Source organism: Bubalus bubalis, chromosome 14, assembly GCF_019923935.1.
Source record: "Bubalus bubalis isolate 160015118507 breed Murrah chromosome 14, NDDB_SH_1, whole genome shotgun sequence".
NCBI lineage: Eukaryota > Metazoa > Chordata > Mammalia > Artiodactyla > Bovidae > Bubalus > Bubalus bubalis.
In genome coordinates, this window is record NC_059170.1 from 80469854 (window position 1) to 80541942 (window position 72089).

The following is a 72089-nucleotide window of genomic DNA, read 5'->3' on the forward strand; positions in this document are numbered from 1 at the left end:
CTCATCTTCTGTCATCCCCTTCTCCTCTCGCCTTCAATCTTTCCCAGCATCAGGGTCTTTTCAATGAGTCAGTTCTTCCCATCAGGTGGCCAAAGTTTCAGCTTTAGCATCAGTCCTTCCAATGAATATTCAGGACTGATTTCCTTTAGGATGGACTGGTTGGATCTCCTTGTAGTCAAAGGGACTCTCAAGACTCTTCTCCAACACCACCGTTCAAACATATATGTATTTAGCACTTTATACTGTGACAGGGAGTAAGTAGAGCAATTGCTTGAATATATTATCGCATTGAGTCCTCACCACAGACCTACCAATAAGTCCATTAGTCAGGGTAGTCAACAACCTGTAATCTCAGTTGTTTATAACCCACCATGTCCACTGACAGCTGGCTGTGGGCCCTGTTCCATCAGCTGATGACAGATTAGTCAGCAGCAAAGAGGAAACCTTGAGAGTCTCAAACCTGCAGCCAGCAAATTTCACTTCTGCTCCCAACTCATTGCTCAGAACTAATCAACTAGCACCACCCAACCATAAGGGGGCAGGGCAAGGAGTTCAACCCCATGGTGTATCCAGAAGTACCAGGAATAGGAAGTATTTGAAAATGAAAGTGAAGGTCACTCAGTCGTGTCCGACCCTTTGTGACCCCAGGGACTATACAGTCCATGAAATTCTCCAGGCCAGAATACTGGAGTGGGTAGCCACTACCTTCTGCAGTGGATCTTCCCAACCCAGGGATCAAACTGGGGTCTGTTGCATTATTGGCCAATTCTTTATCAACTGAGCTATGATGAGGGAAGCCAGAGTGTTTGGTGGATAGAATAACAATAATCGGGCCGTCCTGATGGCTCAGTGGTAAAGAATCTGCCTGCAATGCAGAAGACACAGGAGATGACAGGGTCCAGTCCCTGGGTGGGGAAGATCCCCTGGAGAAGGAAATGGCAACCCACTGCAGTATTCTTGCCTGAAAGCATCTGATAGCAGAGGAGCCAGGCACTCTACAGTTCAAAGGCTGCAAAGAGTAGGACAGGTCAGAGAACAAGCACAAAGAAGTTAACAATAATCGCTATAATAGTAAGTGCATACCCCTATTTTACACAAGGAAGCAGAAGGAAGTCAAGCAGCTTGCCAAGTCACATAGCTAGTAAGTGAAAGAGCTAAGATGCTATTATTAAAGAATCAAGCATGAAGTGAACAATATTTTTATGGCAAATTCTAAGTCTGTCAATTCTATGTCACCAAGATATTAGAGAGTGAACAGGGATTAGCAGATGTCCCTTGGTTTCACTTTTGTGAACCTGAAATCCTTTGCCTGTATTTCTAGCTGCCTACCTCAAAAGCCAGAGATTAAAAATATTGCCTTTTTGGTACCAGAGCTGAGTTCCTTATGAAATTGTTATAGCCCTTGGAGTTCTTGGGATAATTTATTGAAGATAAAAAAATGTGACTTTCAATCATTTGGAAAATGTTAACAATGTGAAGCCAAATAACCTTCAAGAAGAGGAAGTACTATCAATCCAACTTGCCTCAATGGTGTGCATTTTTCATGAAGATGAATTATAGACATGGCTGATGCATGCACACCTGCAGGGGGGCGCTCCTAACATAGTACCCTACATTGACGGTGCCTCCTGGATCTGTAAATGCATCGGTCAAAGAAAATCTTTCCTTCTAGGAGACGAGTATCATACTTTGCCTCCATTTTAGCTCCTCTCCTCAATAGTATTTCACTTCTTATGAGTAGGGTTTGGAAGAGAAATTATCATTAAAGCCTTGAGGAATTTACAAAATTTGTACTTCCATTGAGGGTTCAGACACTGGAAGCTCTTCCTGTCATTCCCCTTTTAGCATTTGATATCTTGTGGTCTACAGCCCTTGCTCATGGGTACTGAAGAATCCCTACTTCCCTATACATTCTAACACCAAGTGAATAGCAAATTTACATTGCATCTACACAACACCCAGAAATGGTCTTCACCTTGCTGTACTTTATTACTCTGGGGTGCTTTCAAACAGTCCGCTTGTCCATTTCCCTCCTTAGGATCTGATTTAATTAACCTGGGATAGGGACAGTCTGAGAATATTTTATAAAGCTCCTCAGATGGTTCTAACAGTAGCCTAGGCCAAGAACCTAGGCTTCCCTGGTGGCTCAAATGGTAAGGAATCTGCCTGCAATGCCAGAGACCTGGGTTCAATCCCCAGGTTGGGAAGATCCCCTGGAGAAGGGAATGGCTAACCATCCCAGTATTCTTGCTCGGAGAATTCCATGGACAGAGAAGCCTGGTGGGTTACAGTCCATGGGGTTGTAAAGAATCAGACATGACTGAGCAACAGGTTGAAAACCATAGACCTAGGAAATAGTTAAAATGTGTCCTAAGACAAGGTCTGTCTAGTCAAGGCTATGGTTTTTGCAGTGGCTATGTATGGATGTGAAAGTTGGACTGTGAAGAAAGCTGAGCACTGAAGGATTGATGCTTTTGAACTGTGGTGTTGGAGAAGACTCTTGAGAGTCGCTTGGACTGCAAGGAGATCCAGCCAGTCCATTCTAAAGGAGATCAGTCCTGGGTGTTCATTGAAAGGAATGATGCTAAAGCTGAAACTCCAGTACTTTGGCCACCTCATGCGAAGAGTTGACTTATTGGAAAAGACCCTGATGCTGGGAGGGATTAGGGGCAGGAGGAGAAGGGGATGACAGAGGATGAGATGGCTGGATGGCATCACTGACTCAATGGACATGAGTTTGAGTGAACTCCGGGAGTTGGTGATGGACAGGGAGGCCTGGCGTGCTGCGATTCATGGGATTGCAAAGAGTCAGACACAACTGAGTGACTGAACTGAACTGAAGACAAGGTTATTAGCAAAAAGTTCAATTGATTAGATTAGAAACATGGGAAAACTATAATACTGCTCTATAAAAAGAACCAAAAAAGATAAATTGTAATAGCTGATATGATTCCTCAACCTATGAAATTTGTCTTCTAGCCCACAGTTCTGCCAAGATCTACAAGTATGCCATATCACCAAATCCATCTGATCACTGGTTCTCCATCTTGGACATAAGAATGCCTTGGAAAACTTCTAAAATCCAGAGAGTCCATATGCAAGCCCAGTTAAATCAGAAAACTTTGGGGTGGATACCAAAAAATTCTAAAACCAAAAAAAATTCATGTTTTAGAAAACTTTCTCCAGTTAATTCCAAAATGCAGCCAAAGTTAATAATGACTGTACCTGTTTCTTTTCAGTCAATATTGTACTGAACTTCTCAGTAACTTTTGACCTCAGCTTCTTCCTCTTTCTTGGGAAACTATTATCTTGGTTTCTCTGACTCCATGCTTTCCCATTTTCCTCTTTTATTCCAACTTCTCTGACCATTTTGCCCCCTCATTCATGTGTATCACCTTCTCTTCTAGATTTCTATATTCTTCAGCTCTTCAGACTTCAGCTCTTGAGGCAGAATCATCATCCTGGTTTAGTGGCTATAATTCTACTCTGATGATTCTAAATACCAGCATTTAGCCCCAAATCCCCAAATTTATATCTCTGGCCTAGATTTTTTTTCTCAGCGTGTTTATCCTCTTGGATGTTTTACAGGCATCTTTGCTGTGCTGTGCTTAGTCATTCAGTCATGTCCGACCCCATGGACTGTAGTTAACCTCTGTCCTTGGGGATTCTCCAGGCAAGAATACTGGAGTGGGTTGCCACACCCTCCTTCAGGGGATCTTCCCAACCCAGGGATCAAACCCAGGTCTCCCACACTGCAGGTGGATTCTTTACAATCTGAGCCACCAGGGAAGCCCACGAATACTGGAGTGGGTAGCCTATCCCTTCTCCAGCAGATCTTCCAGACCCAGGAATTGAACTGGGTTCTCCTGCATTGCAGGTAGATTCTTTACCAGCTGAGCTACATACACAGGAAGCCCCTACAGTCTTCTTTACACACTTTCAAAATGGGACTCTTGATCTCAGATGTGTTCCTTTTTAATGCCTTCCTCACTCTGACTATACAATGCAATCTCTCCAATTTGTACAAGCCAGAAATCTGGGAAGTGTTCTCCATGCTCAACCCCCATCCACAAGTCCAAGCCTTACTCACATCTCTTTTAGTCTGCCTCCAAATACACTTCAAATCCACCCTCTTCCTTATGTATCCACAACAATTAATAAATTAGTCATTTCTTGTTGCATCATGCATGGCCCTAAAACTTAACACCTTAAAACAATGATGAAGATTTTATAGCTCATATAAATTTCATGAATCTAGATTATGGGAGTGGTGTAGCTACATGATTCTGAGTAGGGGTCTCTCTTGAGTGTTCATGATCTATGGGCCAGGGCTATAGCAATCTGAAAGCTTAACCAGGGCTACAAGATCTGCTTCCCGAATGTGGCTCACTCACGCGTTTGGAGAGTTTGCCCTGGTTGTTGGTAGGAGACTTCAGTTCCTCCCTGCAAGGAATTCTCCAGAGGGCTGCTTGAGCATCCTCACACCGTGGCAGCTGCTACCCCATGAGAGTAGTCCATGAGAGAGAAAATAGGAGGCTGCACTGTCCCTTTGGCTTACCTTTGGAAGACACACAGCATCATTTTTGTATGACCTTATCGATTACACAGATCAGCCCTATTTAATGTCGGAGGGAGCTATACCAGGATGTGCAAACCAGGAGGAGAGGCTCAGTGGGGCAAATTTGGAGACTGGTGGACACAACAGCCAACATTAAATATGCCACAGTGATTTCTCACCTAGAATATTACAACATGCTGGTTAATAACTTCACTTCTAACTCTGTTCTTATCTCAGCCTTTTCCACAAAGCTGTTAGAATGATCTTTTAATAAAGAGAATTGTGTCATGTCATTTTTCAGCTTCAATCTTTTTAATATCATGATATTGAACTTAGATAGAAATTCATAGTCTGTATCCATCCAGGCAAGGTCTTCAAAAGCTAGTCTCAGCCTCCCCTTCAGCTCTCTCTCTGGCTGCTTGCTTTGTTCAAGCCACTTCGGTCTCACCAAGCCAGGTTCTTTCCCACTAAAGGGTTTTTTCAGGTCCTACTTCTTTGTGTGAAAATTGTATCCCTCCACTCCTCCTTCAGTCTGGAAGTTTCTGCTCATTCTTTATGTCTCTGACTAGCTTACTTCCTCAGAGAGGCCCTTCCAGCCTCCCAAACTAAAACTTCACCCTGTATTTTTCCATGATAATTCATCACAATTTATAGTGAAATTTTGCGTTTGTTTTATTACTGTCTCACCACTATGGTGGAGAAGGAAATGGCAACCCACTCCAGTACTCTTGCCTGGAAAATTCCATGGATGGAGGAGCCTGGTAGGCTACAGTCCATGGGGTCAGAAAGAGTCCGACACGACTGAGCTACTTTACTTTCTTTCTTTCTATAATTCCTTTTGGAGAAGGACATGGCAACCCACTCAAATGTTCTTGCCTGGAGAATCCCATAGACAGAGGGTCTTGGTGGGCTATGGTCTATGGGGCTGCAAAGAGTCGGACATGACTAAGCAACTAACACACACACACACACACACACACACACATACACATACACACACAAACACACCACTGTGGTGGCAAGAGCCCAGGAAACAGCAGCTCTGCTTTGTTTAGCATTCTCCACCAAGCACCTAGGATGCTGATGGGAAGGTAGTAGATCCTCAATATTTATTGAATAAAATGAATGAATGGGTGGGTAGATGGGTGGATGACAAATAGTCTTTTAAGAGGATTTCACTTGAGCTCCCCAAATTTTAATGTATGTTTCTCTTCTTTTAAGCTTTGCCAACACTCCCAATGCTAGAGATGAGAAAGCCAGAAACAACCAGAAAATTTAGTTTAAAATAGCACTGTTTCTTATTGTATGACATCCCTTATATGTGGAATCTAAAAAGAAATGACACAAATGAATTTACTTACAAAAGACAGACAGACAGAGAGGGAACTTATGGTTTCCTGGGGATGGGAGCAAAAGACTGGTGGAAAGGATACTTAGGGAGTTTGGGATCCACATGTACACACTGCCATATTTAAAATGGATAACCAACAAGGACCAGCTCTATAGCACAGGGAGCTCTGCTCATTGTTATGTGACAACTTGGATGGGAGGTGAGTTTGCAGGAGAATTGATACATGTGTATGTATGGCTGATTCTCCTCACTGTTCACCTCAAACTATTGCAACATTGTTAATTGGTTATACCACAATACAAAATAAAAGTTTTTGAAAAGTGGAACTATTTCTCCTCTCTATTCTGATCATTTTTTTCCCCAAAAAAATTTGAAAAGGATTAAACTTTTTGGACTACTGATTTTTAGAATGAGATTTAAAAATTTAAGAACATTTTGCTCTATTCCTATAAGCAGAAAAGATGATATAGAAAACCACCAAATTAATGACTGCTTTGAATCGATAAATATATTTTATATTTTTTGTCAGACATTTCTTACTGATTTATTTGACTGAATAGCTTAGATAATATCATCTGCTCTTGTTTTTTGTGTCTGTGCATTTCTACTCACACACATCAAATGAAAATCCAAAGGCCTCACGAAGCAAAGAATTTTGTTGTCAACCAGTTTGTGCTGCTGCAATTCTGTGGGTCCATGACCCAGAGTAAGATGTAAGGCAATGTGCTCTCATTTGCATCACAAAACACATAGTACATTTAGAGATTAGCACAGCAAGGGTAATTTTAATGCTCCAGAACACATTTATTCGCTGTTGTGTGGTCTATGCGTACAGTATTTTCATCCTGTCTGCTGTATCCCATCTTACCTTCTAAAAAGAAAAACTCTTGCAGGGTCATTTGCGAAGTTTTTGAGACCATTCGCTTCTTGCTTATTTGACAATAATTCTGAAGAAGTAATGGGATTGCAATTTTTATGAATCTTGGGCCCTGAAATGAAGTTGAGACTCAACTAGGAAGCAACGAGGTAAGGGAGCCCTGCTACCAGTGAGAACTGACTAGAAGCTTCACACGAATAGCTATGTTTTGAGTGGCAAAATAGAAAGTTAATATAGCCTAGTAGGAAGAAACATTCTAAAGAACAGATGCAACAACTCAGAAGTATAACTGCCAGGGACGAATTAGCACAAGAACAAACTTTTCTCTACATGTGACTAGGCACTAAGATAGCACATGCATACTTTTTAGTCTGTATGATGACTAATTTTAAAATAATTTAATTTTAGATGATGTTATATTTCAACACAGCAGGAAAATCCCTGAAGGGGTTGTTAAGATAATCATATGGATTTGGGGAACTGATGGTCTTCTACTTGATTCTGCTGATTCCTCCACCATGCTAGGAATCTCCTTGACTTTGGTAATGCTACAGTTCCTGGTAATTCTCAATATCCTTTGTATTTCTTTTTGTATTAGGACTTTTAATGTAATAAGAAGAATAGATTTGACTCCAGATTAGATCTGTTTTGGACAAGGGAATGGCAAATCACTTCAGTATTCTTGCCTTGAGAACCCCATGAACAGTATGAATAGGCAAAAAGATAGGACACTGAAAGATGAACTCCCCGGGTCGGTAGGTGCCCAATATGCTACTGGAGATCAGTGGAGAAATAACTCCAGGAAGAATGAAGAGACTGAGCCAAAGTAAGTTTTGCCAAGAGACCGTACTGGTCTTGGCAAATACCCTCTTCCAACAACACAAGACTCTACATATGGACATCACCAGATGGTCAATACTGAAATCAGATTGATTATATTCTTTGCAGCCATAGATGGAGAAGCTCTATACAGTCAGCATAAATAAGACTGAGAGCTGACTGTGGCTCAGATCATGAACTCCTTATTGCCAAATTCAAACTTAAATTGAAGAAAGTAGGGAAAGTCGCTAGACCAGTTCAGTTCAGTCACTCAGTCGTGTCTGACTCTTTGCGACCCCATGGACTGCAGCACACCAGGCCTCATTGTCCATCACCAACTTCTGGAGTTTACTCAAACTCATTTCCATTGAGTTGGTGATGCCATCCAACCATCTCATCCCCTGTCGTCCCCTTTTCCTCCTGCTATCAACCTTTCCCAGCATCAGCGTCTTTTCAAATGAATCAGCTCTTTGCATCAGGTATGACCTAAATCAGGCACAGACCATTCAGGTATGACCTAAATCAAATCCCTTAAGATTATACAATGGAAGTGACAAATAGATTCAAGGGACTAGATCTGATAGAGTGCCTGATGAACTATGGATGGAGGATTGTGACATTGTACAGGAGACAGGAATCAAGACCGTCCCCAAGAAAAACAAATGCAAAAAAGCAAAATGGCTGTCTGAGGAGGCCTTACAAATAGCTGTGAAAAGAAGAGAAGCCAAAAGCAAAGGTGAAAAGGAAAGATATACCCATTTGAATGCAGAGTTACAAAGAATAGCAAAGAGAGATCAGAAAGCCTTCCTCAGTGATCAATGCAAGGAAATAGAGGAAAACAATAGAATGGGAAAGGCCAGAGATCTCTTCAAGAAAATTAGAGATATCAAGGGAACATTTCATGCAAAGATGCGCTCAATAAAGGACAGAAATGGTATGGACCTAACGGAAGCAGAAGATATTAAGAAGAGGTAGCAAGAATACACAGAAGAACTGCACAAATTTCATGACCAAGATAATCACGATGGTGTGATCACTCACCTAGAGCCAGACATCCTGGAATCTGAAGGCAAGTGGGTCTTAGAAAGCATCACTATGAACAAAGCTAGTGAAGGTGATGGAATTCCAGTTGAGCTATTTCAGATCCTGAAAGATGATGCTGTGAAAATGCTTCACTCAATATGCTGGCAAATTTGGAAAACTCTGCAGTGGCCACAGGACTGGAAAAGATCAGCTTTCATTCCAGTCCGAAAGAAAGGCAATGCCAAAGAATGCTCAAAGTACCGCACAACTGCACTCATCTCACACGCTAGTGAAGTAATGCTCAAAATTCTCCAAGCCAGGCTTCAGCAATACGTGAACTGTGAACTTCCAGATGTTCAAGCTGGTTTTAGAAAAGGCAGAGGAACCAGAGATCAAATTGCCAACATCCGCTGGATCATGGAAAAAGCAAGAGAGTTCCAGAAAAACATCTATTTCTCCCTTATTGACTATGCCAAAGCCTTTGACTGTGTGGATCACAATAAACTGTGGAAAATTCTGAAAGAGATGGGAATACCAGACCACCTGACCTGCCTCTTGAGAAATCATTATGCAGGTCAGGAAGCAACAGTTAGAACTGGACGTGGAAAAACAGATTGGTTCCAAATCAGGAAAGGAGTACCTAGAGGCTGTATATTGTCACCCTGCTTATTTAATTTCTATGCAGAATACATCATGAGAAATGCTGGGCTGGATGAAGCGCAAGCTGAAATCAAGATTGCAGAGAGAAATATTAATAACCTTAGATATGCAGATGACACCACCCTTATGGCAGAAAGTGAAGAAGAACTGAAGAGCCTCTTGATGAAAGTGAAAGAGGAGAGTGAAAAAGTTGGCTTAAAGCTCAACATTCAGAAACCTAAGATCATGGCATCTGGTCCCATCACTTCATGGGAAATAGATGGGGAAACAGTGGAAACAGTGGTAGACTTTATTTTTTTGGGCTCCCAAATCACTGCAGGTGGTAATTGCAGGCATAAAATTAAAAGACGCTTACTCCTTGGAAGAAAAGTTATGACCAACCTAGATAGCATATTAAAAAGCAGAGACATTACTTTGCCAACAAAGGTTCATCTAGTCAAGGGTTTGGTTTTTCCAGTAGTCATGTACGGATGTGAGAGTTGGACTATAAAGAAAGCTGAGTGCAGAAGAATTGATGCTTTTGAACTGTGGAGAAGACTCTTGAGTCCCTTGGACTGCAAGGAGATCCAACCAGTCCATTCTAAAGCAAATCAGGCCTGAATGTTCATTGGAAGAACTGATGTTGAAGCTGAAACTCCAATCTTTGGCCACCTGATGGGAAAATCTGACTGATTTGAAAAGACTCTAATGCTGGGAAAGATTGAAGGCAGGAACAGAAGGGGATATCAGTGGATGAGATGCTTGGATGGCATCACCGACTCAATGCATGAGTTTGTGTAAACTCCCGGAGTTGGTGATGGACAGGGAGGCCTGGCGTGCTGCAGTCCATGGGGTTGCAAAGAGTCAGACATGACTAAGCAGCTGGACTGAATGGACTAGATCTGCCATTCCCTTCTCCAGGGGATTTCCCTGACCTGGGATCAAACCCAGGTCTCCCTCATTGCAAGTAGATTCTTTACCATCTGAGCCACCAGGGAAGCCCTCTGTTGCTTTAACATTTGTATTCTGCTGCTTTTGCTACAAGTCAAGAATGTTTCCTATAACCTGAAATAAACAGTATTGAACATTCTTGAGGCTCTGACCTTTAAGGGTATAGCATTTTCCCTTCCAAATAGAGATTTAAAGTTGCAGAAGAGAATAACATTTGTCTTGCTGGAGGTTTACAGGAACATTGTAACCTGACCTAGGTGAATAGCTACAAGAACAAAGGATTCCTACATCAAGAAGTTTGCAATAATCAACCATCACTCACCTTGACTTTAAAAAGGGCTTGCTGAAACCCTTTGGGAAATTTGGGGCTTTTGGAGGGCATGAGCCACCTGCTCTCCTTGCATGGCCCTACAACAAAGCTTCCTCTGCTCCAAACTCCAATATTCTTGTATTGTTTGGCCTTACTGTGCATCAGGCACAGAAACTTGCATTCATTAACAGTAACAAAAACCAATTTAATAAAAAGAGAATGTGATGACTCCTAAAGCTTAGAATTTCAGGAGGTGGACTGAGCAAGCTTGGATCTGAGACAGAACTGTTCTCTCTGCTGCGCTTGCTGGCATTCTCCTCCAGCTCCTTGCTCTATCAGCTCTGCTGTCATTTGTGTGAGCTCCAACCTCAGCTGGAGTGTCCCCATAAGGTAGCAAAACTGTCCACCAGCAGCTCCAGTCTTACATCCTACTGAAATCCCAAAGAGTGAATCTCTTCTTCAATTGGTCCACTAAGAACTCTACTAGAACTCTCAGTGGACCTAGCTTTGACCTTTTCCCCTGCCAAAATTTCTATTTAATGTTTTAATCAACACTGCCTTTTTTCCATTTGTTGGATTGGGTCTTTCCTGCAAAATGCTGTTCTTTCCACTAGACTCTTCCCTTTCATCAGGGCCAATTTAATTTTTTCCTCATCCTTCAGATCTCTGCTAAAATGCTATCGCATTTCCCTGATTCTGGAGCACATACTGTAAGTTTACACGTTATGTAAGGAAAGGGTTAATCTTGCAGCTATACAGGGTAACTCTGTACTTATCTCCTGGGATAAGTCTAGTCAAGGGAAGAATGAAATATACTAGGTACAACTTTATAGTGTGTGTTTAAAGTCTGAAATCCCCCTAGAGGCAACCTGTATTGGTTTGTCTGCATGTTTTAGGGATGCACAGATTGGCAGTTTGTATCTGGTTTGGCAGGTGATCCAGCCTGGGTTTTTATGGAGCTAGTGCTATAAAATAGCCCTCAACAAATGTGCACCTGGGCTCAGAGTTATCTTGCTGGTGTATAATTTGAAGATGAAGTGTGCCCTGTTCTGAGAAATCAGGGAGTTATACCTAGAAGTCTTAGACCCAAATATACCCTCTGTTCTACTATATCATTTACTTGTATTAGAGACTTCCTTAAGTATATCCTGTGGAATCTTTTGAATCTTGTGATAATCTTCAATTATCTAAATGTGTGATAGTCACATATGTATTTTGTGATTATTCTATTAATCATTATTTATAAAGGATGAGATGATTGGATGGCATCACCAATGCAATGGACATGAACTTGGGCAAATTGTGGGAGATGGTGAGAGACAGGGAAGCCTGGCATGCTGCAGTCTATGGGGTCATGAAGAGTTGGACATGACTTGGCAACTGAACAACAAAAAAATCAGGGTCCAACCAGGGAAGCAAAAACCACTCTGAATTCTTCAGAAGGGAAGTTAATGCAAGGATTTGGTGTACAGATGATAAAAAAGTTTGAGGAGTCAACCAGGGCACGGTGAGGTGGCCCAGACATTAACAAAAATAAAGGAAGTTGGTATCACCCCCAGGCTAAAGTGACAGAGGGAGGAGGTGGTGCCACCAGAGCAGAGGGGCCAGAGTCAGACAGTGGGAGCTGGAACCAGGGCAGGATAGTCAGTTGGCAACTGGACCCATGGGGGAGACAGACACAGCAATCACCTGGGATGCTGTCAAGGCAAAGAGTGAAAAGGAGAACTAGCCTGGCTTCTCCTCTTCTTACTATGACCAAAGCTGGTGGAGGTGATGGAATTCCAGGTGAGCTATTTCAAATCCTAAAAGATGATGCTGTTAAAGTGCTGCACCCAACATGCAGCAAATATGGAAAACTCAGCAGTGGCCACAAGACTGGAAAAAGTCAGTTTTCATTCCAGTCCCAAAGAAGGGTAGTGCCTAAGAATGTTCAAACTACCACACAATAGTACTCATTTTGCATGCTAGCAAGGTAATGCTCAAAATCCTTCAAGTTAGGCTTCAACAGTATGTGAACCAGGAACTGTTGTTCAAGTTGAATTTAGAAAAGGCAGAGGATCCTGAGATCAAATTGCCAACATTTATTGGATCACAGAAAAAATGGGAATTCCAAGTAAACATCTACTTCTGCTCCACTGACTACACTAAAGACTTTGACTGTGTGGATCACAACAAACTGTGGAAAATTATTTAACATGTGGGAATACCAGACTACCTTACTTGCCTCCTGAGAAATCTGTATGCAGGTCAAGAAGCAACAATTAGAACTGGACATGGAATAACGGACTGGTTCAAAACTGGGGAAGGAGTATGTCAAGGCTGTATACTATCATCCTGCTTATTTAACTTTTATGTAGAGTACATCATGTGAAATGCTGGGCTGGATGAAGTTCAGACTGGAATCAAGATTGCCGGGAGGAATTTCAACAATCTCAGATATGCAGATTAAAATATCCTATGGCAGAAAGTGAAGAGGAACTAAAGAAGCTGTTGATGAAAGTGAAAGAAGAGTAAAAAAAAGCTGGCTTAAAACTCAACACACACAAAAATAAGATCATGGCATCTGGTCCCATCACTTCATGGCAAATAGATGGGGGAAAATGGAAACAGTGAGAGACTTTATCTTCTTGCACTCCAAAATCACTGCAGATGGTGACTGCACACATGAAATTAAAAGATGCTTGCTCCTTGGAAGAAAAGTTATGACAAACCTAGACAGCATATTAAAAAGCAGACACATTACTTTGCCGACAAAGGTCTACCTAGTCAAAGCTATGGTTTTTCCAGTAGTAATGTATGGATGTGAGAATTGGACCATAAAGAAGGCTAAGTGCTGAGGAATTGATGCTTTCAAACTGTGGTGCTGGAGTATATTCTTGAGAGTCCCTTGGACTGCAAGGAGATCAAGCTAGTCAATCTTAAAGGAAATCAACCTTGAATATTCATTGAAAGGACTGATGAAGCTGAAGCCCCAATACTTTGGCCACCTGATGTGAAGAACTGACTCATTGGAAAAGACCAATGCTGGGAGAGATTGAGGGCAGGACAGAAGGGGACGACAAAGGATGAGATGGTTGGATGGCATCACCGACTCAATGGACATGAGTTTGAGCAAGCTCTGAGAGATAGTGAAGGGCAGGGAAGCCTGGTGTGCTGTAGTCCATGGGGTCACAAAGAGTCAGATAAGACTGAGCAGCTGAACAACTCTTCTCCTTCCTCACCATTCCTATCTCTTACCAGCATCTGCCATTGTCTTAATCTACCTGGAAGCCAGATTATGCTGAAAACATGGAAAGACAATCTGAATGGGTCACAGTCCAGGGAGACAACACAGAAGAAGAGCAAGGAACAACCCTAGGATTATCAATATCAGTGCTCAGCAGATATACACTGAATGAATAAAACCAAACTGTGTACAGAACAAGTATGACTGGTTGATTCAAAATTGTGGTGGTACCAGCCTGGAAAGGTCTATGTTGATACCAAATGCATGTGTTACATAGACCAGAGGAGGTCCCTGTCCAGAGTAGAACCTGGAGAGACACAGTCAGTTGGCCTGGCTGCTGTCATTTAAGGATGATTCTGTTGTTGATCAATCGTCCTCCTGGCTAAGCCTTTCTTTAGCTTTGCAACACATTGCTTTAGCTAGGGATGAATTACTGGTAAATCTTTATCAGTGATCCTCTGTCTATTGGCCATTTCATTTGTTCAGTGTTGACTTCAGAATTTACTTTTTATGAGGTGAGGAAATACTTATCTTACTTCCAACTCTCTTAGGAGGGAAACACACTGGAGCCTGCATGTCCCAATAACAAAGAATATAACAGTCTCCCAAATGTAAAGAATACATGGATATTTCACCTCATCTTGTAAAAAACTAAATCTATGGAAATTAAATTGTCTTTTGTGTATTAGTTCTTCTTCAAAGTCTTTTTTGCTGAAGATACAGAGGAAAGACAATTATTCTAAATTCTAAATAAAACACATACACCACATAATACTCAACTATTTATCTAGGATAAAAAAATCTTCAGTGACTTCTAGAATGTTAACAGAATATTACGTTCTTCCTTATTGCCCAGATAAAATTCATGATATGGTAACAATTACCTAATGATCTAAGTATATTAGCATGAGCTTATTTGATTTTCACAAATGCCCCATCTACCTTCATTTGTAAATTTCCCCCAGGATCCATTGTTACATAAACACAATTTCAGGAAAAATATATACCTTAGGCAAATATATGGAAAATAATACTGCAGTACAGATGACTATTTACTTCAAATTTATGCCTTTTTGTAGAAGCCTGAATTCTCTTTTCATACTGCTTACTTAAAAACACAGTATTGGCTCAGTGGTTCTCTTGGGGACCTTCATGCTCACAGTGAATCTGCCTAGTTGTGAATTGAATAAAAATTGCTAAGCTAACAGCACTGGGGTTGGTTCATTTGTACCGATTAGACATGACCTTATCCTGAGCATGAGGTTTAATACATCTTTCTGTCTCTCCTGCTTATAATTTTCAGTGACTGATAATAGCAGCTCAAGTGTGAAGAATGAGACACTGCCAGTGGGATATGTGAGGTTTCTCTATTTAAGTTGCTGTTGAATTGGCTCTCACTGCTATTCTTTCTTGTTCTTCGTAATTAAGAATGATTTAGACAAGTTTTCTCCTTTCTTTTTAAGGAGAAAGCATGTAGTACAAAATGAACCTCAAGGCATCACCATCTAAAACTTTGCAGACAAAAGCATGCCATTTACAGCAGATGCTACAGAGCTACCCAGATTTCCTCTAACTCCTGGAGTAAACATTGCTCAGCCACTACGGTTGGCGGTTGCTTTTAGCTCAGAGTTACCCTCTCCTCGATAAAGGACAGAAATGGTATGGACCTAACGGAAGCAGAAGATATTAAGAAGAGGTGGCAAGAATACACAGAAGAACTGTACAAAAAAGATCTTCTTGACCCAGATAATCACGATGGTGTGATCACTGACCTAGAGCCAGACATCCTGGAATGTGAAGTCAAGTGGGCCTTAGAAAGCATCACTACGAACAAAGCTAGTGGAGATGATGGAATTCCAGTTGAGCTATTCCAAATCCTGAAAGATGATGCTGTGAAAGTGCTGCACTCAATATGCCAGCAAATTTGGAAAACTCAGCAGTGGCCACAGGACTGGAAAAGGTCAGTTTTCATTCCAATCCCAAAGAAAGGCAATGCCAAAGAATGCTCAAACTACCGCACAATTGCACTCTTCTCACACACTAGTAAAGTAATGCTCAAAATTCTCCAAGCCAGGCTTCAGCAATATGTGAACCGTGAACTTCCTGATGTTCAAGCTGGTTTTAGAAAAGGCAGAGGGAACAGAGATCAAATTGCCAACATCCGCTGGATCATGGAAAAAGCAACAGAGTTCCAGAAAAACATCTATTTCTGCCTTATTGAGTATGCCAAAGCCTTTAACTGTGTGGATCACAATCAACTGTGGAAAATTCTGAAAGAGATGGGAATACCAGACCTGATCAGCCTCTTGAGAAATCTGTATGCAGGTCAAGAATCAACAGTTAGAACTGGACATGGAACAACAGACTGGTTCCAAATAGGAAAAGGAGTACGTCAAGGCTGTATATTGTCACCCTGCTTATTTAACTTCTATGCAGAGTACATCATGAGAAACACTGGACTGGAAGAAGCACAAGCTGGAATCAAGATTGCTGGGAGAAATATCAATAACCTCAGATATGCAGATGACACCACCCTTATGGCAGAAAGTGAAGAGAAACTCAAAAGCCTCTTGATGAAAGTGAAAGAGGAGAGTGAAAAAGTTGGCTTAAAGCTCAACATTCAGAAAACAAAGATCATGGCATCCGGTCCCATCACTTCATGGGAAATAGATGGGGAAACAGTGGAAACAGTGTCAGACTTTTTCTTGTCTCCAAAATCACTGCAGATGGTGATTGCAGCCATGAAATTAAAAGACGCTTACTCCTTGGAAGGAAAGTTATGACCAACCTAGATAGCATATTTAAAAGCAGAGACATTACTTTGCCAACAAAGGTTCGTCTAGTCAAGGCTATGGTTTTTCCTGTGGTCATGTATGGATGTGAAAGTTGGACTGTGAAGAAGGCTGAGCGTCGAAGAATTGATGCTTTTGAACTGTGGTGTTGGAGAAGACTCTTGAGAGTCCCTTGGACTGCAAGGAGATCCAACCAGTCCATTCTGAAGGAGATCAGCCCTGGGATTTCTTTGGAAGGAATGATGCTAAATCTGAAACTCCAGTACTTTGGCCACCTCATGCGAAGAGTTGACTCATTGGAAAAGACTCTGATGCTGGGAGGGATTGGGGGCAGGAGGAGAAGGGGACGACAGAGGATGAGATGGCTGGATGGCATCACTGACTCGATGGACGTGAGTCTCAGTGAACTCCGGGAGTTGGTGATGGACAGGGAGGCCTGGCATGCTGTGATTCATGGGGCCGCAAAGAATCGGACACGACTTAGCGACTGATCTGATCTGACCCTCTCCTCTGGAGGATTGCCCTTGGTTGATTGGAGGCAACTCGTCAGTAAGCAAGGTGAAAAATCTGAGGTTTCTAATAGCTAGCCTCCTTCCTTCTGGGCAGGGCAAACTCTGTGCTACAATTCATCCTCCAGAGCTCTCCATGGAATCAGGCTAGGGTTAGCTTTCTGTTTTTTAGGTCCTCCTTCTGTTTTATCCTGCTCCCATCATCTCTTACAAGTTTCTCGGGAACACTCTCTCAATAAGACACATGCAAGAGTCTTCAGCTCCCTGTTTCTAGGGAGCTCAGCCTAAGACACTACTTTCATTAGCTAATTCTTTAGACTGTATATAAAAATTCGATTAGGCTCTCTAGACTGAAAAAGTGAACACTGGTTCACTATCCACTAGAATGACTATGACTAAGAATTAGTAACTATTTCTATAGCAAATGTGCACTGATCATCTTTGTCTGATTATCAAAAAATAGACAAAATGTACAGGTTTAAGTCACTTTAGTTGACAGCCTGAAAGTGAATTTTTTACTCTTCTGATTGCCTAGGTTGGAATCCACATCCCTGTGCCTCCTTTTGTTTACTTTGCAGCCAAGATTGAAAGAAGTTTAAAAACAAATCACTTATGGAGCATGAACCACGCAGAGGTACAAAACTAGAAACCTTATAGATGTTATTCCATTTGATTCTCACAACAGTTTATTAAAGGGCATATTATTATCCTTTCTTTGTAGATGATGAAATTGAGGCTCAGAGACAATTTGTAACTTGATCCAAAGACATGAAACTAGTAAATGGCAGAGTGAGGATTCAAACATACTGACTACAAAATCACACTCTTAACCACTTCAGCCAAGTGTACATTTAAAGGTCAGTAGAGAGGAGGGTGGGCTTCCCAGGTGGAGTTAGTCGTAAAGAATCCACCTGCCAATGCAGGAGACACAAGAGACACAGCTTCAAACCTTGGGTTGGGAATATCCCCTGGAGTATAAAGTGGCAACCCATTCTAGTATTCTTGCCTGGAAGATTTCAAAGACAGAGGAGCCTGACAGGCTACAGTCCATGGGCTGACAAAGACTTGGACATGACTGAGTGACTGAGCACACAGAAGAGGGTATAGAGAACAGTATTTTCCCCTCAATTTCAGCTCCTGCGTATACATTCCTGTAGCACATTCTATTGGTGACCATCTGGAATCCTGGGTTTCTTTTCCTATGTTGTGCACCCAACCCAGCTACTTCCCACTTTCCAGCCAGTCGTTCACACCGTGACCCACCAATTCAATTTGTGGGGCTGCCTCTGAGCACTGGAATAGCCTCACAAGCACTCCCTCTGTTACTTCCTGTAACTGATTGGCCTGGGAATCCAGAAGCCTGGCACCTTTCCCTGGCACTCCACAGCTCCCCAAGGGCTCCATGGAAGGTGGGGTTTCATCAGAAAACTCCCCCTTGCTTGGCTTATTTTCCCTTCCTGGCCTGCTTCCCTCATCTGGCCCCCCAGGAACCAAACCACCTATATCTGAATTTTCTTAACAAACCACTTGTATCTGAATTCTTGGCTCAGTGTTTCTTTTTTAAAAAGTTTTATTTTATTTTTTTAGGGTATAGTTGCTTTACAATGTTGCATTAGTTTCTGCTGTACAGCAAAGTGAACCAGCTGTATATAGAGATATCTCCTATTTTGAGGACTTCCTTCCCATTCAGGTCACTACAGAGCATTAAGTAGTGTTTCCTGTGCTTGAAATAGGTTATCCGTTTTATACATACTAGTGTACAGATGTCAGTCCCGATCACCCAGTTTATTCCACCTCTCCTTTCCCTTCTTGGTGTCCTTTTGTTCCTCTATGCCTGTCTATTTCTGCCTCCCCAACAGGTTCAGCCGTAACATTTTTGTTTTGTTTACGTAACATTTTGTTTATGTAACATTCTACATATATGCCTTAATATACATTTGTTTTTCTCTTTCTGACTTACTTCACTCTGTATGACAATCTCTAGGTTCTGAGAGAATCTTAACTAAGTTAATATATATGCTGCTAAGTCACTTCAGTCGTGTCTGACTCTGTGTGACCCCACAGACGGCAGCCCACCAGGCTCCCCCGTCCCTGGGATTCTCCAGGCAAGAACACTGGAGTGGGTTGCCATTTCCTTTTCCAATGCATGAAAGTGAAAAGTGAAAGTGAAGTCACTCAGTCATGTCCGACTCTGCGACCCCAGGGACTGCAGCCTACCAGGCTCCTCTATCCATGGGATTTTCCAGGCAAGAGTACTGGAGTGGGGTGCCATTGCCTTCTCCGAGTTAATATATATACATATATGTATATTTATATAGAAATAAAAGATAAATACTACTGATAAAATCACTCGTATGCTGGACTTCTGGATCAACTTGTATTTTTTTAATTTTGTTGTTGTTTTTTATTGTAAATTAATGCATATCTTTTGTAAGAATGAAAAAGATAGAAAAAACAGATGAGCTGCATAAGACAACCAATGCATAATTCTAAAACCCAGAAAATTACTATTTTAGGTGTTGCATATTTATGTCTTATATCACTATTCATACTATTTATAATACTTTAAATTAATATTTTTAAGTTTGACAGATGGTTTTTCTAAGTCAGCAAAATGTCCTCTACAAAATGTTTTATGCTTATACAGAATTCTATATGACAGTTTGGTAGGAGTGGGGCCAGGCTCCCAGGTGATATTGATGCTGCTGATCAATGGACCACTCTTTGAAGAGCACTGATGGCCTTATGGGACATCAAAGACCTTTGGCTTTGCTCTGTTTAAGTTTAGAGTTAAACTCAAAATAAACTATGCCACTTGAATGTCCCCTCACACAAGTCCCATTCAAACATGTTGTTGAGTCATTTGAGTGAGTATAAGCACTTCATATATATGAGAGAGAATTAATAGGATGTGACATTAACACATTCTCACAGTTTACATTTGCAAATGGTTGAGGGTGATCACAGAATAGCACTGTCTATGAAACTGGCATTGAGAAACTGTTGTATTCACCAAAGTGATAGCCGAGAATTAAAGACTCTGAAAATCTGTTGCAGACTCATTTTTCTTGTTCTTGAATGAAACCATGGATAGGCATCTTCTTTTACATTCAAGAAAGAGAAAATCCTCCAGTTACTGCAGGAAATAAAATGTCATGTCCTCATGAGCTAGCTTGAAGGAGCTTTCACTGACCAACTCAGGAACAATTTGAGCACCAAGATACATAATAACAGAACAGGATTATAATCTTTTGAGTGAAAAAGCAAGGCATGAGTTCAGACCGATTACATAATCAACACATAAACTAATGAGGAAGAAGAGAAAGCTCTGACCAACAATACAAAACCAACTAATAAATGCAGAAAAAATAATAAGATTAGAAAATAATCTTATGGCAACCATCACTGTAACAATTATTCCAGGCAAAAGTCATCCCTGAATGCTAAAATTAGTGGGTGAAAGTCATTGGAATAACAGGAAATTTATGTAGTTTCAAAGGATATATCCATAAGATTCTTATTAAGTACAAAAGTAAAAAGAAGAACTCTATAGAGGAGAAACCAGGTAGATACCATTTTTAACCAAGGGATGCATGTTGACCGAATTTACAGCATCATCATGGACCTCATGATATGATGTACTGAAAAGAACACAATATTACTTCTGTGGTATTCCTGCCTAAGGTGCATCACTTAAATCTATTCTAGAGGAGATAAAAGACAAATCAAAATCAGTTAAGGACCAATTTTACAAAATAGCTAAGCTGTTTTCTTCTAATATACCAATGCCATTAAAAAAGAAAGAAAGAGAAACTGTTCTAAGCCAAAAGAAACCAAAGAGATGTGACAACTGAATATAGCCCATGATCTGGGACATTTTTTCTATAAAGGATCTTATTGGGACAAACAACAAAATATGAATAAGACACATATTAAATAGTTAATCAAAATATTAATTTCCCAATTTTGGCAATTACAGTGTGACTATGTAAACAATGTCTTTGTTATTCTGGGAAATACATATTGAAGTATTTATAGGTAAAGGCATCATGTCTTCAACTGACAAATGGTTCAGAAAAAATATTACACACACATATACACATTGAAAAAGGAGATAAAGCAATGTGATAAATAACATTTAGGTAATTTGGGTGAAGAATATTCAGGAATTTTTGTAAAATTCTTGCAACTTTCCTCTAAGACTGGCATTAAATCAACATGTTTAAATGAGAAAACAAACTCTCCCAAAAAACTCATAAAGCAAACAAAATTTAGTTCTGTCTAAGAGCAAATGTCCAGGCTCCATATTATAAAACTTGTTTAAGTAACCAGTTCAAGCTGCCTCAGGGAAGGTGGGCCTGGTTAGCTACTTCACTCCCTCATCCTTCCCCCTCCCTGACTCTCCAGCTACTGTTCAAGGCTTTTCCACCTGTGGAAAGTGAGGGAGGGGACTGAAGGAAAGGGGGCTTCACGGTGTACATATATTTATGTATGTACACACACGTGCGTGTATGTATGTGTGGCTGATGGAGTTGTAGACAGGAATGGGTGTCCTCTGTTAAGGCAGATTCTAAAATAGAATCAACTTCTAAAATAGAAGTCAATGGGGCTTTTGTGTATGTTTTTGGAGTTCCTGCCCAGCACCCATTGCATTTCCTGGTGCAGATAACGCTTCCACTAGTTTTTTTTTACTTAGTAGAATGCTTCCAGCAATGGTCAGTTTTATGTCTTAATTATGAGAACTAGGTTACTTAATCAAACACTAACTGTAGGTGTTGCTGTAAAGGAACTGGATAGATGCAATTAATATCTACAGTTAGTTGACTTTATGTAAAGATTATCTTCAATAGTCTGGGTGAGTCTGACGCTATTGGTTGAAAGATCTTAAGAGCAGAATAGAGATTTTCCTGAGGAAGAAATTCCACAGTGAACTTCAGGGGTAACTCTTGCCCAGGACTATCCAGCCCGCCTTTCTTGATGACTGGCTGCCATGCCAGCCCCACAATCAAGTCAACTCCTTGCACAAATCTCTTTATCTACCCTACCTACCTGTCAATACCACCTATCCATCTATACTACTCCTTCTATTTCTCTGATAGAATCCTGACATACCTCTTTTCCAAGTATGAGTAAGGCCCCAGACTCAAATCTCAGTGGACATGTGTGAAGTTTCAAGGTAGGTCCCTTATATCCACCCTCCCCTTTGCCCCATACATACTTGCCTTAAGGAAAAGTCACACACAGTATCTAGTCCTTCTCTGTCATATATATGTTTTTATCTGGCATCTGGAAATTCTGTCCAGAGTATCAGCTACTGCATGAGTACCACTTGAACTGCTTCTCAATTGCACGAGACACTGGAGGCAAATCCCCCTTGCTGGGGAAATGTTTATTTTGTAGCAAACAGAATATAAGGGAGTGCCCTTTTACATTTTTTGCTAGAGGACTCAGAGTCATAGATGTTGTCTTAGTTTTGGTCCTTCCAGAAGCAACCGCAGACAAGGATTTTGGCGTAAGTTTCTGGAAGGTAACCCAGAAAAGGCCAGAGTGGGTGAGGACAGGTGGGAGCACAGGGAAGGGGCGGCGCCCAGTGAAGGGCACGCTATCAAATTACCACCATGGGCAGCCTGATCCTCACCTCTGGGGAGCTCTAGCTGACCATGAGAACGTGCACTTCAGAATAGTCTTACCAGAATGATGAGGGAGCTGGGGTGCTGATACACTGAATCTATTCGGTCATTGAGGGCTGTTTCCAAGGAAGTACTAATTCTCATGTACTTCAGCCCTATGGTACAAGTTTAAGTGTCCGAGGCATCTGATAGCATCCGGAAGTCACGCCTGAGAGTGCTATGATTCCAAAACAGGAGAAATGGGTGAAGTGTCAACAGTGTCTACTGGAGGCATCAGTGTTTATTTGACCCCAAGTATCTAATGCATATCATTTATGATGATGTGTGAGAAGAAAACTGCTCCCTTAGTGTATTAAAAAGGGCTTCTCTTCCCTAATATTAAATAGCTTCCATTCAGTTCCACTAAAAGGATATCTTTAACGTAATGATGTGCATCTTGTAAATTCTTTGATGATGACACTATGTTTATAACCAAAAATGCCATTGTTGTAAAATATTCTTGAGGAAGATTGAGGAATTTATCCAGAATGGCATGCAATTCATTGCAAAATAACACATGACTTCTCTAGACAGCTCAGAATATTTATAGTTGTTAAAGCAAAGACAAATATTTTGTTACAGTGCTTAACTTGTGAGTTGCTTTGACTTTGATGGGAATCTACTTTCTCCAACATTTGGTCCCTGGGCCTCAAAATGTTGTTTATTCTGAGATGTAACCGCTGTGATTTACATCTTGAAGCTAGCTTCCACTGCTTGTGCTCTCTCTGTGATGTGCTTCTGAAAGGGCATCATGAAGTCATCAAAATCTACTTCATATGTCAACCTCTCCCGGCGCAGTTCCCTCATTCTGATCAGCTCTGCTGTCGTGGCTTCAGGACTCCAGATCTTAAACAAATAACCACATCCAGAGTGAATGTTAGCATGGCAGCCAATAAACATGCCAATATCCAGACAACCTTCAATCTGGTCAATTTAAAACTATCCAATTTACTTCTGGCAAGAGGAGAAGGGATGACAGAGGATGAGATGGTTGGATGGCATCACTGACTCAATGGACATGAGTTTGAGCAAGCTCTGGGAGATGGTGAAAAACAGGGAAGCCTGGCGTGCTGCAGTCCATGGGGTCACAAAGAGACACAACTGAGCGACTGAACAACAACAACAACAAATTTACTTCTAAGTCTATTTTAACTTTTATCTCTTACATGACATTAGTGGTTACATAGCCATCACTGTTTCTGATGGTGACTATTTGAACAACTGAAATGCCCTTCAGTTACCTCTCTGATGGCCCTGAGGCCAGCTGCTGTTCATTCTCAGGAGGTCAAAACCAGGAAGCAATGGAATTAATAGACAGCCTTTACATCTTGTGGGGAAGTCAAAATTATTTTCACAGTAGGGGGCAAAAGGAGCTGGTGGTCTATTATTCAGCATGGTTTGATGAGCATTAGCAAGACCACTCTTGTTCTCCAAATATGTCTTCATCTCTTTACTTGTAGATGTTTAAGGAAGCTATTTAATAAATCCAGTCTTGATCAGTATAAAACTCCCAAGTGAGATGGTGATAGTGTGTACAAAGAGGAAAGGTTGGACTTTAAGAAGTACCCAGAGAAAATATCTATAAAATTCAGTGACTACATGGCTACAAGGAATGGCACTGACCAAAGACAACTTCAACTATTCAAGGAAAATTAAGAAGTCAATACAGAAAATAAAACCACAAGATATCGGAAGCTATGCAAATTGGACTTACTTAGTTGTAAGCAGGATCTAGAAAAAGGACAACTTCAAATAACAACTTATCAAAAACACAGCTTATCAAAAGATAAGCTTTGGACAGTTGTTTGGGTGCTCTGCATAAAAAGTATTTGAAAAAAGGCATTAGGAGTTTATACCATGTTACAATCTTTCTAAAGTACTTACCCGCTGTGGAATAAATGTGATATCCACTTTCTTGGTATAACCACTGGTAATCAATGAATTGAGATAAACTACATTATCTTTACGCATCTTCTTGTCCTCCACTATGGCTGGTACAGTGTATATTGCTGAAAGTGTTTCCTGGAAACGAGCAAAAACCCAAAAAATAACTATCAATTTCAAAAACCTGTGTATACTTTCTAATACTCTGAAGTTTAAAAAATGCTACTATATAAATTATGATTTGAAATGAAATAGAATCTTATTATAACTTTGGGTGGGGAGAGATAACTCTTTTGCCTTGTTTAACTTAATTAGTATTAGTGACAGATCACAAAAGTCTTCAAGATCCATCCTTGATCTGCGGCCATTATTAATCAGAAGAATGTATTCCTACTAAAATGATAATGGTGCATGTGTTAGGAGCTATAACTGATCAATCTTCCTTCACCTCTAGCTATCCTTACTCTCTTCCTCCATGCTTGTTACTCTCTACTGTCTGCCGATCATCCCTTCAACTCTGTCTGCTTCCTATCACCTCTCAGTTCAGTTCAGTTCAGTCACTCAGTCGTGTCCGACTCTTTGCGACCCCGTGAATCTCAGCAAGCCAGGCCTCCCTGTCCATCACCAATTCCCGGAGTTCACTGAGACTCACGTCCATCGAGTCAGTAATGCCATCCAGCCATCTCATCCTCTGTCATCCCCTTCTCCTCCTGCCCCCAATCCCTCCCAGCATCAGAGTCTTTTCCAATGAGTCAACTCTTCGCATGAGGTGGCCAAAGTACTGGAGTTTCAGATTTAGCATCATTCCTTCCAAAGAAATCTCAGGGCTGATCTCCTTCAGAATGGACTGGTTGGATCTCCTTGCAGTCCAAGGGACTCTCAAGAGTCTTCTCCAACACCACAGTTCAAAAGCATCAATTCTTCGAGGCTCAGCCTTCTTCACAGTCCAACTCTCACATCCATACATGACCACAGGAAAAACCATAGCCTTGACTAGACGAACCTTTGTTGGCAAAGTAACGTCTCTGCTTTTGAATATGCTATCTAAGTTGGTCATGACTTTCCTTCCAAGGAGTAAGCGTCTTTTAATTTCATGGCTGCAGTCACCATCTGCAGTGATTTTGGAGACAAGAAAAATAAAGTCTGACACTGTTTCCACTGTTTCCCCATCTATTTCCCATGAAGTGATGGGACTGTATGCCATGATCTTCGTTTTCTGAATGTTGAGCTTTAAGCCAACTTTTTCACTCTCCACTTTCACTTTCATCAAGAGGCTTTTGAGTTCCTCTTCACTTTCTGCCATAAGGGTGGTGTCATCTGCATGTCTGAGGTTATTGATATTTCTCCCAGCAATCTTGATTCCAGCTTGTGCTTCTTCCAGTCCAGCGTTTCTCATGATGTACTCTGCATAGAAATTAAATAAGCAGGGTGACAATATACAGCCTTGATGTACTCCTTTTCCTATTTGGAACCAATCTGTTGTTCCATGTCCAGTTCTAACTGTTGCTTCCTGACCTGCATAAAGATTTCTCAAGAGGCAGATCAGGTCTGGTATTCCCATCTCTTTCAGAATTTTCCACAGTTTATTGTGATCCACACAGTCAAAGGCTTTGGCATAGTCAATAAAGTAGAAATAGATGTTTTTCTGGAACTCTCTTGCTTTTTCCATGATCCAGCAGATGTTGGCAATTTGATCTCTGGTTCCTCTGCCTTTTGATAATGTTAAAACTTTTCCTTCCTGAACTTCATACCCTATCCTGTGTCAGCCAAAGATCTTGAGGGATCCATCTGTTTCCCTAAAAGAAGCTTCCAGCCTAGAAATGTACTTAGAGCTTCCTGCTAAGGACAAATTCTAGATGTCTGGGAAACCCCCATAAACAACAATCTTCTGCTGATAATTTAGAGGGACCCAAACCACTCCAGATTACCTGGAACAATTTGGCATCTTTAAAGCCTTCTAGAGTCATTTTTCAGGATTATCCAAGTTACAAATCCTAGGGTTCATAATTTAAAAAAAATTCCTTGGGAGTTGGGTGTTAAGGTAGGTAGTGAAAGATTATAAAATCAAAATGAATGAAAATCATGCTTTACTTCTTTTCTCATAAATGTTACCCTACACTTCCCTTTTGGGACATCTCATCAAATCTGTATAATTCAGGTCTAAGTGTATACACTTCTAATATAAGTTCTTTTTTCAACATTCTAACAGTATTTGGTTCAATCAACTTGTTTTTTGTGTGGATTCTGTTTGCAATAACTTTTTAGACTTTTCAGTAATAGTAAATTTCTTGCTAGGTATTTCTTTAGAACTATTGGTACTGAAAACATGGACTACATATTATTTGCCCATGAACTGTAACAATAAGTAAATGGTGCTGCAGCCACACCAGGTACTCATGAGGGGTCAGTTGCTTTTCATACCTCTTCCTTCTTAATCTCGGGGCCTTCAGTCTTTGCTTTGGGTTGTGGCTTGCCTTTTGGTTTTTGATTTTCTGCTGGTTTGGGCAAGTTATCCAGCTTTTCTTTAATCAAACCAATTATTCTACTGTCAGCATAAGCTTTTGCAACATCCATGGCACTATGCCCTGTTTAAAACATAAATTTAGAGTTTCATTAAACAGATTAATAATAAACAATGTAGCAAAATATCAGCTCTAAGTATGTGGTACTAACGGTGATTACTGAAGCCAGTGATACGTATAAAAGTCACAGATTGGTTCAGATATTCTCTAAAGTGGTCCCAGCTCAAAAATTTTATCATTTAAAGTGTCATTTACCAGCAAGACCATTTCTTCTTGTTAATTATTTTGAGCATGTTTGATAGGAAAGAATGGTAGGTTACATTTTGAATATCTGAGTGCTAGTTCTCCTCCCACAGTGTGCACATTCCTCCATGGGTGACAATTTTATGCTTTCCTCCTTCCTGTTGCGGAAGGAGGTATATTCAAAAAGTCTGGGGAAGCTGGAAGTCACAAGTACTCTATGCAGATGGCTGGATATTATGACCCCTGTTACATCTGCAGGCAGGCCTAACAATACTACCTGTGACTCAGAGGCAGCCTGAAGCAGCCAAAGTTATTAAAGCTCCTTCAGATCAAAAAGAAGCAATGAGTCCCACTCTCAAAACGCCTCCACTTTTTCATGAAGAAAATTTATGACATAAAGAAGGCTTCCCATTTACTTCCTAGAAGGAGTCTTATTTCAGGAATGACTGTTTAGCTGTAGAAGGAATCTAAAGTCTACAGGGGCTTCAAACTATGCCAATTATTAGAAATTGACAGCTAAAACACTGTGATGACTCAAAATGTGATTTGCATACTGGTGTCAGTCTACATATTAGTGGTATGGGCTCACAGTGAAGTAAGTACAGGAATTAAAGAGTAAGTGTTTAGAAATTTTTATAGCAATTTTATAGAATTTTGTCATTTGAATCCAAAGATTTTAAAAGTTTGGGTTTGCATTTCATAGGGTTCTTTTTCCTCTTCATTTTTCTAGTAAATCATTTTTCATTGTGTTTTACAAAAGTCTCAGTCTACAATGAATTACCAACATAGACAACTGATTCTTTAACACTAGTGATTTGAGAAGCACTATGTACAAAACAAAGTTCCATAACATTTAATTCAGGTTAGTTTTTGCAACAGTAACTTAAGGGAAAATGTGGTCCTGCAATAAAAAATTTAGAAGGCTTAGGAATCTAACATAAATCCTCCTTTTCTAGCCCTAATCACCTGTAATGAAACTCATACCTTTCCTATTCTCCAACTGGAATTTAGCACCGATGTCAAGCAGGTATTTTACAGTATCCAGTCTGCAGCTCTCAATGGCTCTACTTAAGGGAGTTGAGTTGTTGATTGAGAGGGCATCTACCACAGCTCCAGATTTAACAAGAAGCTCAACAATATCCTGTTGGCCAGCATGGCATGCAAAATGAAGGGGAGTCCACAGAAAATTATCTGTTGCATTAACGTTAGCCCTGTAAAATGAGATAGATACAGAAGCTAAAAATATGGATTGATTCAAGCACTGGAGGCTAAAAATTCTAAGATTTCATAGCTTTATTAAGTTGTTCAACTGTAAACCAAGAAAGATTTGGGTCAAGTTAAACTCTGTGCCATAATTTTTCTTGAACTGTGTTCTGCATCTGATAGTCAACTTTCTTTGTGTATATATACATTTTGTTTAGTTTAGAAGCTCTTTGGATCCTAGGGGTTACAATTTTTGTTAGATGTTAATATTGGGGAAAATTATAAAACTGGATCCAGTGAAGATCAAAGTTGACAGGAAATAGAAAAGCTACATTATTTCATTTTGTATCTACTTGCTCTGTATGTTATGAATTTATAAATACACCATCATTGTTAAAATTCTAAGCAATAAAATCTATCAAAAAGTTTGTATCAAAAATGGTACAAATGAACATATTTACAAAACATAAACAGACTCATCAGTTCAGTTCATTTCAGTCGCTCAGTTGTGTCTAACTCTTTGTGACCCCATGAACTGCAGCACTCCAGGCCTCCCTGTCAATCACCAACTCCCAGAGCCCACCCAAACCCATGCCCATCGTGTCAGTGATGCCATCCAACCATCTCATCCTCTCTCGTCCCCTTCTCCTCCTGCCCTCAGTCTTTCCCAGCATCAGGGTCTTTTCCAATGAGTCAGCTCTTCGCATCAGGTGGCCAAAGTATTGGAGTTTCAGCTTCAACATCAGTCCTTCCAAAGAACACCCAGGACTGATCTCCTTTAGGATGGACTGGATGGATCTTCTTGCAGTCCAATGGACTCTCAAGAGTCTTCTCCAACACCACAATTCAAAAGCGTCACTTCTTCAGTGCTCAGCTTTCTTTATAGTCCAACTCTCACATCCATACATGACTGATGGAAAAACCATAGCCTTGACTAGACAGACTTTTATTGGCAAAGTAATGTCTCTGCTTTTTAATATGCTGTCTGGGTTGGTCATAACTTTCCTTCCAAGTAGTAAGCATCTTTTAATTTCATGGCTGCAGTCACCATCTGCAGTGATTTTGGAGCCCCCAAAAATAAAGTCAGCCACTGTTTCTACTGTTACCCCATCTATTTGCCATGAAGTGATGGGACCAGATGCCATGATCTTTGTTTTCTGAATGTTGAGCTTTAAGCCAACTTTTTCACTCTCCTCTTTCACCTTCATCAAGAAGCCCTTTAGTTCTTCTTCACTTTCTGCCATAAGGGTGGTGTCATCTGCATATCTGAGGTTATTGATATTTCTCCCGGCAATCTTGATTCTAGCTTGTGCTTCCTCCAGCCCAGCATTTCTCATGATGTACTCTGCATATAAGTTAAATAAGTAGGGTGACAATATACAGCCTTGATGTACTCCTCATAGACTCATAGACTTCAAAAACAAACTTCTGGTTGCCAAAGGAGAATGGATAAATCGGAAGTTTGGGATTAATATATATATATATTATTATATATAAAATAGATAATCAGTAAGGACCTACTGTGTAGCACAGGGAACACCACTCAATATTCTGTAATAATCTATATGGAAAAAGAATATGAAGAAGAATGGATACATGTGTGTATATAACTGAATCACTTTTCTGTACACCTGAAACTAACACAACACTGTAAATCAACTATGCTCCAATACAAAATAAAGATTAAATGAAAAAATAAAAAGCAAAAAAAAGAAAATTAATTCTTTCAATTTCATTAAAAGCAATTTATCATTCAGAAACTATAAAAATAAAATAAAATTCATTACCCAAAACTTCAAATTATCATTAGTTGCTTTATGTTACCACTTGGTAATAAACACATTTAAATATTTCTTTGACATTAAACATTATAGTAATAATAACAATATCTTTTATCAAGTCTGCAACTACTAGGTTACTAAGTGCTTTACATATCTAACTCATTTAATCTTCAAGAAATTCTGTGAGCTGAGTTCCATTATAGCCCCATTACTAAAGTGAGAAAACTGAGGCACAAAAAGGTTAAGAAAGTTACACCAGGTTATTCAGGAATGGTAAAAAAGAAGGACTTAAACCAGAGAAATTGCTTCTGATTAAAAAGTTAAATAAAATGTCATGCTTTGTTATCTTAAAGATATTTACAAATGAACCAATGAAAAGGGAATGAAACATGCCTAGTCATTTAGTCGTTATGTGCATGCTAAGTCGCTGCAGTCATGTCTGACTCTTTGCAACCCTATGGACATTGCCTGCCAGGCTCCTCTGTCCATGGGATTCCCCAGGCAAGAGTACTGGATTGAGTTGCCATGCCCTCCTCCAGGGGATCTTCCCAACCCAGGGATTCAACTGAGTCTCTTATGTCTCCTGTACTGACAGGCGGGTCTTTTCCACTAGTGCCACCTGGGAAGCCCACTTAGTCTTATGGCCACCATCAAATTATTTGATTTGTTGGGATGCCCTCAAAAACAAAACAACAAAAAAAGCAGATTTAAAAATGACTCCATGTAAAATGAATACATTCTAAAGATCTGCTGTACAATATTGTGATCGTAGTTGACAATATTGCACTGTACACTTAAAATTTGTTAAGAGGGTAGATCACATGCTATTTTTGACCACAGTAAATATTTTTAATTTAAAATAAAATAAAAGGCACTCCACATCATCTAGGTAAAGCTCTGAGACCAAATTAAAATTGTTTTGGGAGGCCAGGGATACCCGATCATAAGGCTTCTTCCACCCCTAGAGTGAAAACTTCTCAGCTTTCACTTTGGCATTGTTGTACATGCTCTTAATGTTCCCATTAGCCTGGTTCACAGTATAAAGTCTATTTGTGGTCTAGACTTCAGGAATGAAGCCCTTTCTTGCCACTATTTAAATTCTAGAGTTAAATGTTTCTTAGCCTTCCTTTCACTTTCTTGAAATGTGAAGGCTCCCAAAAATCTAAATCACACTCAAGCGAAAGGCATACCCTTTTTCAAGAAGAAACTTGACTGCATCGATGTTTCCAGTGGCACATGCAGTCATTAGCGGTGTCTTGTAGTAATTATCCTTCATATCCACAGGTATTCCTGATTCAAAGGCCTTTTTCAGAGAAGCCAGGTCTCCCGCCTTGGTGATAAAATTAATGTTTGAAAAGACCTTCCCTGTATCATCAATATACCAAGCAGAGTCATCCTGAATGGGATGTTCTGGGGGGTGATCTCTGTTAAAGCGGTTGCAATCAGTTACATTCTTGTAGGTTTCAATCATGTAACAGGGCGGCCCACCATCACTGCGGCGTGGAAACACGTGGTCGGGGATGATACAGATGGGGAGGGGTAAAACAAACTTGCCCACTCTGGCTCTTTTGGCCATCCCTTTTTTCTTTTTCTTAGGCCCATAGGATCCCAAGACATAAGACTTACTTAAATATCTGATCCCTTTAAAGAACTCGTTAATATTGACCCCTCCACCCCGGACTTTTTCGTGAAGTTGCGCTATAGCAGCCAGCTGCTCTGAGTTCACAAAATCTTGCCTCTCCTCCAGGGTCAGCACAAAGTCCTCCTTGGTGACTGTCCCATCGCCCCTGTCCACAAACGAGAAGGCTTCCCGAAGGAAAGTCTCATGTTCTATTGACCAATCGTGAAGTCTCAGGAACAAGTGCGGATTCGGATTTTTGACCCCTGGCCTGGCCAGTTTATTAGCGATTTGCTCCGCCCGCCGTATTTCTTTGCTGGCTGCTTTGAAGCCGCCTTCCTTAGCCAAGTTCCTGGGCATTTTATGCTCCAGATTCTTCCATTTTAGGTCACATCCTAAAACAGGAAACATCATGATTATGAATGGTGCTGGGGCATCTGCCCAAGTTCACAAATGACATGCATCTGTTGTTGTTGTTTAAATTTCCAGCAAATAGTCAAAAGTCAGTCCCCAAATTATTTGTATATAGAGGTGAGCAGTTATTATAATTACAGAATTAATCTGTGATTGTTCTGCTCAAGGTTATGCGGCAACCTGGTTGGAGGGGAGTTTGGGGGAGAATAGATAATACATTTATATGTATGGCTGAGTCCCTTTGCAATACATCTGAAACTATGATAACATTGTTAATAGGCTATACTCTAATATAAAAGTGATTCCCTGTGGCTCAGTGGTAAAGAATCTGCCTGCCAGTGCAGGAGATGCAAGGGACTTGGGTTGGATCCTTGGGTCAGGAAGATCTGGAGAAGGAAATGGCAACCCATTCCAGTATCCTTGCCTGGAAAATTCCATGGACAGAGGAGCCTGGTGGTCTGTAGTCTGTGGGGTCACAAGAGTTGGACAGGACTGAGCATACACACACTCAACTCATATATAAATTTAAAACTTTTAAAAAATTTAATAAATAAAAATTATTATTAACTTATATGCAGAGTACATCATGCAAAATGTCAGGTTAGATGAAGCACAAGCTGGAATTAAGATTACAGGGAGAAATATCAATAACCTCAGATATGCAGATGATGCCACCCTTATGGCAGAAAGCAAAGAGGATCTAAAGAGCCTCTTGATGAAGGTGAAAGAGGAGAGTGAAAAAGCTGGCTTAAAACTCAACATTCAAAAAACTAAGATCACGGCATCCAGTCCCATAACTTCATGGCAAATAGATTGGGAAACAATGGAAACAGTGACAGACTTTATTTTCTTGGGCTCCAAAATCACTGCAGAAGGTGATTGCAGCCATGAAATTAAAAGATGCTTGCTCCTTGGAAGAAAAGCTATGACAAATCTAGACAGCATATTAAAAAGCAGAGACATTACTTTGCTGGAAAAGTCTGTCTAGTCAAAGCTATGGTTTTTCCAGTAGTCCTGTATGGATGTGAGAGTTGGACCATAAAGAATGCTGAGCACTGAAGAATTGCTGCTTTTGAACTGTGGTGTTGGAGAAGACTCTTGAGAGTCCCTTGGACCACAAGGAGATCAAACCAGTCAATCCTAAAGAAAACCAACCTTGAATATTCATTAGAAGGACTGATGAAGCTGAAGCCCCAATACTTTGACCACTTGATGCAAAGAGCCGACTCATTGGAAAAGACCCTGATACTGGGGAAGATTGAAGGCAGGAGGAGAAGGGGATGACAGAGGATGAGATGGTTGGACGGCATCACCAAATCAAGGAACATGAGTTTGAGCAAGCTCTGGGAGATGGTGAAGGACAGGGAAGCCTGGCGTGCTGCACTCTGTGGGTCATATAGAGTCAGACACAACTGAGTGACTGACTGAACAACATTGTGAACACAAAAACTTAAGCTATAATTTTTTTCTTTCTGTGAGCTTCAGTTTGGTGAATTTTGAGGAAGATATTTTTCCAGTGCATAGTATCCATCCCCAATGGATTAAGAAATCAATCCCTGTAGATATTTGAAACAAATATCATATTAGAATACTTGCTAAAGAGGCTTCATGCCAAGTGGGAAAGAGTAAAGATGGTATTTAAATTTGGAAAGAACCTGGATTCAAACAGCTTAAGCAGGACTTTAGGCATCTAAGATGCTAACTGACTTTTGTTTCTTTTGAACAATTATGACTGTCAATCTGTGTAAAATCTTAAACTATGTTTTATCTGTATTTTCCATGAAATTCATGTAATTTGTATTGACCTGCTGTTTTGCAGTAAGGTCATATGAACAGCCTGTAAAAGTAATCTGCTCATCAAATCTGAAAGAATTCCAGTGTAAGAGTTGTGCAATTAGGCATTAAAATTCGTTTTCCTTTTTTAGTCTCTGACTTAAAATGATGAGACCAACATTATATGTAAGCATTCTCCAAATAAATAAGCTTTTCTGAATGCATCAGGAAGTCTACTTAGTGGTATCAAGAAGGCTGTGTTGTCTGTAATAAGTGTCTTGAGACACTAAAAACCCATTATAAGTCAGACTATGAAGATATTCGTTCTAGTGTTTTGAATCTATGAGGCTCTTTTGTTGCCTTGCCAATATCACATAATCAAAAAAGATTCTCTAGCAATCAGTATCTCTAGCATCCAAAATGTAAAGGCAGCTGCATGTGAAAATATAACATCCCCCTCTAACATTTTATAATTTTATTCCTTATCAAAAAGAAAAATGATTTCAGCATTAATACTTCTGGCATTGTCAAAAATTAAAATTTTATATGAAGGCTGGTATATTTACTAGTGATAGGAAAAGTCAAAAAGAGTACTTGGGACAAAAAAAATTCTGTAATTTTTATATTGGACAGTTTGAAGAATAGTGTGACTTATTGGGAAAAGAACCTGAGCCTTGTCTCCACAGTATAACAACTCAATAGTGTAATTCCATAGTCATCTTGAGTATGCTACTTTTACTTAGCTTTTTCACTTACTCAGGATGTCTGGGGTTTATCTGCCATCTCCCATTTCACTCCTGTATTCACCCCAGCACCAAGGATCAAAGGATTTTAAAGCTGCTTTATCTTGCCACCTTCTGCTCCTAGTTTCCTCCCAGTTAGCAATTTTGTGTGGAATAAAGACTCCCACATCCCAGCTTAAAGATATGAAGGCATTTTCCCGTCCTTTTGACTTTGTCTTCTCTTTTATCTTTAGTAAATACAGATCCTTTCATGCCCTCTGTGATTTACACCCCTCTGTTGCTGAGATACGTGACTTTCAGCTGACTGCTGACAAAAGCCCTGTGAGGAGATCCCTCCAAGGGGGCTTCAGGAGAGCTAATCTAAACCCTCCACTCCCCTGGACATGGCCTCACACTGCCTACAGGGAGGTGTAAATTACTCCAGGGACAAGATCAGGAACAAAAGTGGAGTGTATTAAGGAAGTAGTAGTAGGAAGTAGTGGGAGAAGAATCTAGCCTTCATATTTAAGGATAGAAGAGGCTACACCCAGGGAGTTTACTCAGAAATGAGCATTTTGTGGCTAACAGTTTCCAGTTGCTCTGACTGCCTTAGATCAAGATTCTAAAGATGGAAGTATAACTGATAGCACTCTCATGTGGAACTAGGCCACCCATATAGCCCTGGTGAAGCAGTTGTACTTCCAAAGATGCTAGGGAACTCAAAACATTTTCAGACATTTGTTTCAGAAACAGTCTAGTCTTATGAGTCTGCCAGGAGGATCAATCTTTTCTGCATCACCAGGCAAGGCCTTTGGCCAGCTTTGGCCCTGTACATCTCAATTTGCTTTCTCTGACTTTATCCCAGAAGGACATAAATGGTAGAGTATATATTGAGGGACGGAGAAGGCAATGGCACCCCACTCCAGTACTCTTGCCTGGAGAATCCCATGGACAGAGGAGCCTGGTAGGCTGCAGTCCATGGGTTGCTAAGAGTCGGATACGACTGAGCGACTTCACTTTCACTTTTCACTTTCATGCATTGGAGAAGGAAATGGCAACCCACTCCAGTGTTCTTGCCTGGAGAATCCCAGGGACGGGGGAGCCTGGTGGGCTGCTGTCTATGGGGTCGTACGGAGTCGGACACAACTGAAGTGACTTAGCAGCAGCAGCATATATTGAGGGATGTTTGTCCCAATAAGAAAAGAGTCAGCATATTAAAGTTGAAGAAGCTTGTCTCAATCTGGGCAGATCTCTAGTTTTCAGTAATACACAATGTGAAAAATGAAGTATCAGAATAATCTGCTGGTGGTGAGAGATTTGGAAACAAGATTTGAAAACTGTCTCTTCAGAGACAGTTGATGAGGGCAAAAATTGCATGTGGTACATTTTCCATTATCTCTTTATTTTAGGGGGATGGGGAAAGAATGTGAGCTTTGTTATAAGGTAAAAAAAAATATCAAAGTGAATCAGTTACTACACCATTAGTTATGCAGGCATGTTAGTCTTATTTATAATGTTAGTGACTTCAAAATTTCTATGCCTGCTTAGAAGACAGGAAAATGAAAGTACTTTTTCTGCTCTATTATAGAGCTGCTGAACTTTAAGTTTCTATTTCTCATAAACTGGAAAAAAATAACTCACTACCATAACATTCAGCAGCATGCAGTTCCCTCTCTAACAAAGAGTTAATAACTTTGAATGTCCATTTAATTCAGTTCAGTTCAGTTCAGTTCAGTCACTCAGTCGTGTCCAACTCTTTGTGACCCCATGGACTGCAGCATGCCAGGCCTCCCTGTCCATCAACAACTCCCGGAGGTTACTCAAACTCATGTCCATTGAGTCGGTGATGCCTTCCAACCATCTCATTCTCTGTCAACACCCTTCTCCTCCCACCTTCAATCTTTTCCAGCATCAGGGTCTTTTCAAATGAGTCAGTTATTCTAATCAGGTGGCCAAAGTATTGGAGTTTCAGCTTCAACATCAGTCCTTCCAATGAATATTCAGGACTGATTTCCTTAAGGCATGTAATTAACACAAAATTAGTAAAAATATTTAAACTTAATTGGCTAATATTGCTATTTAAAATTTTTAAAAATATTACTATTTTAAGGAATTGTTGCTGTTTAGTTGCGTCATGTCTGACTCTTTTGTTACCCCATGGACTGTGGCCCGCCATCAAGGTATTTTCCCAGCAAGAATGCTGGAGTAGATTGCCATTTCCTTCTCCAGGGGATCTGCCCAGTGCAGGTATTGAACCTGTGTCTCCTGCTTGACAGGTGGGTTCTTTGCCACTGAGCCACATGAGAAGCCCTTTTTAAGGAATACATTAAGCTATGCATAATGTAAAGGAATGGAGAAGGGAATGGCACCCCACTCCAGTACTCTTGCCTGGAAAATCTCATGGATGGAGGAGCCTGGTAGGTTGCAGTCCATGGGGTCACTAAGAGTCAGACACGACTGAGTGACTTCACTTTCACTTTTCACTTTCCTACATTGGAGAAGGAAATGGCAACCCACTCCAGTGTTCTTGGCTGGAGAATCCCAGGGACGGGGGAGCCTGGTGGCTGCCGTCTGTGGGGTCACACAGAGTTGGACACGACTGAAGTAACTTAGCAGCAGCAATATAAAGGAAGCCCCAGTGGCTCAGTGGTAAAGAATCTGCCTGCAATGCAGGAGGCACAGGAGGACCCGGGTTCAATCCCTGAGTTGGGGAGATCCCCTGAAAGAGGAAATGGCAATCTATTCCAGTATCACATGGACAGAGGAGCCTGGCAGGCTACAGTCCATAGCGTCTCAGAGTCAGACACGACTGAGCACTGAGCACACACAACATACATAACATAGTTTATATTCTCAAATAAACAGTTATTTAAAATATACAGAAAAATCTAAAGTAATAAATATTACTTATATTTCAAATGTTCCATTAAAGTTTTAATTTTATTTAATGCTTCTCCCACAAATATTTCCCCCATAATTTAAAATTACCCAAAATGTTATCTTTGCACTTGACATGATAGTATATTTTAAAAAATAAAATAATTAAGAATTCGGACTAAAGACATGGTTTCTAGTGTTTGTCCTTTTTTAGATTGATGCTGCTGCTGCTGCTAAGTCGCTTCAGTCGTGTCCGACTCTGTGCGACCCCATAGACGGCAGCCCATCAGGCTCCTCTGTCCCTGGGATTCTCCAGGCAAGAATACTGGAGTGGGTTGCCATTTCCTTCTCCAATGCATGCATGCATGCTAAGTCGCTTCAGTCATGTCCGACTCTGTGCAACCCCATCGACAGTAGCCCAACAGGCAACTCTGTCCACGGGATTCTCCAGGCAAGAATACTGGAGTGGGCTGCCATTTCCTTCTCCATTTTAGATTGATATTTACATTTTAAAAAATAAGCATCTTAGTAATTGGTTGACTCATAAATGATTCTCTTTAGACTTTTAATAATAATCTAAAAATACTTTAGAAATGAATTTGTATTACTTTCTAGAGGTCAGATTTATGATTTAACAGAAGGTAAATAAGAAAAAAAATTAATTTTCTTTCTACATATATATGTGAGATAAGCAACTGATGTTGACATACTGAAATTCTCTGCTCGTCTACAATGTGGGAAAATCATAAGTTCTTTAGACATGAAATCGGTAGACCATTTACCTCGCTGAGCTATATATTTACAGCAATCTGCAAAACCACCCATGGCAGCATAATGAAGTGGTGTGTTGCCATTCATTGCAATCAACCCCATGTCTCCGTTGTATGCAAAAAGAAGCTTCAATATCTGCAAAATAAATAGTGGATATTGTAGAGGAATAAGAATGTATGTTTACTGGCTGAAAACTCAGACCTAGACCTGTGCTATCCAGAGTGTCAGTTTGAATTAAATTGAAAGGAATTAAATAGATAACAAATTTTTAAAATTCAGTTCCTTACTTCCATTAGCCATAGTTTAAGGACTCAAAAACCACATGTGTACTGTAATTGTACCATACTGTACAGCCAGATACAGAACATTTCTATCACTGTCAGAAGTTCTAGAGCAGGGATCCTCAGCCTGCAGGATCTAATGCCTGATGATCTGAGGTGGAGTTGACGTAACAATAATAGAAATAAAGTGCACAATAAATGTAAAATGCTTGAATTACCTTGAAACCACAGCCACCCCCGACTCCTCCCACAAGTCCATGGAAAAACTGTCTTCCGTGAAAGTGGTCCCTGGTGCCCAAAAGGTTGGGGACCATCTATCTAGAGTATAGAAAACTCTATACTCTGCTGGGCACTACAATTTTGGTAAATTTAGGCAACTTTAGAATGCATCTGCTGCTGCTGCTAAGTCGCTTCAGTCGTGTCTGATTCTGTGCGACCCCATAGACGGCAGCCCACCAGGCTCCCCCATCCCTGGGATTCTCCAGGCAAGAACACTCAGACTGTGGCAAATCAGGGGAGCAAATTCTTTACCAGATAGATGTGATTTCTACTGTCATGTATACTTTTATTGCAGATAAGAGACCCAGTGACAAAAGTAAAGATAATGTTAAAACTCAAAAGAAATTTTAGATATAATTCAGAATTTTTAAAAATAGGATAGCATTGAGTTCTAGTTTGTTTCTGCAGTATCACTATATGTATGAGATATCTTTTGCTGATATATCCAGATAATCAGAATACTTAAGAGTTAAAAACTTAGGTGAGTCATTAGATGTACTTGAACATCAAAGAGATGAGATTAGGCCTTGTTCTCCCCCAAATTAGATCATACTGTATTGTAAAAATTCTCATATGAAATGGAGTCATAAAATAGAGTAGTAGTATGTGGCAAAACTTTTCAGTTGTTATAACTGAAAGAAAAAAGTGAAAGTGTTAGTCCTTCAGTTGTGTCTGATTCTTTGCAACCCCATGGGCTGTAGCCTGCCAGGCTCCTCTGTCCATGGAATTCTCCAGGCAAGAATACTAGAATAGGTTGCCATTTCCTTCTACAGGGGATCTTCCTGACCCAGGGCTCAAACCCAGGTCTCCCACACTGCAGGCAGATTCTTTAGGGTATGAGCCACTAGGGAAGCCCAGTTAAGAATATAGAAAAACATTATTAGTAATATTAAAAGAGTAAATTAGCAAGCAGATCAAACTGAATAAAGAGCTAAAATAAGCCTTGAAGGATAATATCTGGTATAAAATACAATTCTGGAATTATTTTGGAAAATCAAAATGCAGAAAAAAATCTATCAGTGTAACTTACACTATATTTTAAGATGCTGAGGAAAAGGAGAATATTTTTAGCAATAAATTTTAAAGAATATAGCAGATTATTACATCAAAAAAGCCTCCTTTGGCAGCAAAGTGTGCGGCATGATGTCTGTCATTGTCAAATGCATTCACGTCTCCTCCTCTTTCCAATATCCCTCGAACTAGTTCTGTCACTCCCTCTCTTGATGCTTCCATTAAAGCTGTGCGACCTGTGGACTGGACATGAAACAGACCAGATGCTGTTTATCCCTGTTATACAACATGACACATTCAGTATAGACATGGTCTAAATCCATTCGGCCTTAGAGTCACACTGACATTTTCAGTTTTGTACAGTTTTATTGGTTTCATGTAACAAACAGGAAACATGAAGTCAGTAAAATGGGTCAGTGTACAAAATGTGGAATTCTATAATCAGAGTCAAGGTCACACCAGATTTTCCTATGAGAACACCATGCTAAAAAGTGCAGTTTCTTGCCAAGAAAGTAGAGCAAAAAGGGAGAAGAGAGGGTAAAACATACACTAAAATTAGGCTACAGGTGTTTTCTAATGAGAAGAAAATCTATTTTTATTGTCGGGAAATGACAATTAAAAGAAAACTCAATAAAATTAGCCAAGTAAGGAGAGGGAGCAAGATAATTAAGGGAAACAGCAGAGCTACATATTTTCTTAGATGATAAATTTTTATTAGGCATCAGGAATATCTTTTCTATTTCCTGTAATGATCTTTTAATATTGTACATAATAGATACCAATTTTTCAAACATAATTAGGAAAACAGACCATAGAATCATGGCCATGCCATATAAAGATAATGGAAGTCTATGATTTTAAAGCATTTTGAACAGAAATGAAAAGTCTGTAAGCTAACACGATAATTTTACCACATTCAAGTGAAAAAATAGAATAACAGGATTCTGTAATTGAAAAAAAGGAATATTTATGATCAGAGAAATAGTCTTACTGTGTTGATAGCATTTGGATTTGCCCCTTTTTCCAAAAACATCAGGCACACATCCTTAACATCATGTGCTTCTTCACAAGCTCTAAGGAATATTGGCTTTCCTTCACAGGTACAGTTGTTGACATCCGCACCATGTTCCAAGGCGATCAGTGCACACCGATAATGCCGCTTAGTAGGTAAAATGCAGTAAAACAAAATACCTGCAGAAAAATAGAATCCCCAAAGAGCAGTTAACTAGTAGTCTCTCTACATTTGAAGCAGATAGGAAGGAACAAAGAATAATTTTAAAATTCATAATTAGCTAGTTGAAGGTGAGATAGAGCAAAGGCATTTATGCCTTGGTTTTCTCTCTGAAATCAACTGAAACACCAAGACAGAGAAACCAGAAAGGAACCCCAACCTCTGATAAGAGCTAGAAAACAGTCATAACCAAAATGTGACAGGATCTTGTTTGAGAAGAATCTGAGTGCTGGAATGTGAGCCCCTGTTGACCCTGGGTATTTGGCATCCTGCAATCTATATACCAGTGTCCTCCTTAGAATATGCAGGAGTGTGTGTGCCCGAGAGTTACTGGTGGATCCCTGGACCCCCTTCGAAACTGCAGAGTGGCAAGGGAGGTAGTACTGAATGATGAAATGCGTACACCAGCCACATTTACAGGGAGCAGGCTGCCTGTGCAGTTGCAGTGAGAAGAAAATGTAGATGGCAATGTGTTCACTGCAGAGAGAAAAATGCTAACTCCTCATATCTGGTATCCGTGACATACAGACCCTCAACATAATCCATGTCAAAAATGTACTACAGACCAGGGATACTGTTTATAAACCCTGGTCAGAGTTTTCTTAAGAAACTCAAGTAAACAGCAGACAAACTCCAAACTCACTTTGTAATGACTTCACTCTAAAAACAGACTTCATTCAAATAGGAACAGTAACCAACAAAAAACCAGCATACGACCTATGAACAAAGATACTGAAAGAAAAGGAAAGGAAGCTAACAAACACTAGGCAAAAATTGTATAATCAAATAACTATACCACATGAAAATCACTGACTGATCCATTACTGATAACAAAAATTTAAATATAACTTTTTCTGAAACAAAAATGTAAAGGCAGACCAAACCAAAAAGATAAATAGAAGGAAAAGATGAATTTGAGCAAGTATATCTTATAAAAGAAATGGTAGAGAAAAATTAAACCACTAAAGAAATGAAAGTCACATGGAAGCAGGAAAAAGGATGCCAAAACCATAGTCAGGGACATGGAGGAAAAAGTTGAAAGAACTTGAAAAAAATCCAAGAGTTTAAATGGTCTAGAAAGGCAAATAATATTTAACTTGTATGTAATTGGTGTTCAATAAAAGACCAAATGGGACAGAAAAATGGAGAGATATAATAAAAGAAAACCCTCTTGAAGTAAAAACCTAGATCTAGCAGCAATATACTGGATGTCAGGAAAAACTGATTAGGAACAATACATAATATGTGCCTAGACAAAACTAGATACAGAAAGTGTCCTGTGAGCAGCCAGTTAAAAATTCAAGCCATCTCTAAAGGAGGAAATGTCAAGTTTGGCTGCAAGACTTTGGCACAGCAACATTCAGTGCTAGAAAATAAGCAAAGGAGTTTTATAATGTCACTTGGGAAAGAAAACAGGGAATTTTTAACACTCAGTCAAGTAATTGTTTATATATAAAAGAGATGAAGATATAAACTTAAAGATGCAAGAAATCAAAGTATATAAGCCCAAAGGAGTGAGCTAAACTACTCAATGACAAAAATGAGTCTAACAGGAGATCAACAAGGAATATGTGACTAAAAGACCCATGATAGATGCTGAATCCCTTCAATCATTGAATCAAACCTCAATCACTTTGGGAATTCTAGATACAGAAAATAAAATTGTAGTTCACAATGAGGGAGGTGGGAGGGGGGTTCAGGATGGGAACACGTGTACAGCCGTGGCAGATGCATGTTGATGTATGGCAAAACCAATACAATATTGTAAAGTAAAAATAATAATAATAATAATAAAATTTAAAAAAAGAAACTAAAAACAGAGAAAAAAAGAAATAATAGGGAAATTTAACAAAACTTGTAGGGAAGAGAGGAAAGAAGAGAGTTTAAGCATTCAATTTTCTTTATCTTTTATTGCAGGAGTTTTGAGATATTATTAAAAACAGACAAAAGGTATGAAAAGAATCATTGAAAAACTAAAATGATTATAATTTACTAAAATTAGATACTGGAAAGGAAGTGACAGGAAGAATTCTTGTACCAATCTCATCTTTCATAGAAAAATATCAATGAACACTGTTTAGTGTGCTGATTTGATAAACAGAGGTTTATGTATATGTAAAGCTGTCAAGTTAGCCATTAAAAGAACTAGAAACAGACCATTAATTTTAGAAAATATGAGAAGGAAGATATACACACATATAACAAAAAAAAAAGATCATATGGACCTAGAGAAAATTATTTTTGCATGTATTTATCTGTGTATTTATATAAATTAAATATATTATGCTTTTATAGAATAAAATAAATGACAGTTCTGTAGAGTATTTGGAAGGAATGATGCTAAAGCTGAAACTCCAGTACTTCGGCCACCTCATGTGAAGAGTTGACTGGGAAAGACTGGATTCTGGAAAGACTGTCGATTGGAAAAGACCCTGATGCTGGGAGGGATTGGGGGCAGGAGGAGAAGGGGACGACAGAGGATGAGATGGCTGGATGGCATCACCAACTCGTTGGACATGAGTTTGAGTGAACTCTGGGAGTTGGTGATGGACAGGGAGGCCTGGCATGCTGCAATTCATGGGGTCTCAAAGAGTCTAACACATCTGAGCAACTGAACTGAACTGAACTACCATTAAAATAAAAATACAATTTATGTGAAAATAAAAACTGAAATATATTTCATATAAACATGCATCTGAAATAGTTATTCAAACAGTTAAAAACAGAAAGATGTCAAGGATATGTTGAAAATCAAAGATAGAGAAGCCATAGCAGGCAAGAGTGAACCAACACAACAACAATGCAACAATTGCAGGTTTTGCTGTTGTCGTTGTTGTTTTGGTTCACTTTTGCCTGTTATGACTTCTCTGTCTTTGATTTTGCATTTTCAACATGTCCCTGACCATCTTTCTATTTTTAATTGTTTGAGTAACTCTCATTTTTAAATTTTCATTTCATGTATTTTTATTTTAATGGTAGAGTTTATTCAGTTTACATTTATCTAGATGCTCCATAGAACTGCCATTTGTTTTATACTATGAAAGCATCACTTGCTCCGTTCCCCCACCTCCCTGGTCCATAGAAAAATGGTCTTCCACGAAACCAGTCCCTGGTGTCTCATTGGGGAAAAATATTGGGGACCACTGTTGTATAGGTCTTTGAAAGGCTTCTGTTTTTTTTTTAGAATAAAAACATTAAAAAATATATTTGACTCATGAGTGCATTAAATAATTAAATAGTTGTTCCTTTTCTTTGTCCTCTTCTCTTGTTATAAGCAAGTCACTTATCAAATACCATGTCCACAGAGAGTTATGAAAGCAGATTCTGTTCCTGTCAGAAAACATTAATTAATGGTATAAAATAGGATTCATTTTCTAATGTGGGACTGATGTTAATGGCTTTGTACTTGAAGAAATTCTTTGGAACAACTGATTAAATCTACCAATTATGTTAAGCCTGGTGGTAATTTTCTTAGTAATTTTCATGAGGCTGCATCATGAAAGATGATGCAGAACCATGAGTTGTTTGGATAAGAAGCTTCCAGATCGTGGTCTTAAGACAGGATTTGGGAGGGAAAGAGTGAGACAGTGCTGGCTCGCCTGAATAATCACAGACATGCCATATTTCTATGATTAAGTCATATTTCCAAATATAGTTTTAAAACAACTAATAGAAAGTTGGAGCTTATGTCAGAATCCACCTTAGTTCCTCAAGTTCTCAAATGCAACTACTTTCTACATAGACTGCTCTTGAGAGCAAAACCCTAGCTCAAGTATTACTTGAGGTTCTAACATGTCAAATTCTAAATGGATTTTATATTTTACAATAAGTGATTATGATTATGGAAATATCAGTGTGTCATGTTGAAAGTTCTCCACATTAAAAAAAAAAAGATTAATTCTAATATTTTTTCTCAATGAGAAAATTCTCAGAACTGGTTTTCCTAAGAAACATCTACACTGTTTTCAAATTATGGGAAGATAACGAGAGTGAGAAACTAGCCTCTCAATACTACATGCCATGAGTAACTCCCTTCTAAAGTCTGAAAGCAAACAATGCATTATACTGACTTCTAAAATTAAGAAAAAATGCAAATCGAATTGCATTTACTAGATAGAATGCTAAGAGTTTTTACCTTTTCCTTCATTATCAACAACAGTCATATCGGCTTTTGCTTTGGCTAATATTTCCATGGACAATTCGTGGCCCAGTTCTGCAGCCCTCATAGTCGGAGTACAGCCCATTTTGTCTTGCACATCAGGGTGAGCACCAAGGCTCAGGAGAAAGCTGACCATGTCGATGTCATTGGAAACTGAGGCTAAGTGCAGAGCACTGTTTCCATTGACTGGGTCTGTGAAATTGATGAGTTCAGGATATCCGAGCCTGGTCAACTTCTCTATCTGCTTCTTGTCTTTGTTCCGAACACACTGAAGAACTTTGTAGATCTGCAGGTTCTCAAGTCTCTTATCTGCTAAAGCCATATTTGACCAGCTTCTTGCAAATGCCTTTGTGGGCCAAATCAAAAACTACAGTAGCAAAAATCAAAGCAAAACATAGAACTCAGAGTTATTTTTTTCATCTTGATTTTGACTAAACAGTATTCTAAGGCTTCCCTAAGAAGAGATGCTGTTTCTTATGAAACATTATTACCATAATTTATTGCAACTAATTTCATGAAAGCAGAAATTACACATAAGCACAAAAATACTCAGGTAGCATAATGTTAAAATATTTCAAAACAAATCTTCCATCATAAAGTAAACTGGGTATGCAGTTTTCTTATTACCTCATTTAATCATCCCTCCTTGACACAGCCTTACCGTTTACCCATGAAGGAGGTGAGGTCAACTAAACTGCTGAGCTTCCCACTACAATGCTCTGTATCAGCACATGTCTCACAGTGTAGAGAACACACAGATTTCAGCACTTTAAAAATGCTGTAAAGATTGTGTAGAAATGTGAGCTGCTCATTATAAACAGGAATCTCTTGAGCTCTGGGAAATACCAAGATGTGATGGATGATTCATGTTTTAACTTATGTGGGAATGAGGCAGGTAAATGATTGAGACACAACTGTAAATTTTCATAAATAATCCCACTAAGTTGCAATGAGCCTTCTAATGCATAATTTTATCTCTTATTGCTTATTCAATTCCAAAACACATTATTTTGAGTCAAGTAGTAGACCACGTTGTTGTTGTTCTGTTGCTTGTGTCTGAATCTTTGTGACCCCATGGACTGTAGCACGCCAGACTTCCCAATCCTTCACCATCTCCTAGAGCTTGTTCAAACTCATGTCCATTGAGTCGGTGATGCCATCCAGCCAACTTGTCCTCTGTCGTCGCCTTCTCCACCTGCCTTCTATCCAGCATCAGGATCAGGATCTTTTCCAATGACTTGATTCTTCACATCAGGTGGCTAAAGTATTGGAGCTTCAGTTTCAGCATCAGTCCTTCCAATGAATATTCAGGACTGATCTCCTTTGCTGCTTCTGAGTCACTTCAGTCATGTCCGACTCTGTGCGACCCCATAGACGGCAGCCCACCAGGCTCCCCCGTCCATGGGATTCTCCAGGCAAGAACAATTAGGATGGACTTGTTGGATCTCCTTGCAGTCCAAGGGACTCGCAAGAGTCTTCCCCAACACCACAGTTCAAAAGCATCAATTCTTCGGTGCTCAGCTTTCTTTACAATCCAACTCTCACATCCATACATGACTACTGGAAAATCCATAGCTTTGACTAGATGGACCTTTGCTGGCAAAGTAACGTCTCTGCTTTTTAATACACCATGTAGGTGTGTCATAGCTTTTCTTCCGAGGAGCAAGCATCTTAATTTCACTGCTGCAGTCACCATCTGCAGTGATTTTGGAACTCAAGAAAAGAAAATCCGTCACTGTTTCCATTGTTTCCCCATCTATTTGCCATGAAGTGATGGGACCAGCTACCATGATTTTAGTTCTTTTAATGTTGAGTTTTAAGCCAGGTTCTTCACTCACCTCTTTCACCTTCATCAAGAGACTCTTTAGTTCCTCTTCACTTTCTGCCATAACAGTGATGTCATCTGCATATCTGAATTTATTGATATTTTTCCCTGCAATCTTGATTCCAGCTTGTGCTTCATCCAGCCCAGTATTTTGTATGATATACTCTGCATATAAGTTAAATAAGCAGGGCGACAATATGTACTCCTTTCCTCATTTTGAACCAGTATGTCATTCCATGTCCCATTCTAACTGTTGCTTCTTGACCTGCAAACAGGTTTTGCAGGAAGGAGGTAAGGTGGTCTGGTATTTCCATCTGTTTCAGAATTTTCCAGTTGTGATCCACACAGTCAAAGGCTTTAACGTAGTCAATGAAGCAGAAGTAGATGTTTTTCTGTAATTCTCTTGACTTATCTATGATCCATTGGATGTTGGCAATTTGATCTCTCGTTCCTCTGCCTTTTCTAAATCCAGCTTGTATATCTGAAATTTCTTGGTTCACGTGTGGTTGAAGCCTAGTTTAGAGGACTTTGAACATGACTTTAGCAAGCCTGTGAAATGAGTGCAATTGTTAGGTATGAAATTAAAAAACTCTTGCTTCTTGGAAGAAAAGCTATGACCAACCTAGACAGCATATTATAAAGAAGAGACATTACTTTGCCACCAAAGGTCTATACAGTCAAAGCTATGGTTTTTCCAGTAGTCATGTATGGATGTGAGAGTTGGACCATAAAGAAGGCTGAGCACTGAAGAACTGATGCTTTCAAACTAGGGTATTGAAGAAGACTCTTGAGAATCCCTTGGACAGCAAGGAGATCAAACCAGTCAATCCTAAAGAAAATCAACTCTGAATATTCATTGAGAGAACTCATGCTGAAGCTGAAGCTCCAATACTCTGGCCACCTGATGTGAAGAGCCAACTCAGTGGACAAGACCCTAATGCTGGGAAAGATAGAAGGCAGGTGGAGAAGGGGATGACAGAGGATGAGATGATTGGATGGCATCACCAACTCAATGGACATGAGTTTAAACAAACTCTGGGAGGTAGTGAAGGACAGGGAAGCCTGGTGGGCTGCAGTCTGTGGGGTTGCAAAGAGTCAGACATGACTGAGGGACTTCTACTTCACTTCACTTCCTGCCCCTGGAACCTCTGTTCCCTCTGCCTACAGTGTTCTTTGCTCAGAATTTCTGTTGGGTGGCATTCTCACCACTCAAATTGCAGCCACAATGTTACATCATCCTTTTGGTTTATTTTCTTCACAATATTAAGTAAAACATTTCTATATATAACATCTAGAGACCTGAAAATATAGATATATTCCATTTATGTACTGTTTGTCTCTCCCACTAGTAGCCTGTGTTCATGGCATAGAAGCTTTATATTTTGATTATCATTGTCTCTCCATCACCCAGAACCTGACTTTATGAGGCAGCCAATAAATATTTGCTCAATAAATGATGACTGAAGGTTAAAAACTTGAGTGGAAGAAACAAAGAAAACGCCTAAGTTTCTGGTTTGAGCAATCTGTGTCTGAGATGGAGTACTCAGGATGGGATCCAGATTGGTTAGGGAGTATAGATGGCTAGGCTTTGAACATGCTGAATTAGACTTCACAAGGGGATGGGAAACCTTATTCAGGCAGAGAGCTGAGTCTGGTGCATGGGAATGATGAGGTTTTTTGTAATTGCAGTCAGTCCATGACTGGGTGAGGGCAAGGAGGAAGGTGTTCCAGTAAGTGACCACCACAATCAGATTTGTGCTGGGGCCCTTCCTTTCTTCCTCCTCTTCTGCCTGCTGTTTATGCTTTGTGCTTCCTCTTTTGCTGTGGAAAACATCAGCAATTACATGGCATGTGGCTTTAATGTTCTGCTTGCTGTAGCCCCTCTGTTCCCTTCTAATCTGTTTACAATGTGTGATGGACTAGGAACTGATGAGGCAGTTTGCTAGCACCATGTGTATAAATAGGCTCCCATTAAGTCCCAAGCTGCTTGAGAACTCATCCTCTAGCCTTTGTGGCTTGGCTTGGTGACATTTATTTTTGCTGGCATTTATGGCTTGTTGCATTATTATTAGCCTTTTCTGATTAGGTGCAGGGTTGTCTTACCTCATACATACATCACATACAGAATAGGATAAGATGCTCCTCTAAAGCTTATTGCTTACACTGAGTTGATGCAACCTCATTTGTGAGGATAGAGACATGCTTCAGGGTTGTCTCTGAGTGCAATGCCCCTACAAATAACTAGCAGCATATGGCCTTGTCCAATTAAGATACAAGGATGACTTAAGCAGCCCATAGGTCAGTTTTATGGCTTGCATCTCTTGGCGAAAGCTTGGAGATGCTGAGGAGAGAGCAAAGGCCTTGTGTAGTGCTCTTCGCTACCAACTGATAAGACTGACTCCCTTGGGGGAAACAGAAATCCTGCCCTCTTAGTCCTGGGTTGCTCATAGATTGTATAGCATCTCTGATGCTCAGGAGGGTCACAACATACACACACATCTCAGTACGTATGTGTGGCCCTGGAGCATCCTGGCAAACCCCTATCTAAACATCCCTGTGGACAGTCTCAAAAGGTAGTGGAAATAATGGAATTCCTCAAATTGAAGTTCATGTTTGGAGTCTGGATATTCTGAAATCATATGGAAATCTACAGGGTGTGTGTGTCCAGGTAAATTTTTCCCTTGTAGGGAGAGATCCACAGAGCTCACGAATTTCTCAAAGGAGCCTATGAGGCAAGAGTAATTGGTTACAAAGAGGAGAGGTACAGTGAAAAGGGTGTGCAATGGGAAACCAGATCTGTTGCTCCCCCTCCTCCCCACCTTGTGTTTCATCCTCCTCTGCAACATTATCTATACAAAGGAGTTGAATAAACCTTGACAAGTCACCTACCTAGTTTGTGCCTTGGTCTCTTCATCTGTGAAATGGGGATAAGAATACTGCACACTTCACGGACTGTGTGAAGCAGAAATGAGATCAGCTTTGTAAAGAATTTAGCCAAGTCTCTCCACACAGGCTGGCCATGAATAAATCAAACATCTGTGGGTTTCAGCTCATACATAAGCCAAGGTTTACATTTCGGGTGTTCTTTACTGTCCCCTACAATTTTAAGTCTCAGAAAAATCTAGAAGGGAGGGAGGGTATGATGTAATTTCAAAAGAAAGTCCAGGTGACAGGGACGAAGGTGCCGAGCTCACCTCTTAGTCGCCTCGAGGATCAGGGGCCAAAGATGTCATCGCCCCGACGCGCCTCCTCTCGAGGGGGCGGGTTTTGGCGCGGGTCCCAGACGCGACCCTGGGCTCCCCCGGCCCGGCTTGGGCGGCCAGTCGTGAATGGTGTCCCTTTGGGTAGAGCAGGCTAGCAGGCGCGCGGGGCAGCGGGGAAGCGAGTGTGTCTGTCCTTGGGCTCCGGACCCGCCGAGGACGAGCGCGCTGCCCGGTCTCCGCAGGGAGCGGGGGAGGGGGGCCAGCGGCCCCGGCCTATTGTGAGGTCCCGCCGAGCGAGAGAGGCCTGCTGCCACGGCAACCGGCCAGGTGCGCGGGGCGGGGCGGCCGGGGCTCGTCTCCGCCCACCGCCCGCCGCCCCGCCCACGGGGTGGCCTGGTCCTGAAGGGGGGGCCCCGACAAGGGTGCGAGAAGGTGTCAGCGCTCACAGAGCGGATGGCGGGGGCCCTGCGGCCCTTGCTGCCGTCTCCAGGAGGCCTCCCTTCCTCAGCCTCTTCTCCCACCTCCTGCTCTCATTCAAAAAGTAATTTAATCAGAAAGGTAAAGCTCATATAGCATGTTAGCCGCTCAGTCGTGTCCAACACTTTGCGACCCCATGGACTGTGGCCCGCCAGGCTCCTCTGTCCATGGAGATCTCCAGGCAAGAATACTGAAGTGGACTGCCATTCCCTTCTCAGGAATGGAACTCAGGTTTGGAACCCAGGTCTCCTGCACTGCAAGCAGATTCTTTACTGTCTGAGCTACAGGGAAGCCCCAAAGCTCATATAGCATTGATTAATTAAATTAGTTAATTAAACAGTAAAGTTAAATGAAAATACAAGGAATTATACAATAAAATGAAAAGGGAATCTGCCTGTCAGAGGAGACAACTGCTGTAGATTATTACAAATTTTCTTTCTCATGGATCCTAGAAATGTTCTTTTCATACTCTAAGAAATACACACACACACACACACACATACTTTAAAAGATTTATATACAAATGGAACAAAATATATCATGGAGATAATTTTATTTCAGGGCCTACAAAGTTGCCCTAATATCCCTACCCACCCCCCAACCTTCTGACACATTCACACTATTTTGGAGGCAAATTCTGAAAGTTTTATTTGTTCATGTGAATATAAAATATGTATGCTTTTTAAAATAGTATGTAATAGCTTCTGATGAAAAGCAATATTTCCTTACCCCATCTATCTTCTAGTTTACACTTTATTTAAAAATATGATTCAGGACTCTTCCATGAACACGAGAGAGCAAGCAATTAATATATAACACATGAAAAGTATGAAGAAAGAAACCATACCATGGCTAAAGAGAAAGCAGTCTGCCTTGATAGCCTGGGTTTTTTCCTGCTATACTGCATCTGCCCTTTTCTGACCTCAGAGGTAACCACTATTGTGAATTTTGTATTGATCACCCCCTGGCTTTTTAAAAATGTGTTGCTTTATATGAAGACTTCCCTAAATAATATGTATTTAATATTGCATGTTTTCAGAATGTATAAAAATGGTATAGAATAGTGTATTATTGTTTTGATGATTTTTTTCAACATCTTATTTTTGAAATGTATATTTTTTGATAGGTTTAATTGTAGCTCCTTTATCTTAACAGCTGTAAACTCTTCCATTGTATCACCATTCCATTCCCCTTCTAAGTCTGTTCTACTACTGTTATGTATTTAGGCTGTCCCCAGTATTTATTATTAAAAGCAATGATGTTATAATCATGTTTGTACATGTCTCTAGATTCTCAAATTCAAAGGTATATACCTAAGAGTGAAATTTCTGGGTCATAGGTCATTTATAATGTCAAGATAATGTCAACTTGTTTTCCAGGTGTGTATAACAATTAAGACTCCAGTTACAAGTATGTGTCTTAGCCAAAATTTGCTTTTGTTACACTTTTAACTTTTTGCCAGTCTATTTCATGATTTTATTTTGTATGCTCTAATTACTAATTGTTAGTCTAAAAGCTTGATTGTGTGTATCTATTTATTGGAAAGCTACACTATTCACCCTCAAGCAGGCACCACACAACTCAGATTATTTTAATAGAATCAGGGCACCATTTCTTTTATTACTGTTTCTCAGTATAGAGAAAGCCTCACATTTGGGCTTGGCTTGTTAATCTAGTGGGGTTTGGCAGTGAAGAGAAAGTCACTCACTTGTTGTCTCAGTTTGTAAAACCAGAATATTATGAGCTACCCTTACAAGCCATAAAGGAAGTAGGCCTAACATGAATGATATCGGGAATTCCCTGGCAGTCCAGTGGTTAGGACTCGTGTTTTCATTGCCAAGGGTGAAGGTTTGATCCTGGCAGGGCATGAGCCACAAGATGTGGCCAAATATAAAAAGCAAACAAACAAAACAAAAAACAATGAATGAGCTCATCTTGGCTCTGGTGGACAAATGTGACTGATTCTTGGGGAATACTTCAGTAGATGAACAATTTAAACTCCCTATTACAGGTCATCAAGGGATTTTTACCACAGTAGTACTCTTCATTCTGGAGACAAAGTTGATGTTGATGTTCAGCTCTGGAGAAGATTCCTAAAGTTATTTGAGGATTTGGTAGGTTTGGGAAGAGACACACCTAGAAGTCCAAGGGAACAGAATAGTCATGTGTAAGCTATGCTTGGATTTATCAGAACTCTTGTTGCAAATATTCTGAGTAGAAGTTGGGCAAATGTTTGTTAGTCGATAGAGACCTTGGAGATAAACAAAGCAGTCTGACTCACTCTTATAAGATGGTTTCAGGGAACATTTTCCCCTGAAAGGGTAATCTCTGGGTTCAATAAAAATTCTCTTTGATTTTATGAGCAGGTAGCTGAAAAGTAATTTGGCAATGGATAATCATGTTTGATTGTAACCTTTTTGTAGCTTAGGGAGGTTAGTTTGGCTGAGCAGTATATTGATAAATACCAGCTTCCTCTAATGAGGCAGCAGGCATACAAGGGTAAAATTTTAGAAATCCCACATGTTAGCAAATAGACAACCTTTCCCCCTCTTTCACCAGAGATCTTAAAAACACAGAAAAGTTATTAACTTGAACTTTATTTTTTTCTACTTAGCCATTTGGCAGCAGAGTTGTCAGAACTTGGGCAACACAAAGAAAAAAACGAGAGGAAAGGGCCTTAATAGAATATAAACTAATGAAAACTTGACAGAAAAGTTTATGGCGTTCTTACTGTTGGGTAGGAAAAGCCTTTCCTCTACCCTTCTACGGAGAAGGCAATGGCAACCCACTCCAGTACTCTTGCCTGGAAAATCCCATGGATGGAGGAGCCTGGTAGGCTGCAGTCCATGGGGTCGCTAAGAATCAGACATGACTGAGCGACTTCACTTTGACTTTTCACTTTCATGCATTGGAGAAGGAAATGGAAACCCACTCCAGTGTTCTTGCCTGGAGAATCCCAGGGATGGGGGAGCCTGGTGGGCTTCCGTCTATGGGGTTGCACAGAGTCGGACACGACTGAAGCGACTTAGAAGCAGCAGCAGCAGCTACCCTTCTGAGTGGTCTGAGAATTAAATTGAGACAGATTAACAGGAGAAAATCAAAAAAAGTTTAGTAACATGTATACAGGAGAGACGGTAGGTGTTGCAAGAGGGCATCAGAGGGCAAACACACTGAAACCATACTCACAGAAAACTAGTCAATCTAATCACACTAGGACCACAACCTTGTCTAACTCAATGAAACTAAGCCATGCCCGTGGGGCAACCCAAGATGGGCGGGTCATGGTGGAGAGATCTGACAGAATGTGGTCCACTGGAGAAGGGAATGGCAAACCACTTCAGTATTCTTGCCTTGAGAACCCCATGAACAGTATGAAAAGGCAAAATTATAGGATGCTGAAAGAGAAACTCCCCAGGTCAGTAGGTGCCCAATATGCTACTGGAGATCATTGGAGAAATAACTCCAGAAAGAGTGAAGGGATGGAGCCAAAGCAAAAACAATACCCAGCTGTGGATGTAACTGGTGATAGAAACAAGGTCCGATGCTATAAAGAGCAATATTGCATAGGAACCTGGAATGTCAGGTCCATGAATCAAGGCAAATTGGAAGTGGTCAAACAAGAGATGGCAAGAGTGAATGTCGACATTCTAGGAATTAGCGAACTGAAATGGACTGGAATGGGTGAATTTAACTCAGATGACCATTATATCTACTACTGTGGTCAGGAATCCCTCAGAAGAAATGGAGTAGCCATCACGGTCAACAAAAGAGTCTGAAATGCAGTACTTGGATGCAATCTCAAAAATGACAGAATGATCTCCGTTCGTTTCCAAGGCAAACCATTCAATATCACAGTAATCCAAGTCTATGCCCCAACCAGTAACACTGAAGAAGCTGAAGTTGAATGGTTCTATGAAGACCTACAAGACCTTTTAGAACTAACACCCAAAAAAGATGTCCTTTTCATTATAGGGGACTGGAATGCAAAAGTAGGAAGATCAAGAAACACCTGGAGTAAAAGGCAAATTTGGCCTTGGAATACAGAATGAAGCAGGGCAAAGACTGATAGAGTTTTGCCAAGAAAATGCACTGGTCATAACAAACACCCTCTTCCAACAACACAAGAGAAGACTCTCTACATGGACATCACCAGATGGTCAACACCAAAATCAGATTGATTATATTCTTCGCAGCCAAAGATGGAGAAGCTCTATACAGTTAGCAAAAACAAGACCAGGAGCTGACTGTGGCTCGGACCATGAACTCCTTATTGCCAAATTCAGAAATTGAAGAAAGTAGGGAAAACCACTAGACCATTCAGGTATGACCTAAATCAAATCCCTTATGATTATACCGTGGAAGTGAGAAATAGATTTAAGGGCCTAGATCTGATAGACAGAGTGCCTGACGAACTATGGACAGAGGTTCATGACATTGTACAGGAGACAGGGGTCAAGACCATCCCCATGGAAAAGAAATGCAAAAAAGCAAAATGGCTGTCTGGGGAGGCCTTACAAATAGCTGTGAAAAGAAGAGAAGCGAAAAGCAAAGGAGAAAAGGAAAGACATAAGCATCTGAATGCAGAGTTCCAAAGAATAGCAAGAAGAGATAAGAAAGCCTTCCTCAGTGATCAATGCAAAGAAATAGAGGAAAACAACAGAATGGGAAAGACTAGAGATCTCGTCAAGAAAATTAGAGATACCAAAGGAACATTTCATGCAAAGATGGGCTCGAAAAACGACAGAAATGGTATGGACCTAACAGAGGCAGAAGATATTAAGAAGAGGTGGCAAGAATACACAGAAGAACTGTACAAAAAAGATCTTCACAACCCAGATAATCATGATGGTGTGATCACTGACCTAGAGCAAGACATCCTGGAATGTGAAGTCAAGTGGGCCTTAGAAAGCATCAGTACGAACAAAGGTAGTGGAGGTGATAGAATTCCAGTTGAGCTATTTCAAATCTTGAAAGATGATGCTGTGAAAGTGCTGCACTCAATATGCCAGCAAATTTGGAAAACTCTACAGTGGCCACAGGACTGAAAAAGGTCAGTTTTCATTCCAATTCCAAAGAAAGGCAATGCCAAAGAATGCTGAAACTACTGCACAATTGCACTCATCTCACACACTAGTAAAGTAATGCTCAAAATTCTCCAAGCCAGGCTTCAGCAATATGTGAACCGTGAACTTCCTGATGTTCAAGCTGGTTTTAGAAAAGGCAGAGGAACCAGAGATCAAATTGCCCACATCTGCTGGATCATGGAAAAAGCAAGAGAGTTCCAGAAAAACATCTATTTCTGCCTTATTGACTATACCAAAGCCTTTGACTGTGTGGATCACAATAAACTGGGGAAAATTCTGAAAGAGATGGGAATACCAGACCACCTGACCTGCCTCTTGAGAAATCTGTATGCAGGTCAGGAAGCAACAGTTAGAACTGGACATGGAACAACAGACTGGTTCCAAATAGGAAAAGGAGTTCGTCAAGGCTGTATATTGTCACCCTGTTTATTTAACTTATATGCAGAGTACATCATGAGAAATGCTGGACTGGAAGAAACACAAGCTGGAATCAAGATTGCCGGGAGAAATATCAATAACCTCAGATGTGCAGAGGACACCACCCTTATGGCAGAAAGTGAAGAGGAACTCAAAAGCCTCTTGATGAAAGTGAAAGTGGAGAGTGAAAAAGTTGGCTTAAAGCTCAACATTCAGAAGACAAAGATCATGGCACCTGGTCCCATCACTTCATGGGAAATAGATGGGGAAACAGTGTAAACAGTGTCAGACTTTATTTTTCTGGGCTCCAAAATCACTGCAGATGGTGACTGCAGCCATGAAATTAAAAGACGCTTATTCCTTGGAAGGAAAGTTATGACCAACCTAGATAGCATATTTAAAAGCAGAGACATTACTTTGCCAACAAAGGTCCGTCTAGTCAAGGCTATTGTTTTTCCTGTGGTCATGTATGAATGTGAGAGTTGGACTGTGAAGAAGGCTGAGCGCCTAACTGATGCTTTTGAACTGTGGTGTTAGATAAGACTCTTGAGAGTCCCTTGGACTGCAAGGAGATCCAACCAGTCCATTCTAAAGGAGATCAGCCCTGGGATTTCTTTGGAAGGAATGATGGTGAAGCTGAAACTCCAGTACTTTGGCCACCTCATGCAAAGAGTTGACTCATTGGAAAAGACTCTGATGCTGGGAGGGATTGGGGCAAGAGGAGAAGGCCACGACAGAGGATGAGATGGCTGGATGGCATTACTGACTCGATGGACGTGAGTCTGAGTGAACTCCGAGAGTTGGTGATGGACAGGGAGGCCTGGCGAGCTGCGATTCATAGGGTCGCAAATGTCGGACACGACTGAGCAACTGATCTGATCTGATCTGATACAGGAGAGAGACCTTAGAAAACCAAGCTAACTTGCCAACTTGGCAGGAGCCCTCAGCTTAAATGCCGTCTTCAGCCAAAGACGAAAGAGGTTGTTGGGGATAGGGGTTTGGGGCTTCAAAGGGGAGAGAAACAATTCAAGTGGAGATGAAAGAGCAAACATTTGGTAAACAAAATGTCTGAAGAAACAAGATAAAGAACAGGCCCTTCATCAAATTATTCAGTCTGTGAAAAGAGTGAAAGTATTAGTCGCTCAGTCCTGTCCGACTCCTTGCGACCCGTTGGTTGTACGCCAGGCTCCTCTGTTCATGGAGTTCTCCAGGCAAGAATACTGGAGTGGGTTGCCATTCCCTTCTCTAGGGAATCTTCCCAACCCGAGTCTCCTGCATTGCAGGCACATTCTTTAGCGTCTGAGCAAGAATGGGGAGGTCAAAAGAAAGATGCCCTGACTCTTGAGGCCTTGATTGCTTTTATCTCAAAATAATCTACCTGAGAGAAAGATACTTGGGGTGGCAAATTTTGCTACCCTATGCCCGAAATCATGCCACATAGAGTTAACAGAAGGTTATAAACTAACAGAAATTCTTGAGCTTGTCTTACAGAACAAGAGATAATCTAAGGAACAGCTTGTTAAAACCCCTTTGCTTGTAAACTGCCTTCATTAATTAAGCTCGCTTTAGTTATTTTCCTTTTTTTTTTCTCTTTGATTGCATTCCTTTCCAGCTTCACACAGCCCACTTGCTTATAGAAACTTGGATCTGGCCCAGTGCTAGGCAGCTAGTTGGGGTCATCAACCCTAAAACAGTCCCTAGGCAGGTGTCTGATGGTGGCTTATTGACCTCAGATGATGGGAAATCACCCTCACATGCCTAGTGGCTACATTTTAAATACACAGAAACGTGTAACCCAAATGCACAGGCTCAGAACAACAATTACCTTACCTTTCCCCCTTCTTCCCAAAATCATACCCTGTGCCCTACTTCCTCCATAAATATCCCCAACCCCTTCCCTTCAAGGAGATGGATCTGAGACTAGTTCTCCTCTCTCTTCACATGGCTGCCTCATGAATAAGCTTCAGTTACAAACCTCTGTGTCTCAGGCTTTGGCTTGCCAAGAATCGAGCACACAGATCTGGTTTGGTAACACACCTCCATTCCCAACACAAACTGGGAGACAGATGGGTGCATTGGCTAAATTCTCTGTCCATAATCTAACTTGTGCTTCACTCTTTATCTGATATTAAATAAAACTTTGTCATTAAATTACAACTATGTAATTTAGTACTTCTTACATAGTCCCAGGCTTTCTGCAAAATGCTTGATAAATAAAAGTGATTCTACTGAATTATCTCACACATCTTTATTAAAGCAGACCATAGAGTAGTCGTTCCATAGATGCAATTATATCAATTAAATTAAATGTGAAAAATATTGAAATATGAATTAGTAATCTGTATGGCATGCCAGAGGGTAATAGAACATTTAATTGGAAATAAAATTTGTTGAATCATTGTGGATCTTTTCATAAGATGAAAACAAAGTAGAGTTTGTTGTTATTCTTATATTTTCACAAATATTTACAACTTTCATCTTTTATCACATCCATGTGTTAATATTTTTCCCCTCTAAAAATACTAAACCTCTCAGGGTACCTCTGTGTTGTGGGGAAGGTTATTTACTATTTTACACTGCAGATTTAAAATTTTTGTGTTATACAAGTAAATGATGGATTGATAACAGGTATTTAGTTGTTTCTTTCCAAAAGGGAAATGAAAACATGTCAAATAGCTTTGAAATGGAAAATAAATCAGTTGACAATGTAGAATTCTGTTTAATGCTTCTGGAACCAAGTCCCCCTAAACCTGAGCTCCTCTGCTGAGTTTATGATTAACCTCTGTCCAAAACTGTATTCACTTTCTTGCTGTGCCCCTGTTCCCCTTGGGATTGAGGAGAATTAAAGAAAAGAGCAGGTTGAAACTGAGCAGGACCCTGCAGGGCCCCCCTACAAAAGTCCCCATTTCTTGTTTGTTGAAAGCAATAACAACAAATTCCTCTAAGCTTTGAGTTCTAAACAACAGTCTCAAGCAGTGAAGGAACACGCAAACAAAAGAAAAGCAGTTAAGCAAGAAAAGTAGTGAGAGCTTAAGCAATAGCTTAAACAACAATTTGACCACAAAACAGAGTTCTAGTTCCTCCTCAGGAGATAGACATAACAATACCATGCCTTATCTTTGAATTGTGCTGCAGAAACTAAGACCCCTCCCTTCCCACCAAGGTGGAGGATGGTGGCTTCCTGCTGACCACAGCACATAGACCCCAGACAGTTTGGCATCAGAAAGCTGGTTAAGATTCCTGAACATCACCTTGTTACCTCACTACCAACCAATCAGAAGAAAGTCCATAAACTGCCATGTGGTACATGTGTGTGTGCTCCATGAACTGCCCTGCCTGTGTGCTCAGTCATGTCTGACTCTTTGCAACCTATGGACTGTAGCCCACCAGGCTCCTCTGTCCATGGAATTTTCTAGGCTAGAATACTGGAATGGGTTGCCATTTCCTTCTCCAGGGGATCTTCTCAACCCAGGGACTGAACCTGCATCTCGTCTCTTGCCAGGGTCCATCCCCAGCAGGATCCAGGGGTACCCTCAGGATGACCGCATAGGTGAAAGGATAGCAAAGTGGAGAGAACAGAGGCTTGATCTTCCTTGATTAACACAGAAAGCCAATAAAGCTCCTGGCACGGAACTTGCTCTGTTCACGGAGGCCACAGGCGCCCTCTCAGTGGGGTGAGGATGCAGGATGCCTGCTCCCTGGTGAAGATGCAGGGCACCTTCCCAATCGGGTCTTAGAAGCCCAGGCAAAAAAATGAACTCAGAGAGCCACTGTGCCCCAAGGAGTCATCCTGAAAGAAGAACAGAGAGAGAAAAGGAGAGAAAGGAAAAAAAGAATGACACGGGGAGACCAAGCTTCAGTGAGCGAAGCCCATAACTTTATTTTCAAAAGGAACTTTTATACCGTAACTTGTACATAGAGGGAAATGAAAGATGCAAAGTCATACAGAGTCAGCCCAAACATTACATCTGTTTTGTCTTTATTGAAACCAGGATTTTTTCTGCATACCTTTCCCATAAACAATGTTCTGTACATTATTTTCTGGCCTTGGAGGCCTATGGACATTTTATGACCCTTTTTTGATAAAGGCTGCTCAACCAGAAAACTTATTTTCCCTTGAAGTGTTTTTTCTTTATATTTCTAATCTATGTCAGCCTCAGAAAATGCTAAACAGAGTTATATTCTCACGGAGCAAAGGTGCAGTGAGTTACAACAAAGAAAGAACCAATTAGCTCAAAGGTCTGATGTGGTTAATTCCAAGGCTGCTACTTGTTTTTCTTACATTCCAACTATGTTAACTAATGCACTCCCAGGTGCACAATGGATAAGAGATATGGGAACTTGGCAGCAAGCATTGGCTTAACAAAGAAATCCTACACCAGCACTACTCTAATAGTTTTTAACTCTTTGAAAGGCTCTATATTTTTAGAATGTTTTAGGCTTCCCGTGTCTCTCACGGTTGGGAGGCTGTGAACAATCACATGTGTAGCTGCAAGAGTCTAGATAAACCTGTCAGGCAAGCTAGAAAGCCATCAGAGGGGTTTGAATTGAAACACTCCTATCATGCCCAGGAGACTTATTAACTAAAGCCCTAAGTTGACTCTTTACAGAGAAAGGTGGTCGGGGATAGCCCCCTGCTAATGTCAGAAGAGTTGGTGAAAGGCACAAAATAGTAAGACAGACAGATTCTGGTTTTGGGGTAGGTGCTCGAGCAGATCCAGGGAATCCCTTGAGGCCTGATTCACCTTTGCCTGTCAGGTTCTCTCCGCATGACCTTTGTCATGGGTGGGATCTCCCCTGGTGGCTCCTGGCAGTCTCTTGCATTGCAGAATTCTTTACCACTGTGCAACCTAGAAAGCCTTTTTCCTTGCTTCAGTTCAGTTCAGTTCAGTTGCTCAACTGTGTCCAGCTCTTTGCAACCCCATGGACTGCAGCACGCCAGGCTTCCCTGTCCATCACCAACTCCTGGAGTTTGCTCAAACTCATGTCCATCGAGTCGGTGATGCCATCCAACCATCTCATCCTCTGTCGTCCCCTTCTCCTCCCACCTTCAATCTTTCCAGCATCAGGGTCATTTCCAATGAGTCAGTTCTTCGCATCAGGTGGCCAAAGTACTGGAGTTCCAGCTTCAGCATCAGTCCTTCCAATGAATATTCAGGACTGATTTCCTTTAGGATGGACTGGTTGGATCTCCTTGCAGTCCAAGGGACTCTCTTTCCTTGCTTGGTACCCTGCAAATAAACACTATATTGTTCTTCACTACAACCTGGTGTCAGTAGATTGGCCTTGCTTTGTGGTGGCAAGTGGACCTGACCCAAGTTTGGTCTGTCAATGCTTCCATTAAGGATTTAGCTTGATCCATGTACATTATAGCAATTATCAAACAATCTCTGAGTTGAAATATTGAGCAACTCTCCTTTAGAATATGAGCAGTTTGTGGATAAATGTATTTATATCAGGATCTGCACTTTTCTCTGACATAAAGTGGATCATATGCGAAAATGATCATGAATCTGAAGTAAACACCTCAAAAATTCTCTTGATCCACAGAGTAGAAAGAAGAGTGAAAGGATGTTCCCTACCCCTTGAATGTATTAGGGGTAATATATAATCCACTGCAGTTGTCCACCAACAGTACACTCTGAGAGGAATTCAGGATGAAATATGACAAGACACTCTGTGCTGTGGATAAGCAGTCCTCTTAGATAGTTTGATGTATATTTGAGGAAGAATGGTAATGAACCTAGATTCTTGCATCTTCCCATATATAGGCAAACACTAAAATCATTAACTCCACATATCTGTTCTTTGTGATTAGCAATAATCTTTCACCAAGATATATGCTTGACTGCATGGGTTCCCTAGCCACAAATCATATATAAACTTGCTTTCTCCCTGTCTCTTTGGAGCAGTTTCTTTGGGACTAACTGAGTCATTGTCTCCTAGGTTATAGTCCTAAGTAGGATCCTTAATAAAACTTAAACTCACAACTTTTATGTTGTGCGTTTTAATTTGACTTCAGCATATTTTCATTATTCATAGGCTACTAGTATGCTAAATTCTTAAAGAGTTAGGAATATCTGACCACCTTACCTGTCTTCTGAGATGCTTATATGCAGGTCAGGAAGCAACAGTTAGAACTGGACATGGAACAACAGACTGATTCCAACTCGGGAAAGGAGTACATCAAGGCTGCATATTGTCACCCTGCTTATTTAACTTATATGCAGAGTACATCATGCAAATGCCAGGCTAAATGAATCACATGCTGGAATCAATGCCAGGAGAAATAGCAACCTCACATATGCAGATGACACCACTTTAAGAGCAGAAAAAAAGAGGAACTGAAAAGTCTCCTGATGGAGGAGAGGAGAGTGAAAAAGCTGGCTTAAAACTCAGCATTCAAAAATGAAGATAATGACATCTGGTCCCATCACTTCATGGCAAATAAATGGGGGAAATAATGGAAACAGTTACAGGTTTTAATTTCTTGGGCTCCAAACTCAGTGCATATGGTGACTGCAGCCACAAAATTAAGATGCTTGCTCCTTGGAAGAAAAGCTATGAGAACCTAGACAACATGTTAAAAAGCAAAGACATCAAAAATAAAGGCAATGGTATAATTAAGGTAGAAATGAAGTAACGTATGTAGAAAAAATATTTCCATATTAATTTTTGAGAAAAGTCATAGTAAAACAGAAGGATTATCTTATAGTACTAGGGTGGGAATATTAAGTTATTTAACTCCTTATTTGTGTTTATTAACGATTACTCAACATATAATCTAAATGACATATATATTAAGCTTTTCACATATACTTTATGTACATATATGTGCATGTGTGTCCATATACATGTATATATACCTATGAAAACAAAATTGTATTTCAGAATCTGTTAGTGCCTTTGTTCTGAAATTTACTTGGAAGAAAATACAGCTCATATTGTATCCTTGTAACAATAATAGACGTGTTGATATAAATAATAAAAATTTTTAACAGACATTAAAAAAAAAAAGAGAGAGAGAGAAAAAAGCAAAGACATCACTTTGTTGACAAATGTCCACATAGTCAAAGCTATGGTTTTTCCAGTAGTCATGTATGGATGTGAGAGTTGGACCATAAAGAAGACTGAGCAGTGAAGAATTGGTGCTTTCAAACTGTCATGTTGGAGAAACACTTGAGAGTCCCTTGGACAGCAAGGAGATCAAACCAGTCAATCTTAAAGGAAATCAACCCTGAATGTTCATTGGAAGGACTGATGCTGAAGCTCCAATACTTTGGCCACCTGATGTGAAGAGTCGACTCATTGGAAAAGACCCTGATGCTGGGAAAGATTGAGGACAGGAGGAGAAGGGGGTGACAGAGGATGAGATGGCTGGATGGCATCACCGACTCGATGGACACAAGTTTGAGCAAACTTCGGGAGATAGTGAAGGACAGAGAAGCCTGGCATCCTGCAGTTCATGGTATAGCAAAGAGTCGGACATGACTTAGTGACTGAAAAACAGCTGGTATTACTTAGATCCTACTGTTGGAGGGAAATAAAATTTTCCTCACCGCTCTAAGTTCTTCTGGATGATCTAAGAATTAAATTGATATGATATAGATTAACAGTAGAATATAAATTTAATTTAATACATATGGGAAATACACATACATGAGAGGGTCAGAGAAACTCACATATATCAGAGGATCAAAAATAGAAGTGTAAAATGAGTTCTATATGCCATCCTGAGCTAAGGAATGGGATAGGGGCTTGGGGCTTCTGAGGACAGAAGGGTCTTTCACAGGATGATAAGAAAAAGAACAGATGTTTGGTAATCAAATTGCCCTGCTATATAGATGAGGCCACTTAGATAGAATATATCTGTAGTAATAACTCTTTCCTGGGAAGGAATTCCAGCTTAAATTCATCTAGGTAGTTAAAGGAAGAGCAGCAGTTTCTCTTAAACCCTCAGGATCTTGATTCCTTTTGGCTCAAAATAATCCTCATCCAAAAGTACATATTTTAGGGGAAGTTCATTCTGAACCTCCTCACCATGTATTTGGTTATTTTTAAATTCACTGTATTGATCTTTTAGAATATATTAAATTTCTTGCATAAGTATATTTTTATCATTTGTCATATTCCTATTAATTTTTGCTTAATGTATTTAGCTGCCATACTGCTTGTTCATATACATTTATGACATATCTGATGCCTAACTTCTGCATTTTATTGTTAAATAATGTCTCTTCTTTTCTTGGATGGTGTTCATAACTATTCCTTCTTCCTAGCTCAATATTCAATTCTTTTTTGTTTGCTATACCTCAATCTCTTATTTTTAAACTTTTATTATCAGTGTATTTGGTTTATTCTGCTTTGATATCTTTTTCTTTATTTTTGGGGTTTATTTAAATTCCTCCATGCTAACTTATGAAATCTGATAGGCTTTTCTATGCGATTAATAATCACCTTCCATTTTCAGTCACTAATAATCTATTTTTTTATTTTATAAAAATAGTATAACTTTCTCCCACCTGTCTCCATATGTTCTGTTCACTTATGCTTCCCTTAATCTAAAAACAATTTCACTTCCCCATTTTACTTTTCCACCCTAGATGAGAGCTTGGGAATGATCTTATTATATCCCTCCAGTCTTCTTAGAGAGATTCCTTCAAGCCCAATTGCAACTCTTGAGTTGGCCAAGATAATTTAGAGTTTTAAATCTCAGACAGTTGTATTATTGACAATATGAATCTTCTATGTCAATACATATGACATAGTCCCAAGAAATCAATCTTTTCTCACTGAAAGGCCAGTTTCATGTTGTGCTTATGAGCTTGGGCACCAGAGTCATTATCTGGGCTTGTGTCTCAGTTTCCTTGCCTGCTAACCATGTGTGATATTGTGATTTATAATAATATCTTTGGTCTTCATCCCCGTTTCTGGCACAGAGCTTCTGAAACCATTGGAATTCCTAAATGATGAGAGAAACAAAGATGTATTTTTGTTATATTAATGAGGTGACTTTTGAGCCCCACCTAAGGATGGGGACTGGTTTTCAGGAGAACCAACCTTGTGATTAGCAGGTTGGATCTTCTAGTCCCAACTCCCCACCTCCAGAGAGGGAAGAAGTGTTGGAGGATGAATCAATCACTAATGGCCAATTAGTTAATCAGTCACAACTATGTAATAAAGCCTCCATAAACCCCCCAAAAGAATGAGACTTAGAGAGTTTCCGGGTAGAACCAGAAAGTTTCCATGTGCCACTGTGCAGATTTTCAGACTCCACAAAAACAATAATTCATTTGTCAGGACTCAGGACTTCGCCCTATGGATCTCTTTATCTGGCTATTGATTCATATCCTTTAATACTGTTTGTAATAAACCAACAATGTAGTGAGCAGACAGGCTTCCTGAGTCTTTTGAGCCATTCAAGCAAATTAACCAAATCCAAAGAAGGGATCATGGGAACCTCCAATGTACAGCAGTTTTGTCAGAAATCTAGGTGACAACCTTGACTTACTATTGGCATCTGAAGTGAAGAGCAGTCTTGTGGGAATGAGCCCTCTACCCTGATGCTAACATGGGTAGATAGTATCAGAATTGAGTTGAACTGTAGAACACCCACTGGATTCTCTTGTTTTTTCTATGATCCAGTGATGTTGGCAATTTGATCTGGTTCCTCTGCCTTTTCTAAATCCAGCTTGAACATCTGTAAGTTCTCAGTTCACGTACTGTTGAAGCCTCACTTGGAGGATTTTGAGTATTACTTAGCTAGCTTGTGAGATGAGCGCAACTGTGTGGTAGTTTGAAGATTCTTTGGCATTGCCTTTCTTTGGGATTGCAATGAAAACTGAGCTTTTTCAGTCCTGTGGCCACTGTTGAGTTTTCCAAATTTGCTGGCATATTGAGTGCAGCACTTTCATAGCATCACCTTTTAGGATTAGAAATAGCTCAGCTAGAATTCTTCCATCACCTCCCCCAGCTTTATTCATAGTGATGCTTACTAAGGCCCACTTGACTTCACACTCCAGGATGTCTGACTCTAGGTGAGTGATCACACCATTGTGGTTATCTGGGTCATGAAGATCTTTTTTGTACAGTTCTTCTGTGTATTCTTGCCACCTCTTCTTAATATCTTCTGCTTCTGTTAGGTTGGGAAAGGAGTACGTCAAGGCTGAAAACTGTCACCCTGCTTATTTAACTTATATGTGGAGTACATCATGAGAAATGCTGGGCTGGATGAAGCACAAACTGGAATCAAGATTGCTGGGAAAAATATTAATAACCTCAGATATGCAGAAGATACCACCTTTATGGCAGAAAGCAAAGAAGAACTAAAGAACCAAGATGAAAGTGAAAGAGCAGAGTGAAAAAGTTGGCTTAAAACTCAACATTCAGAAAACTAAGATCATGGCATCTGATCCCATAATTTCATGACAAATAGATGGGGAAATAATGGAAACAGAGAGAGACTTTAATATTTTGGGCTCCAAAATCACAGCAGATGTTGGCTGCAGCCATAAAATTAAAAGATGCTTGCTCCTTGGAAAAAAAGTTATGACAAATTTAGACAGCATATTTAAAAGCAGAGACATTACTTTACCGATAAAGGTCCATCTAGTCAAAGCTATGGTTTTTCCAGTAGTCATGTATGGATGTGAGAGTTGGACTGTAAAGAAAGCTGAGCACTGAAGAATTGATACTTTTGAACTGTGGTGTTGGAGAAGACTCTTGGGAGTCCCTTGTACTGCAAGGAGATCAAACTAGTCAATCCTAAAGGAAATCAGTCCTGTATATTCATTGGAAGGACTAATGCTGAAGTTGAAGCTCCAATACTTTGGCCACCTGATGTGAACAACTGACTCATTGGAAAAGACCCTGATGCTGGGAAAGATTGAGAGCAGGAGAAGAAGGGGACAACAGAGGATGAGATGGTTGAATGGCATCAGTGACTCAATGGGCATTAGTTTGAGCAAGCTCTGGGAGTTGGTGATGGACAGGGAAGCGTGGTGTGCTGCAGTCCATGGAGTCACAGTCACATGTGACTGAGTGACCTACTGAGAACTGCTTGGTGGTAGCAAAGTAACCCATCCCACCCCAACACACACACACATGCACACACACACACATTGGAGTCGGACCTTTACCATGTAAGGTTAGTCAACTTAAATTTCTTTTCTGTGCCTCAGTGAAAAGAATAAAAATGTTGTGGTGGTTTAAAGTGTCTACTTGTTCTTTGATCCTCGCTTCAAAAGAAGTGGAGCTGAATTCCCCTCCCCTTTCACAGATCCAGGATTTGATCTTACTTGTAATGACTAGAATATAGTGACTGACAGTGTGTGACATCTAAGATGATGTCATAAAAGACATTGTGATTTCTGATACTCTCCTCTTCAGAACATTCCAATTGCTGTAGACAAAGTCAGCTGCTCTGTTACAAGGACACTTGGGAAGCCTGGGGTGGGGCCTGTGTGGCAAAGACCTGGGGCCTCCAGCCAGCAGCCCTGTGAGTAAATGATCTAGGAAGTGGATCCGTCAGCTCCAATTAAAACTTCAGATGCCTGAAGCCCTGCCTGCAGCTTCCAGGCTTTTTCCTCTGTTAACATCATCCCCCACCTTATGCCTCATGGCTAGTTTTAATGGAGACTCTGCCATAAAATGCTTGATCTGTTCCTATCCCACCCCCAATCATGCCACAGGAGGTGTAAATAGGAGATTGTGGAGAGAGAAATACACTAACGGAGGCAGTATTTGGGGCAATCAGAATTTGGTGACTGAACACTTCCTACATCCAAGGGATCAGTCAAGATGGATAGAGGCCTGAACATAAGACTTTTGAAATTTGCATGTGTGCTGGACCATATGAATGCTTCTCATAACCAGGACATTTCTAAAGACAAGAGGCCCCTTGCCGTATCCCGAGCCAATGGGACATGGCAGGACCATAGGGTAAGCAGAATCACCCACCCTCTCTTCATTCCCCAAGCTCTCAAAGGACAGCGAATAAGACCCCACAAGTTTCTCCACTTCCAAAGGAGAGAGATGTCTCAGTTTAGCCAATGGGCAGAAGTTATGAGCCAGCCTGGAGCAGTGGGACACACCACTTAAAGGGAGTGTGCATGATTTATGGGCTCCAAAGGGAAACAGCTGAGATTTGGCTAAAAGGGCAGAGGGAGTGACTAGAAAAACATGTCCACCAGCTATGTTGAAACCATCACATCAATAATTACTAAAAAATCAGATTCTCACTACATGCCAAGCAGCTGGTGATCCCAGCAGAAGACAGCGTGGTCCAGGTTTGTCCACCAGGAGACTGTCAGTCACCATCAGTTATCCAAGCAGCTTCTCTTTCCTGCCTTCCCTTCCTTCCCACCAGCACACACTAGTAATGGACAACGTGCTAATACTGATTACTTGGATTTCATTAACTACTCATGACTGCTATCACAACAGAATTAGAAAATCCCAGATTAGACTAGATTATTGAATAGAAAAACATTCAATTTTTCCATCACCAAGCAACAATGCAGGCTTTGCAAAGAATTTGACTGTTTATGGAAAGGGTGAACACGCACCAGGGGTTTGACTGGACAATCAGGTTTATGCCTTGTATTAGGTTTCACTGTTAGGAGATGCTGCAGCATCTTCTGACCATGAGGGAGCAAACTTCTGCACAAAAGCCAGCCAGCTAAGATTAGCAGAAAGAATTATAAGAACTTGAAGCTTTAATGCACCTGAATTAACTTGAACTTGCCCTACTTCTGACTTCAGACTGAGATACTAGTTTCCTATATTTTTAAGCCACGTGTGAGCACTGTGACCCATGCACAGTTCAAAGGACTCTAGTGGAACAACATTTTGGAGCTTTTGTTTATGATTCCTTCAGGGCTTAGAGTCTACCTCTAGGGATCCTTCAGTTCAGGTCAGTCGCTCAGTCATGTCCGACTCTTTGAGACCCCATGAATCGCAGCACACCAGGCCTCTCAGTCCATCACCAACTCCTGGAGTTCATTCACACTCACATCCATCGAGTCGATGATGCCATCTAGCCATCTCATCTTCTGTCATCTCCTTTTTCTCCTGCCCCCAATCCCTCACAGCATCAGAGTCTTTTCCAGTGAGTCAACTCTTTGCATGAGGTGGCCAAAGTACTGGAGTTTCAGCTTTAGCATCATTCCTTCCAAAGAAATCCCAGGGCTGATCTCCGTTAGAATGGACTGGTTGGATCTCCTTGCAGTCCAAGGGACTCACAAGAGTCTTCTCCAACACCACAGTTCAAAAGCATCAATTCTTCGGAGCTCAGCTTTCTTCACAGTCCAACTCTCACATCCATACATGACCACAGGAAAAACCATAGCCTTGACTAGACGGACCTTTGTTAGAAAAGTTATGTCTTTGCCTTTGAATATGCTATCTAGGTTGGTCATAACTTTCCTTCCAAGGAGTAAGCGTCTTTTAATTTCCTGGCTGCAGTCACCATCTGCAGTGATTTTGGAGCCCCCAAAAATAAAGTCTGACACTGCTTCCACTGTTTCCCCATCTATTTCCCATGAAGTGATGAGACCAGTGCAAACAGTGTCAGATTATTTTTTTTTTTGGCTCCAAAATCACTGCAGATGGTGACTGCAGCCAGGAAATTAAAAGACACTTACTCTTTGGAAGAAAAGTTATGACCAACCTAGATAGCATATTGAAAAGCAGAGACATTACTTTGCCAACAAAAGTCCGTCTAGTCAAGGCTTTGGTTTTTCCCGTGGTCATATATGGATGTGAGAGTTGGACTGTGAAGAAAGCTGAGCACTGAAGAATTGATGCTTTTGAACTGTGGTGTTGGAGAAGACTCTTGAGAGTCCCTTGGACTGCAAGGAGATCCAACCAGTCCATTCTGAAGGAGATCAGCCCTGGGATTTCTTTGGAAGGAATGATGCTAAAGCTGAAACTCCAGTACTTTGGCCACCTCATGCAAAGAGTTGACTCACTGGAAAAGACTCTGATGCTGTGAGGGATTGGGGGCAGGAGAAAAAGGGGATGACAGAAGATGAGATGGCTGGATGGCATCACCGACTCAATGGACGTGAGTGTGAGTGAACTCCAGGAGTTGGTGATGGACAGGCAGGCCTGGTGTGCTGCGATTCACGGGATTGCAAAGAGTCAGACATGACTGAGGGACTGAACTGAACTGAACTGAAGGTGACAAAAATAACCTGATGCTGCATCCTGACAGCAACATTTGTTGCTTTTATCAAATAAATCTTGATATCTATCTTGCTGTGCAATGTAAATATGGTCTGAATATCCAGCCAGAAATTACAGCTGGTTTGCAATATATAATTGTTATGTGTCTTATATTTGTAGTTATTCTTAACTCTCTTTTACTGTTCCATATATACACGCAAAGTAAATTTACATTGTTTTGTTGATTAGACAAAACATAGCAGAAATCAACTGTTAGGAAAATTAAAATGGAGGAAGTCTTTTTCAGGCTTCAGAGACCAGAAAGCAGAGCAGGCCTCTGGCCTTGGTTTTGACCTGCCTGGAGCCCTGACTACATGCCTGCTCATGAGTGCACCAATTATTACCAGTAAGCTGAACGGTACTGTAGGAAGTGAGTCTTGGAATTTTCTTTAGCCCCTGGAGATTTGTCCAACCCCTGCGGTCTGGAAAATCTCACCACTCAGAAGATAAAACAAACAGCATTGTGAAAAGATTAACATGAAACCAGCCTGGGATTATTAATGGGAGCCCCCAAATCGCAATTTGAAATCTCAGCGTGGGGTGGATGCACTGCCTGAGACCCTGTCACAGCTGAGACTTCAGATCGCTGTCACATGGGACTTACCAGCGCCGTCTGAATATCGTTGTTAGTTGGCCCAATTCTGTGATGTATGTGCTGTTAATTTCCTCTACTGTTTCTCTTTTCTTTTAATGATTGTATATTGAAAGTAAGTTAGATAATTCTCTATTAAATATCGAAATTGTTTATGTATCACAAGTGGTTTCTTTTGTTAACAAATCCTTCGAAACTGAAACAAAAATTAAAACTTTCAGCAAAACATCAGTTCACTGTACCTTTATTTCAATTATGGGAAAATCCAAACTTTTCTCTCCTGTTTAATATGTCCCTAGGTAAGCAGATGAAATAAACTAGTACAATTCTAAGTTGATTTGTGCAATAGATAGATCAGAGTACAGAGATGAGCCTCCAAAAAATACAGGCATGACTTTTCTACAAATTAGGTCTTCATTAAAAAACAAACCTAAGTGATTAACCTCAAGCCAATTAATTATTTTTATGAATTGCATCCTGAGACATTGTTTCTTTTCACTGCTGCAATAATTAAAATATAATACATATTCAAATAGGTAATTGAATTAGTTAAAAGAACATGCTCAGTTCAGTGAAGACTTTTGAATAAATAGAATTCAAGTATTATATTTTCATGATTCATAACACTTTCTGTATCTTAGTTTTAAAGACTACCATGTGTGGTACTATAAGAAAATCTAATTTAGAATTTATTTTGCACTATTCACAGGCTCATATACATGGATTACAGCCTGTGTATGGATTACAGCCTGAGAATTTGGTAACTACACTT

At 40.4% G+C, this 72089-nt stretch overlaps 1 protein-coding gene across 4 annotated transcripts; it reads right to left on the reverse strand.

The window, feature by feature from the left end:
- Positions 1-22413: 22413 nt before the first annotated feature.
- Positions 22414-51203, reverse strand: ANKEF1 (ankyrin repeat and EF-hand domain containing 1). 4 transcript variants are annotated; one of them, XM_025264581.2, is made up of 10 exons: positions 50513-51203; positions 45470-45860; positions 41095-41294; positions 40197-40346; positions 38544-38667; positions 31548-32370; positions 28358-28584; positions 27030-27193; positions 24609-24746; positions 22414-23570 (listed from the first exon to the last, which is right to left on the reverse strand). In XM_025264581.2, exons 2-10 carry the CDS (start codon positions 45813-45815, stop codon positions 23412-23414), a joined length of 2331 nt encoding a protein of 776 aa, XP_025120366.1. In that variant the 5' UTR covers positions 45816-45860; positions 50513-51203; the 3' UTR covers positions 22414-23411. The 4 variants fall into 4 exon arrangements, with proteins under 4 accessions (XP_025120366.1, XP_044784237.1, XP_025120368.1 ...); XM_044928302.1 differs by lacking the exon at positions 50513-51203 and adding an exon at positions 47332-47386; XM_025264583.2 differs by lacking the exon at positions 45470-45860.
- Between the last annotated feature and the right edge of the window lie 20886 nt (positions 51204-72089).

Excerpts from the sequence above, each read along its gene's own strand:
- ANKEF1 (XM_044928302.1), bottom strand. The coding sequence starts at position 47,382 with ATGGCAGAAAGTGAAGAGGAACTAAAGAGTCTCTTGATGAAGGTGAAA. Across the intron at positions 41,295-45,469 it reads TGTTGATAATGAAGGAAAAG|GTATTTTGTTTTACTGCATT; the intron begins GTAAAAACTCTT and ends ATTTTTCTGCAG. Across the intron at positions 23,571-24,608 it reads TCACATTTATTCCACAGCGG|ATCTGGAGTCCTGAAGCCAC; the intron begins GTAAGTACTTTA and ends TATTTGTTTAAG.